Here is a 72,089-nt window from a genome sequence, read left to right on the forward strand (position 1 = left end):
GGGGAGGAACCTCCAGCGCTGCTGAGGGACCCCAGAAGAGGGGGACCGGGGCCACTGTACGCAAAACGAACTGCACAGTGGAGGCAAGTATGACAGGTTTGTTTTAAAGAAAAAAAAAAAAAAAAAAAAAAAAAAAGGGTTTACAACCCCTTTAAGTTTTTGTGTGAAATAGGTTACTAAGCAGCATGGTAATATACAATTAAAAATCTGAGCATGTACAGTATTCAATACTGAACTAAGCAGTACACATGTAAAATTTATAATTTTCCTATTGCAGCCGATACTACACTATGTGCCAAGCTGCCCATTAAATAGCTGGCTGATCATAACTGGAAGGGAAATTACAATGCTGAAAAAGCAATGTGTTGCCAATTCTTTCCTAGATTCACTATATTTTGAAGTAAAACAATTTCACTGTTCACCCAATACCCATGGTGTTAAAAAAGGAACAAATAACTTGTGTTTTCTCTAAATGTGCTAGGGAATAGTATTACCATTCCCATTACCAAATCTGAATACTAACATTATCCAGTAAAGGTTTGGCTGCACCTGATGAATTCTCTGAAACTTTAAAAAGAAAAAGTTGCACTGGACTGCATTTTATAATCCAAAACAAATAAAAAAGCAGACGAATGAATGAATGCGTATGAATGCAGGTCTAGGAAAAGAGAAAAGCCCAAGGTTCAATTAGCCACAGCATTCCAAATTCAGCTTTCATTGCTTGAATCCCAGCAGTACTAAACCTGATTTCTTACTATGGGTCACTGCCTTACCGAATATGCCCTTATGTACTTTGAGAATTTTAGGGGGAAATAATCCAGTGAGGGCAGAACTGCTTTTAGTAATGGATCCAAATGTCTGCAGAGTCACTTAATACAAAGCTAAGAATGCTGCAATGCACCTTTGCTGCACATTTCATCTAGGTTTTCATTTCATTCACAGGCCCACACCTTTTTAAAATAAACCATGCTTTCCTTACCAAATGAAGTGGTGTAAGCTTACAGATTACTATAACCAAAAATTGTACACCTTCCGAGCACCCCCACCCCCTCCAAAATGTACGTTTATTTTACAAGCTTTCAGAGCAAGAACACTTAAAATAAATCTCTTCTGCAGAAATGAAAACAAGGACACAATCTAAAGGTTTCTACATGAACAAAAACACATGTACTTCTGTATTATAAAGAAAATATAATTGGTGGACATTTGCATTGATGGGATCTGCATTTTATAGCTGCTGCAAAGTCTGTGCTCCATTTCCAGAACATTTGTTAGGCTCAAAATCGCAATTTCTATTGAAGATGATGAATTTACTTGATTGCTACTGCATGTATTTTTATGTTATAATTAGAAGGCGTTAGGTATTCAGGCATTTGTCTACGGCAGTTAAGCCAACCAGCTGTTTAAACATGATACTGCAGCTGTAGCATGGTACTCAGTCAGCATAAACGAACATTCACAAAATAGCAAGCTTGGTATAAAAACTGCACTCAGTTTGTGCTTTGTAAAATAATGGATGAAGGGAACAGGTTGCTCATACCAATATAAATACCTTAATATATTCACAACAGTCCTATTTGTTAAAGGGACATTCAGTATCCATAAGGTGGGAGAAAAACAAGGTGCAGCAGGAGATGGGGGAAGACTTGCGATGCGACTCCGAGTATGTTCCATGCTAGTTCCGAGACGACAAGACGGATATCCGGCTGGTTGTTCCTCTCCTCTCGTGTTAACATCTACACACCACCATCCACCGGGGACCCGCTGAGTGACTACAGTATTATATTGTGCTATGCCTATTGATCTTTAAAAAAAAAAAAAGTGTGGGTAGCCATTTGGCTGAATTTAATGAAATATACCATCCATTGCCTCTCCTGCTGCACTTAGTTTTTGGCGCACCTTGTTTTTCTCCCATTGTTCTTCCAGAGACTGCTTTGCTCTCTAGGGAGCTGCCACTAATGCTGCATACGGATACTTCCTGGACTTTATAGACTTTTAGTTGTGTTATCAGTGTGTTTCGTGTACCCTCTCGTGCGCCATTCCATTTGTCTTGCAGCACCCATAAGGTGACCATTGTCTACTTTCCTAATCAAAACCAAATTCTATTTCTGGAACGGATCCTCGCTATGCTCGACTTCCAGGATGGTTTACTCAGACTATACAGTCTACTCTTCAACACATATTGACTACTTTCTAGTCCATCATAGCCACCTTCCACGTGTCACCCACACAGACAGTCAACATCCCCCTTTCTGACCATGTTCCCATAACACTCATTAGCATCGGTAACCCTTAACTTGGACCCTGGTGCCTCATTTAGACACTCTTGCATGGCACCAGATGCTATACCAAATTTTAACCTTACTTTAAATTATATTTTGACACAAACATCTCTGCTGACGTCTAAGTAAAACAGATATGTGGTACTCACAATTAGTAACTCTTTTGAAAGCACAGACTAGTGTATATTGAAGGGACTGCCCTTAGATATTCCACACTTGTGGGCTCTGTTAAATCACAACGGCAGGTCATTTTGCTCCTAAGGCCGGCCATAGATGGTTTGAATCTCGGCAAGTTCAGCAGGGACCGGACGAGATTCGAACCACATATGGACAGGCTGAATGTACCCAAGTTCGATCGATCCTTGGGTACAACCAGCCTGTCGGATTTTACATGTGATTATTGCTAGCGCCGGGAGAACACAATGTCTCCATGGGAGGGATTCTAAAATCTAGCGATTTTCTTTCCGGCAACCCATGGCTGACAGAGGAAACTACAGTGAGGGGGGGGAAAGGGTGTGAAGGGGATAGAGGACACTGGTTTGGGGGAGGCAGAGGACACTGCATGGAGGGAGCGAGGGTTTGTAAAGGGACACTACAGTGGAGGGATATGTGAAGGGAGGCAGGACACTGGTATGTGGAGGAAGAAGACACTGCTGAATTGGGGGGGGGGGGGATAATGTGAAGGGGAGCAGATGACACTGTGGGTGGGGTGAGCACAGGACACTATGCTGTGTTTTTATTGGGGGCTCAATATTTTTTTTTTTTTTTAAAGGGCGTTCCCCCTTTACCCGGGAATCTTTAATTTCCTCCATGTTGTCCAGGTAGATCTCAAACTCTGAAAAAGGTTGCCTACCCCTGACTTCTGGGGATGACTACCTTTCTACATACAGTGGGGCCATGGAGCTTGAACTATGGAGAGGCCAAGAGCAATAGCAGGTACTTTAAGTTAGCAAAGAAGTTTTTTTTTTTTTTTAATCAGAGTTTAGTGTCACTAAGTAATCATCCTCCTCTACTATAATAAAAAAACAAAAAAAAAACAAAAAAACAAACACATACAAATCTACAAAGTACCTTCTAGTGGGCCAGTAGATGCAATATACTAAAATAATATATTCCACCAAAACCTCCTTTACAAATTATATATATATATATATATATATATATATATATATATATATATATATATATATATATATATATATACACACACACACACACACACACACACACATATACACACACACACATACATACACACAAAATTTCCACAGTCCTCGTTTTAGATCTATACAATCCTGTTGTAACAAGTTCTGCAGTACACGTTATTCACATTGATTGGTGTAGACATGGTATTTCCTAAACTATGGGTACCTATGAAGCACATGTTCACCCCCTTTCATACTTCCCTGGTGTCATAATCCTATCCTTTCAGTTTTAACACTCCACTCATCAATGGTCCCCACCTGAGCATGGCCCAGTGAGTTTTCACTTCAAAAGGCCTCTCCGCATAACCCTCCTTCACTGCTCCCAATAATTGGGAATCCTGTGTTCCCCCTGGAATTCACAACCATGCCCTTCAACAATTTTTGAGACATGGGCAAAACAGAGAAACACTTTACAACATGCTCTTCATTGCCATTCCTTAGACACTTCAATGGATTCTTTCATCTACCTGTTGCTAGAACGTCTGACCAACCCATTTCTCCCTTTCAACACGTGTAATGAACCCGATTTGCCAGCAATATGCAACTGCTTCAACTTCCAACTCTCCTTCCTAGGGAAAAGGGTACTAAACCTACCTTTCCTCGCCAGATGAGAGGCCTAATCTACTTACGCTTTCCTTATATAAAACATCAAATACCAGGAATTGAGTTTCAGGTTAGTTACAAGATAGCACAGGGCTCCTTATGCCCAGCATACAATCTTTCCAAACTCACTCAACCATTACTGGCAGTGCCTGTACATGCCCCATCAACATGTTACAAATTCTGGTTGTGCCATAAGCTGACATTTCTGGGATCGGGTACACACCATGACAAAATTTACTGACTTCACCATCCCTGAAAAGCCTGCCATTTTCTTGCTACATCACAGCTCTTTCCCCATGAAAACCTACAAGTGAGAGTTAAAATATGTCTGGTAAATGAAGCTAGAGTCTGCATTCCTGCATTATGCAAACAACCTACATCACTGACCATACAACATGGCTTTAAAGAATAAATGAGATTGAACACATGGAAGATCTCATCAATTCCATCAAAGGAATTAATGAAAGGTTCCGCACCACTTGATTTTACTTGGCAGACCAATACAGAGGAATACAGATTACACATGAGCATGTGAAGACTCTGAATAACTCCTTGTGTGCAGAACCTCTAAACTTTCATTGGAGTTCCTTGGCACCTCCCCACCCCTGTGCCCCGCCCCCACCCCAATATTACCCATTAACGACTTTCATCACTCCACCATATCTCCCCCACTACTCCAGTCTTTTAGCTCCATGCTCATACCAACACACAAAGACACACACACACACACACACACACACACACACACACACACACACACACACACACACACACACACACCCCCCCTTGGAATACCCCCGCATACCACTTAACATCACTTTCTTCTTTCAATACTCAGTAACACTCCATAGTGTAGTCAACGCCCTGCCTCCCAACCCTTTTCCTCCACCATCTCCTAGTTATGCTTCCTTCCCAGTTAAAGGATAAGTTCACCTTTAGGAGCATATTAAACCCATCTTTAGGGTGTAACATATAGCATGTTCCTAAATACCCGCCTCCTGTCGCTAGAGATTCCCTTCCTGTGACAGCAAGCAGAGGATCGTCTCCCCACACCCATTGTCATTTTTTTAAAAAAAGTGCAGCTCTGCTCATAGAGCCACGTCAATCATTCACAGAGATCTGTGAATGAAAAAACTACAAGCAGTGTCACTGTGCCGGACATACTTGTAGTCTGAATGGGCTGTGAGCACGCTATAGTTCGGTCACTCTTCCTCTAGCTTTGTAACAAAGCCTTAACTTTTAAATTCCATACCAATGGAACGGAACAGTTCACCATAACCCAATCCACAGAATAGCTCACCACAACCCCCTCCCCCTACCATTCTCGCCTAGGTGAGAAGGAGTTATCCTTTCTACCAAAGGTGGCTGGATTAGGAACACACAGCAGCCATGGGCATAGCATGCATACGTCATCAAGGGCCAGCTGCATAAACCTAAAGTTCTCAATCTGATACCAACCTTTGCTGACAATGTTATCACATCAAAACTATTTCGTATTGAAACACCATAACTAAAAATGCAAAGCAAATAAAATATTCACAACATACATGACGCAATTAAGACTTTATTCAGCAAATTTATGTATTTACACTGTGGAAAATTGGATCAGATTGCATCAAAGAGGTTAAAAACAATTCTGCATGGACAATACTGAACTAGAGAGACTCTGAGGTGATTTTGACTATTTGTATCCTTACCTGTACCAGGACTTCAAGTGCAAGTGGAATAGCATCATGGGGACACTGATGTTACAATATACTACAATGTTCCAACAATACTGAGGAGTTGTATGGGTGCAAACTTTAGTTATTATAAAAAAATTATCACAAATATTATTCTATCAGTGAAAAAAAAAAAAAAAAAAAAAAAAAAAAAAAAAAAAAAAGACGTCACTGGGGTTAGTTAAAAGCTTACCAGATCATGAAGAGCAAAGAAGCATAATGCTCTCAAGCTTCTTGCCACTGTACCAGGGTTCATTTGATACTACTGCATTTAGTGATCATTGAAGCAGTACATGAGCAGTAAGCACCTTGAAAAACTGTTCTTTAGTGGTCAGACACTAAATACTGAAATTCAGCTGTGTCCACAGCACCACCAAGATTTAAATGCAGAAGTTGTCAAGATGATCCCCAGGTTCAGCGACAAAATGCTCCTAACACAAGCCCTGAAGCTGACCACAGGCATTAAACTGTGGTCAGCAGCCACCCGATTTTGGTTTTCTCTCTAGTGCTGGTAAACATGCAAGCTCATTTTCAATGAACACGTATTAACAATGCTGAAGAGATTACCACTGCACTGACAGTGAAGAACCATTTTCTATCCCACCCAAAAGACCTCCGCAGAAGGTTATATATAATCTGGAACAGTTGTGGAGACTTTCAAAATCCCAGAGTGTCTGGCATCTAATACTAAGACCCCCATACACACTATTAGATTTTCTGCAGATTTTTATCTTCAGATTTACCAAAATCATATGAGGTCAAACCTTAAGAGTTTCAAATTGTATGCAATCAGGCAGGCCCTTGCACTACATGGTTTTGGTAAATCTAAAGACAAAAATCTGCAGAAAATCTGATAGTCCACTTTAGTACAGAAATAACAGTATAAACTCTGTCTAATGATCTGATAAGAATTTAACTTCAATTTAATTGAAAAAAAAACAATGATACATAAAAAATATAATGTTACGGAGTTTAGAGCACAGCCCCTTTGAGAAATGATATTTGATATTCCAGACATAAAAAAAAAAACAAAAAAAAAAAAAAAAAACACTTCAACATGAAGCTACCATACAGTCTTGTTTTGGTGTGGAAATAGTTCATGCCGTTTAATCCGGGCTTTTTAATGAGAAAGATAATTTCGGCCTGGACTTTCCCTTGCCCAAAATAATTTTTTGCTCCTCTTTTTGTTGTCTTTGTCTCTCTTGTTCTAATTTCATTCTCTCCTCATGTATTTTTCTTTGTTGTTCAACAATTTTCAATTGCTCCTCAGCCTAGGATTGAAGAAGTGAAATATTAAATCAAAGCTCTCATAAGTACAAACCCTACACCCGCTAAACAAGAAGTTATTACTTTTTTAGTTTTAGAGTGAGAAAGAGTTATTGACATTGCTGTCAGACTTTTATTTCTGCATTGTGGACATTTTCCCATTATGTCCTTTCCCTGTCTCCTCAATAGAGACCCAGACCACACTAAAAACCTGACAGAGGCTTCAACCTCTATATGCTGGAGTGGGATGGGAAAACCGACAAGGTATGTCCAAGATGGACATACGAGTGTTCTCCAACCAATTGGTGGTATATAGTACCTTCAAAATACTTGAAAAGCAATCATACACCTTCATATCATAAACTGTGCAACTTAAAAAAAAAAAAATGTAATTAACAGATGAATAAAAAGTTATTTGCCTGCAAGACATACCAAAAAAATCTTACTCATTTGTTTAGATATACATTGCCTTAAGTAACATTAAAAAGTTTGGCTTGGCAAGCATCAGTTTCAAGTGACCCTGTAACCAAATGAGGTCCCAATAAATGCTGCGAGGATAAAGAAGTAAACCGATCCTTGCCTCTTCCGCCACCGACACTACTTCATTGAAGACAAATTGCTGTCTGAAGTTTTTGCAGAAATCAACATTTTCAGGTTCCAATCTCCTGGTACCCCTGCTGCACTCAGTGGATCCTCCTGCCAACTCACACATCAGTGCCATGTCCACTTTGCCAACAGGTCACTTAAAGTGGTTGTAAAGGCAGAAGGTTTAATTCTATGCATTAAAATAAAAAGCCTTCTGTGTGCAGTAGCCCTCCCTAATACTTATCTAAATAATCCAGCAAGGTTGCACGAGAGACTCGGCTGTCCAGGACTCCCCTCCTCGTTGGTCTAAGACAGCAGCACTGCGCCATTGGCTACCGCTGCTGTCAAATCAGTGAGTTCATGAGGAGAGAAAGGGAGTGGGACCAGGCTGCGGCTCTTTGTCTGAATGGGCACAGGGAGCTGTGGCTCGGCTCCGGTGCCCCCATAGCAAGCTGTTTTCTGTGGGGGCACTCAACAGGAGGGGCAAGGAACACTGAAAAGGGACAGAGAAGAGGAGGATCCAGGCTGATCTGTGCAAAACCAACTGCACAGAGCAGGTAAGGCCTCATGCACACGAGACGCTGTTAAACTCGCGTTCAGAGGCAGTTGGACACTTTTTTCAACTGCCCCTGAACCCATTCAATGTTATCCTATGTGTCCATGTACACAGTCTTGTTTTTTGGCGTTTTTAGGCAGTTGAGTTTAACCTCATTTTTCCAGAAGCAAAAAAATGGGTTCAGACGCAAAAGTTTTCCATGTTTCAGACGCCAAACACGGCATCGCGTTTATAAGTGTTTTTTACAACCTGAATTTGGGGCCACTTGGAGCTAGGAACCCCAAATTTGCTAACACAGTTGGACTAGCACTATAACATATCCAATTTGGGGTTCCTAGCAATAAGTGGCCCTGAGATATGGGGCCCCAAAGTCAGGTCACAAAATGTCATTCTCTGCTGCAGAAAAGTGCTTGACATTTTGCAACCCGACTTTGGGGCCACTTAGTGCTAGGAACCCCAAATTTGGATATGTTATAGTGCTAGTACTGTGTTAGCACACCAAATTTGGGGTTTCTAGCACCAAGTGGCCCCGAGACATGGGGCCCCAAAGTTGGGTCGCAAAATGTTATTTTCTGCTCTGCAGACGCTTCTAGCCGCAAACGCGGCTAAACGCGGCATGCAAACGTGGCAAAACGGGCGTTTCTAAACGCCGGTTTCAGCTTTTAAAAACATGTGTTCAGCAGAGTTTGCACTGGCGTCTCGTGTGCATGAGGCCTTAGTAGTAGAAAAAAAAAAAAAAGAGACTTTAGTATCACTTTAATGCAATTGCCATTTTTCCATTAATTGAACTACCTATGCTTCAAAATCAGATGTGGACATCATGAACTTATCCATAGCAGTCTGTGCTTAGGTTACACAGTAAAGGTCATACGGCCAATATGATTTTTTACAAAGGGTTCAAAGACAACGGCTAAATGAGCAGGTGAGAAATTTCAGCATTGATGCTTTGAGAGAGAAAGCGCATGAAATTAAACAGTTTGGCATCAAAACTACCTGCTGAGATCCTAAAAAGAGCGGTTGAACACAGAACAAACTTAGCTAGTCCAACATGCTAAGGGCAAGGAAAGAACAGATCAATAATTTCACCAACTTCACCAACATAATTTCACCAACTACTAGGGATCAACAGAACAGTGGTTGTAAACCTCATATACATAATTTCTCTAATACATGCACCATTTGATAGTTTAAGTAAAAATTCAAACTGCTGTATTATTACCTTTGTATTCTTATCTGTTAGCCTGGTCACAGCTCTCTGAAAATATCCGGTCCATGGGTGCATCTATGGACCGGAGCTTGGGAGGCAGAGTCATGACATCACTGGTCCCACATCCCTGCTGTATACTCACACACTAGCGCCAGCTTGTCCTGTTTTGGCAAAAAAATCTCACTACCGATTAACGCTTTGTGCCCATTAGCTGCCCGATAAATGAACGAACTGTCCAAATGGGTGATTTTTTCGAACGATTTTTCAACTAGTCTATGGCCAGCATATGTCATGGGACTGAATTGGCTGCGTTACCTTTCACATCTCCCATCTTGTTCTTGGACAAATAACATCTACATATGGTGATTAAATTGAATGCTGGGGATATCTTTCTGTGACTTATAAGAATTGAATAAGTGGCTTGGAAAAGCTATAAAACTTTAACATCACAGAACAAGTTGTGACCAGCTACCACTAGCTGTTTGATAGCTCACTTAATCTGCACAACAGATTGAACTGTCTACCAAATTTAATTTTGAAACTGATTAGCACAAATATTATTTCATGCAATTTAGCACCAATATATTCTTCTGCTCATCTTTACAGAGAACACAAGACTCAAACCAGCCATTGCCCTGAACTGACTTACAATCAAAATTTTCCAACCATACACAAAAACCATGGAAAAAGCGGCTCTCCAGCTAAAATGTCTTCGTAACGATTTGTGTTTGACACACGTTTCCAGTTACTGTGCTCCTCATTGAACAAAGCAAGCAACAATTGGCAGGTGTCATAGCCAGTAGACACATGTAGACACTTGTAACTAAAGTTAATGAGAATGCTTCCAAAATATTTCTCAATAAAACGCACAATATTTGGAAAGTTTGTATGGCCTGCCTTTAACAATATTCAGTATGTGTTTTGTCAAATCTAAAAACTGCCTACAAATATGTGAATAGTATTCGACTGGATTAGGTGAGCAATGCCTATGGGTGCCTGCAGACACCACCAGCTAAAACTTACTGGTGGAAAAAAGTCAGGTTATAAATCCTATACAATCGCTAATTTTTCCTCTATGAAAAGATGAAGGTTCCTGCGTGTGCCAACACTGCAACCCCTACCACCCCAGAAAACGTGGCTGAAAAAACTGTTTGCAGCAGCAAAACACATGAGTGCCAGGACAGATCATGCTTGCCTGCATGTCTGCTGTCTCAAGTCTGTGGGAATCCTAAACAAAGCCTACTAAGCATCTATTCAAAAACAGAACAAACCATAAGCTTAGGACAAAACGATGGTTTCCACGAGTCAGGGAATAGATGCCAGCTGTTATTCTTAGGAGTACTGACTACCTGGCTCCTTGGATTTATACAGCACTGTATTATTCACAGATAATTCCCAAGGCATTAGATATTTGTAAAGTTTGATTTATATACATCGCAAAGAGAATATGGAAAAAAATACTATGCATGAGGTTTTAACAAACGGCAACACCAAAACAATCGCTATGCAGGAATCTTATAGACAGAACCCTTACCAGTTTAGCTTGTGCTTCAGCAATTTTACGGTTATTTTCTTCAAGTATTCGCTCCAACTCCTCACGCTTTGACCTTTCTTCTTCCTATATGGAGGATATAATGAGATGTTAGAAAACTGCAAGACTCAAGTGTTCATCTTCCTCTAATTTTCCTCAATTCCTTTTAGGACTTACGGGGCGGCAGTACAGCCACCAAATACTTTCAATAACACATCAAACTGCAATCATCACTAGCATACAGTTTTCTAACACTAAGTTCAGCCTAACCCTCCCAATCCAAACAGCAAAAAAACCCTCCCTATCCTGCCCTGCCAGAGCTGTTTTAATTACAGTCAGACATATCAACAAGGACAACTACAAAACCGGGTAGTGTATATGAAATTAAAGGAAAAAACAGAAATATATAAAGATAAGGGAATAGTTTTTCTCACCAATAATGTATACCTACGTATTATTTACCTATACTCCTTTAATCAGCATTAAAAGTTGAATATTTACTGTCTTGTCCAGTGTCCTGCAGAGTGTGATCCTCAGCTGCCATACGCGCCAGCTTCCTCTTTAAAATGATTTGTACTGTTAGCTTGGCCAACACCTGCCATCAGCAGCTCAACAAATTTTATGAAACATACAAGGAAGGCTGAGCTGAGGAATGCAGATGTTTATCATAAGAGGAAACAAAAATATGTAATTCATCATTCCTAAGGCAAACAAGTCATAACAAATAACATTTTATCGTTAGTCAAATGCAATCCGTTCTGAGGCTTTGGGGAAAACGTAAGTGTAAGATGCAATTCTTAGAGTGTTTAAAGGTGCAATCCATACTCTTGACAATCAAATCAAATCACCTGTAATTTTAATGTAACATTAATACCAATTGCATGTAACAAGTATGACTGCAGATAACTTTTAGGATTAAAAGGGTGCCCTCTATATTAAAAAAAAAAAAAAGATATATATTTGTAGGAGTGCACCTTTAAAGCTACGTTCATATTTAATAAAAAATATAAAAACATTAATTTGAGCAAAGTAAGAAAACTTTAAGTTTATGTAAAATTAAAACTTCTCTAGATTGTTCAAAAACAAGTACACATTAGGGTTAAAAAAAAAAAACAAAACAACAACGGTACATAAAAGAATAAAAGAAGACACATAACAGGCTACTGCCTATTGTTTTAAGACTTCATTTTACTCAAACCCAGTAGATTAGGGTAGGAGAACTAAAAGAGAAAGAATAGAACCCTCTTAGCTTAAAAACAAAAGATGCTGTACAGGGAAAGATTTGGCTGGTAAGGAAGAGGGAAAAAAAAAAAAAAGGAAGCACCAGGCCAATCCTAGTGCAGCATTATTTTAATACAAAGGTATTTAAAAAGGTTTGCAGCAAAAGATGCACTTACATAGTGCTCAATAGGCAGAAACTTGTCACAACCAGCAAGGAATAACACTGCCACTTGAATCCCTGGGATCTGTAGTCCACAAGCGCCGTCTAACAGCGGTAATACTGTTGCCTTGAGGTTGCTTGGGAGGACGCCAGCCAGGTAATTCAGCATGGAGGAGATCCAAGGTGTGTAACAAGGAAACCGCTAGTCGTCATGGTGGGCCAATTAGAACGCATTTCGGAGGCATGGCCATGCCCCCTTCATTAGCTGATGCTGACATCGGGTTTATATAGGGAGTGCATTAACACGTGGGAACGGCTTCAGCTGGATGAGCAATCACATCTACAAGCCAATGCAAGCTGAGCATACATATAAAACATTGTATAAATTAATGGGAATAGTAAGAAAATTTCATATTTGTGTTCATAAATATATGATTATGTACACACATGCATTTTTTTTTTTTTTTAAGTTATTCAATTTTTTTTTTTATCTGCAGATGCATTTGAATGCGCAATGAGAGCGCCATTGAAAATTATTGGTGATTGATGATGAATTGATAAATTAGGAAATGAATAGAAGTAAAAAATAAGTTAAATTAGAAATGAGAAAGAGAAAGAGAAAAAGAAGAGAAAATGAAAATTGAGACAAATGATATGGATTGTTAGGTTGAACAGGACTTGGCAATTTAAAATGTAAATTCATTAGAAATGATACTCAATTAATTATGCAAATGTACGTTATAAGGATAAGGGTATGAAGTATGGAATATAATAAAAATCAAAATTAAAAAGAAGAATAATAGGAGGCTTCCTGTGGTTATACGTTATATAGTATGTCATAAAAATTATCATCTATAGAAAGGAGAAAAAGCTGTGAGGAAAGGACCAACTTAATCGAATTATAATGGACAGTAAAAAAGGAAGAAAGAATAATATAATTACTAATAATCATAGATACGCCCTGGATCATGGGCACAAGGCACGTGAACATGTAAGCATACACAGGTGCATATCCACAAACACACATCCGTGCGCATGAGAGCACCTGTACACACATGCTGGGGTGGTAACAATAAAGGCTGTTGAGGGTACAGAATAATACTGAGGGACTAGTGGGATGGGGGGGAAGGAAGCGGATAGGTGGAAGAGGAGAAGAACATGTAGTGGGGGCTAGAGATTTAAATCATTGTGCTAACTTCTAGTTCTTTGTTCAGGCCTTCAGGTGAGCGACTATTGAGTTTGAAGATCCAGGTCTCCTGTACACACAATTTTTTGAATCTTTTCCCATCAGGTAAAGAGTGGGAAATGGATTGGATGGCTGTTACTTTAAGCAGTGCCTGATTTCTACTGTGATGAGCCGTAAAAATGTCTTGGGATGCTACATTTTGGGTAAAGTTTCTTCAGACTCCTGTGTTCCCCAAATCCAGTGCAAAATGGCCTTATGGTACGACCTACATACCGTTTCCCCAAAAATAAGACCTAGCGTGATTATCAGTGATGGCTGCAATATAAGCCCTACCCCCCCAAATAAGCCCTACCCTGTTTTCCCGAAAATAAGCCCTACCCTGAAAATAAGACCTACAAGGACTTTAACTAGGGCTTATTTGGGGGGTAGGGCCTATATTGCAGCCATCACCGACAATCACACTAGGTCTTATTTAAGGGGAAACAGGGTAGCACATTTTACAGGGGCAGGTGATGATAGATGACAAAATTGCTGGAACATGTTAGAAATTCCTTAATGGCAAAGGTGTTGCCTTTTTGATCTGAGAATGTTTTTTTGTCCGTGTGTCACATGTGCACAGGTCAGACATTTTATCTTGTGGTATTTGTACATACCAGCGAGAACATTTTGGGAATAGGATCCAGGAGGGGTTTTTGTCTTCTGCAAAGTTTGCTCGGAGCGATGAGATTTTTCACATTATTTGCTCTTTTAAACACCAGTTTTTGGCCGTGGAGGGATGTATGTTTTAGGTTTAGGGTCATTATATAGGATCCCCCAATGTTTAGCAAGAGTCTTCTTAATGGCCCAGGTACTATTATTATATTTGGTAATGAACATGGGACTGTTATGCATGGAAGGTGAAGTTACTTGAAGGTTTTCCTTTTTAGCTTTATCCTCAGGATGAGACTCCACTGAATATATTTTTCAAGATATTTTTGGAAAGCAAAGTCAATGTCTTCTTCATGATGGCCTATCTCCAAATGTTTTTTTTAAAAAAAGGGAATGACTGTGCTTTGTAGTCCTCAATGGAGCTACAATTGCGTTTTAAGTGGCAGAATTGACTGTATGGGATGTTACTAATCCATTGTTTATGATGGCAGCTTTTCTTATGTAGATAGAAATTACCAGCTGTGGGTTTAACATGAGTCAGTGAGCATATTCGAGTCTTGATCTTGGTATAATTCGAAGTCAAGGAATATGAGCTCGTTAGGATCTGTAACAGATGTAAAGTGAATACTGAATGTGTTATTGCAATATTGGAGGAACTTTTGGATTAAGTTGGTGTCTCCTTGCCAGATGACGTCATTGATGTATCTGCCATAACAGACCAAATGGCGCGAAAAGGGGTTCTCAGCCCAGATGTTAAGGTCTTCCCAGTATGCCATGAAAAGATTGGCATAACTTGGGGCAAATTGGCATTATTTCCTTTTTACAAAAGGAAATAATGGGCATCCTCTATACCTACATTGTGTGGGATTGAGATGTAGAGTGAGGTGACATCTAGCGAAACCCAATGATAGCCAGTGTCCCAGATGTAGTGGTTCATAGTATCCACATAGTTCGATAAATGGCTGGTGAGGTTGTCTATGGCTGCTATGATTGGTCGGCCTTGTGGACGGAGTGGGGCCTTGTGGACGGAGTGGGGCCTTGTGGACTTTGGGTAAATAGTATAAATACTGAGTTGCAAAAAAAAATTAGGACACAGGAAAGCCCTTTCGCTAGGGTTGAGAACACCACCTTCACGGGCTGTGTCCATCATACAAAGAAGTTCTCTTCTGACGACCTGAAAAAGATTTTGTTCAAGCTTGGTGTATGTCCAATAGAAGTTTAAGCTTCAATTATATAGTCCTCTTTGTTCAGGATGACTGTTCCTCCTCCTTTATCAGCTTGTCGAATAACAATGTTTGGATTGGATTGCAGTTTCCTGAGTGCTTGGTGTTCTTGTTTTGCGAGATTGTTTAGGGTTTTTTTTGCGCACAGATTTTAATTCATTGTAAACCAATGAATAAAATGTTTCCACATAAGGGCCTTTGTCTTGATAGGGAAAAAAATCTTTGAGGCAGGTGTGAAACCTGTACTGACGACTTTCCTTAGTTCATCTAGGTCCAGGTATTCAAGGATGGATGGATCTTCTAGATCTTGTCCTGTCCATAGCTCTTGTAGGATGTCCAAGGCATATTTATCCGGGGATCCCAAGTGTTCCTGAGGTCCAATGTTGACTTGGTTTTCCTTGGGGATTAGAACGGATTTCCACGAGTTACGGTTGTGATAAAACCTGATGATAGAGATGGAGCGAACAAATCTGTTCAGATCCTTGAATAGGTTGAACAAGTTGGGGGGGGGACTGAGGGAGCAAAGTTAAGTTCCTTATGAAGTAAGCTTATTTCAGATTCTGTTAGTTGATTAGATGACAGATTAAAGATTTTTATAGTAGATCGGGAGGAGGGGAGATGTTGTGTCTGCTGCTTTTTGTTACCTCCTCTGCAACTTCATTGGATTTTTCTAGCTGTCTTTTTACTGCTTGTGAGAGGGAGATCATTCCTAAAAAAAAAAAACCCTTGATGAAAGATCTTTAGGGTGAGCTCCTTTTGTAATGTAATTATTTATGTCATCTGACTCTTTACGCACTAAAAGCTCACCCTCCACCAACCAACATTCCAAGAAATCAAGAATAAAGCAAATCGTTCTCATGCTGATCACACTCGCCCTCATCCCCGAACATTCAGAGGCCCACTTTGATCGAAAGATCACCAGCAACAACCGAGATTGTCCGCTGCAATGCATCAGCAGCATACACCAAGACGACCCAAGCACAATCCACCTCAACAGGACTCGCCCAAGTCACACCATGAAAACCTCAAGGATCCTACACTTCATAAAGAGTCAAATTACATGAATAATTACAAAAGGAGCTCACCCTAAAGATCTTTCATCGTGGGGGTTGGGTTCAGAAATTACCCTCCTCTCACTGGCAATAAAAAAAGATGGCTAGAAAAATCCAAGGTTGCAGAGGACATAACAAAAAGAAGCAGACAACATCTCCCCTCCTCCCGATCAACTAAGAAAATTTTTAATCTGTCATCTAATCAACTAACGGAATCTGAAATAAGCTTACTACATAAGGAACTTAACTTTGCTCCCTCAGTTCCCCCCAACTTGTTCAACCTATTCAAGGACCTGAACAGATTTACTCGCCATCATCAGGTTTTATCACAACCGTAACACCACACAGAAATCCGTCCTCATCCCCAAGGAACCATTGGACCTCAGGAACACTTGGGATCCCCGGATAAATATGCCTTGGACATCCTACAAGAGCTATGGACAGGTCAAGATCTAGAAGATCCATCCATCCTTGAATATCTGGCCCTAGATGAACCAAGGAAAGTCATCCATACAAATTTTAGACCTGTCTCAAAAGTTTTTTCCCCATCAAGACAAAGGCCTTTATGTGGAAACATTTTATTCATTGGTTTACAATGAATTAAAGTCTATCTGTGCGCAAAAATACAATCTCACAAAACAAGAAGAGCAAGCACTCTGGAAATTACAATCCAATCATTGTTATTCGACAAGCGGATAAAGGAGGAGGAACAGTCATCCTGAACAAAGAGGATTATATAATTGAAGCACAGAAACTTCTATCTGATCAAAGGACATACACCAAGCTTGGACAAAATTCTATTCAGATCTTCCCAAGAGAACTTTTGTATGTTATACACAGCCCATGAAGAAGGTGTTCTCAACCCTAGTGAAAGGACTTTTCTGTGTTCCAATTTTTTTGCAACTTGGTATTTCTACTATTTACCGAAAGTCCACAAGGACCTGCTCCCTCCATCAGGTAGACCGATCAAGGCAGCCATAAATGGCCTCACCAGCCATTTATCGGACTATGTGTATTCCCTTTTACAACCCACCGTCCAACAGCTCCTGGCCTACATACAGGATTCCAGCTATCTATTGGATACTCTGAACTACTACATCTAGGACACTATCATTGGGTTTCGCTAGATGTCACCTCACTCTACACCTCAATCCCACACGATGTAGGTATGGAGGCTGCCTGTTATTTCCTTTGTAAAGAGGAAACCCTGAATCCCACACAGGCAAAATTCATCCTCCAAGCTATCGAGTTCATTTTACATCATAACTATTTTGAATTTGAACAAGAATATTTTGAATTCGAACAGACCAGAAGTACAGCGATTGGTGCCAGTTTTGCCCCAAGTTATGCCATTCTTTTCATGGCATACTGGGAGGACCTTAACATCTGGACTGAAAACCCTTTTTCACGCCACTTGGTCTATTATGGTAGATACATCGATGACGTCATCTGGCAAGGAGACACCAACTTAATCCAAAAGTTCCTCTAACATTGCAATAAACACAAATTCAGTATTCACTTTACATCTGTTAGAGATCCTAACGAGCTCATATTCCTTGACCTCGAATTATACCATGATTAAGATTCGAGAATATGCTCACAGACTCATTTTAAACCCATAGCTGGTAATTCCTATCTACATAAGTAAAGCTATCAGAAAAAAATGGATTAGTAACATGCCATACAGTCAATTCTGCCACCTTAAGATGCATTTGTAGCTCCATTGAGGACTACAAAGCACAAAGTCAGGTATTTAAAAAAAAAAACTTGGAGAAAGGCCATCATAAAGAAGCCATTGACTTTCCTTTCCAAAAATATCTTGAAAAATATTCTGTGGAGTCTCATGCTGAGGATAAAGCTAAAAAGGAAAAAACATCCAAGTAGCTTCACCTTCCATGCATAACAGTACCATGTTCATTACCAAATATAATAATAGACACTGGGCCATTAAGAAGACTCTTGCTAAACATTGGGGGATCCAATATAAATGACCCTAAAAACTTAAAACACACATCTCCCCCAACCCATACTGTCCATTAAAATTTGATCAAGTTGGTCCTTTCCTCTCAGCTGCTTCTCCTTTCTATAGATGTTATTTATTGAGACATACTATATAATGTATAACCACTGTAAGACTCCTATTTTTATTAGATTTCATACACCATACCCCTATCCTTATAACATAAATTTGCATAATGAATTTAGTATTGTTTCTAATGAATTTACATTTTTAATCACCAAGTCCTATCCAACCTAACAATCCATATAATTTGTCTCAATTATTATTTTAATTTTCTCTTCCTTTTTTTCTCCTTTCTAATTTTATATATTTTTTTATTTTCTATTTTTACTTCCATTAATTTCCTAATTATCAATTCATCATCAATCACCAATAATTTTCAATGGCTCTCTCATTGCACACACGTGCAAATGCATCTGCAGATGAACTTTGGTTGATTTTTTTCACTGCACACACATCCGCAGACAAAAAAAATGAATTGATTCTTTTTTTATTTAAAATAATTTTTCCTATACAGATTTGATATTTCACATTCTTATATACATCCCTTCACTTATGCATGTGGGTACAGTGGCAGTGTTGTTCCTTGCTGGTTGTGACACGTTTCCACCTATTGAGCACTATGTAAATGCATCTTTTACTGCAAACCCTTTTAAATACCTTTATATTAAAATAATGTTTCACTAGGATTGGACTGGCACTTTTTTCCCCCTTCCATTCTATCCTTCACAGGACTCAGGTCCCCAGCCTGTGCCTGAAGCAGCCTCGCCACCACCTGCAGTATCAATATCAGAGACTTATTTAAAGGGGCGCACCCCCCTTAACATTTTTTCCCTATATTGAACATCTTGCTCAGAACTTTTATTACAACCTTATTACAGCTAATCTGTTTTTCTGATATCGCTTTCTAAAAAAAACCATCAACCAGAAACCTGAGTGCGTGCGGCATTCACCACTCTTTTAAACTATTAGGTATTAGCGCCGTGTTTCACACCAGTTTCTGTGTGTGTGTTTTTTTACTCTTTATGTTAAAGATTTGGCTGGTGACTGGATATAGAGAAATATAAGTGTAATGCTCACACAGTCAAGCACTACCAGCATTAAGATTGGGACTGCATAGATGAATGGAGTACTCTGGCTCAAAGTGAGTGTTAAACAGTTTGGGCCTCAACCATTTACCTTGCCTGCAGAACAAAGCAACAGGTTCACATCAATAGCAGTCACAACAGCTGCATATATTTACTATCCTCCCCCTTACCCATGAAACTCCCTACCCCAATTTGCCCACCTATCTCCTACTCTGTCCACTTTTAGCCCGATCCCTGAAAACTCTTCTCTTCAGAGAAGCCTATCCAGTCGCCACCAAACAACTGTACTTCCGCTTTCTCCATCAGCTCATCACCCACAGTTATTGCCTTTTGTTTCATTTGGCCCTCCCTTTTACATTGTAAGCTCTAACCAGCAGAGCCCCGATTCCACTTCCTGTATTGAATTGTATTGTAACTGTACAGTCTGCCTTCATGTTGTAAAGCGCTGTGCAAACTGTTGGCGCTATATAAATCCTGTATAATGATAATAAAAAGAGAGGAAGTCCCATGTAAGCCCCAAACCAGACCTAAAGTTTATATAGGACTAATGAATCTCTCTCTGCATCCTCGTGTGGTAGCGCAGGTTGCCCGAGGAGCCAATCACCAGATAACAGCACTGTCACATGGGAGGAAAGCAAGAAAGTCACTTGCTTCCATTATCCAGATGTACCCAGTATTTTTTTGTCCTCAACCGCTGAACCAAGCAGCAGGGGAATGAAGAAAACGATAAGCATGTGCTGCTAAGGGTTGATATTAAAGTGAATGTGTTGCTTTCCCCTACATAAGCAAAGCACAGCTCTGTTACAATAGGGAAAATTATTTGATCCCCTGAAGGTTTAGTAAGTTTGCCCACTCACAAAGAATTGAAGGGTCTAGAATGGTTATCATAGGTATATTTTAAAAATGATAGAGACAGAATATCAACTAAAAATCAAGTGTTAGAATTTGAGTTGCAGTTCAGTAAGTAAAATAAGGATTTGATCCCTTACCAACCAACAATAGTTCCAATTTCCAAAGACTGGCTACAGTATGTGCTCATGTGGTACACAGATTAGTCCTGTCAATTTAAAAAAAGGTGCTCCTAACAACTCGTTAGGTGTATTAAAATAGAAAAAAAAAAAAAAAAAAAAAAAAAAAAAGGACACCCGTCCACAAAACCTCTTTCTTCCATTCAAACCTCACAATCATGTGCAAGACCAAAGAGCTGTCAAAGGACGTCAGGGACAAGATAGTAGACCTGCACAAGGCTGGAATGGGCTACAAGACCATCAGCAAGAAGCTTGGTGAGAAGGATACAACTGTTGGAGCAATTATTTGCAAATGAAAGAAATACAAAATAACCATCACACGCCCTCGGTCTGGAGCTCCATGCAAGATTTTGCCTCATGGGGTAAGGATGATCAGGAGAAAACTGAGGGTTCAGCCCAGAACTACATGGGATGAACTTGTAAATGATCTCAAGGCAGTAGGGAACACAGTCACCAAACAAACCATTGGTAACACAATACGTCACTATAGATTGAAATCCTGCAGCGCCCACAAGGTCCCCCTCCTCAAGAAGGCACATGTACAGGCCCGTCTGAAGTTTGCCAATGAACATCCAAATGATTCAGAGAAAGATTGTGAGAAAATGCTGTGGTCAGATGAGACCAAAACTGAGCTCTTTGGCATGAACTCGACTCGCCATGTTTGGAGGAAGAAAAATGCTGACTATGACCCCAAGAACACCATCCCTACAGTCAAGCAAGGAGGTGAAAACATTATGTTGTGGGGCAGTTTCTCTGGTAAAGGCAGAGTTTTCCACACTGAGTCGCCAATGGACAGGGCCATGTATTGTAAAATCTTGGATAAGAACCTTCTTTCCTCAGCCAGATCACTGAAAATGGGCTGTGAATGGGTCTTCCAGCATGACAATGACCCAAAACATACCGCCAAGGCAACAAAGGAGTGACTCAAGAAGAAGCACATTAAAGTCATGGAGTGGTCTAGTCAGTCTCTAGACTTTAAATCTATAAAACATTTATGGAGCTAAAAACTTCGAGTTGCCAAGCGACAGCCAAGAAACCCTAAAAAGTGTTTGTTAACCCACTTTTATTAAATGCTCCCATCCTCTCTGCACCATAATTGTCCCTGTGATCTGTAAAAAAAACTGCACGATTGTACCTATATGAGCTCCGCTCAAGGCGCTCAGCCAATTCCTTTCCTCTCTCTTGGCTCACAGAAGCAGTGGGCAGGGCCGAACCCTCCCGCTGACGTCAGCCGGGAAGGAGAGAGACAGAGAGCGCAGAGCCGCCGACAATCAGCTGAGAGGCAGGAGCAGAGTTCATACAGGTACAATCGTGCAGTTTTATTCTTACAGAACACGGGCACGGACAATGGTTATAATGGTGCAGAGAGGATGGGAGCATTTAATAGCTGAAATGAGAGCAGAGACAGGCAGAGAGACAGGGCTCAGTAGCCATGATTATCGTGGTCAGTTTGCATAGTTGAGGGTATAGCCAAGTATTTCAGTTGATACAGGGGTACAAATGACACAACACAAGCACTGTGCTGTATAACATGCTTTAAGGGAACAGGATCTTTATTTGTATTTTTTGGGTTAACAAACGCTTTAAGGATTTAGAGAAGATCTGTAAAAAGAGGTGGACCAAAATCCCTCCTGAGGTGTGTGCAAACCTGGTCACCAACTACAAGAAACGTCTTACCTCTGTGCTTGCCAACAAAGGTTTCTCCACCAAGTCATTTGCTTGGGGGATCAAATGCTTATTTTACTCACTGAATGGCAACTCAATTTATAACATAATCATGTGCTTTTTCTGGATTTTTGGTTGAAATTCTGTCTCCATTATTTAAAATATACGTATGATAAAAATTATAGACTCTTCATTTCTTTGTAAGTGGTCAAACTTACAAAACCTGCAGAGGATCAAATAATTATTTTCCCCAGAGTGTGTGTGTGAGTGTGTGAGTGTGTGTGTGTGTGTGTGTGTATCTATATATCTCTATATAGATACACACACATATATATTTTACATACACACACATACATACATAATCCATTCTAACCTGAAGACTTCTTAACCCCAATAAAAGCAGAAGACTTCAAAAGCAGAAGATAGTTTTTGTATATTCCAAGACATGCAGAGGGGGAATTTTGGAATATAACATTTCCTTATTGGAATTCATTAGAAATGAAGGAGACTTTAGTTACAACTGATATAAACTACAACTGCTTCTCAGGTTGTTTTGTAATTACACATAATTTAAAAAAAAAAAAAAAACACTTTTCCATTTTCATCTGCAGTCAACCATGATTTGATAATAACAGCTGAAATCTGAAATTTCACTTCCTTCCAACAGTGTTCTGTTTGTGGACAGAGTTTCTATGAACTTTAAATGTACAACATCAGTAAGTGGCTCACTGCATGCCTCAGATTTGCACAGAACCTGGGGTTGAATCAGAGGCAGCCATTCACATGGCATATGGCAGCCCGGTTAAGTCCTTAGGTTTACTGCACTGGGAGTTTCACAAGTTTGCACGTTTAAATGGATTCAAGGTACATGATATTTCTCATTAAACCATAAAGGAAACATTTTCAACTTAGCAATCACTTTAGAAATTAAAAACAGCCTTAATACTGATAGAGCAGAGAAAGGCATGGGTTTACAATAAACTTTGCAAAAAAAAAAAACAGCACAGCAATAAATTTAGTCTACTAGAACGGAATTTACTTTCAAAGTTGTGAATTATTATCACCAATAAAAATGTGCTTGTGCATCTATTAATTTGCTATAAACATACACACAAGCTGCACAAAGGAAATATTTGGAAAATGCCATTTAAGGATTTCCAGTTTAACAAAGGGGTGTCAACTTTTTAAAATTGACAAATTTTTTTTTACATTTATAAGAGAGTTGGTCTTAATGGCTTGTGACAAGAGTGTATATAAAACAATAGTAGTCAGTAGCCAATTACTGCCTTTTGTGGATACGTTTTCTGTTTATGCTCCACCTGTTGGAAAGCAACATATTTAAACTTAAACAAGGGCAACTTGATATCTTCCAAGAGATCTATGAGGAAGAAAGAATGTTATGACTACTTGCTCAATATTCGTTAATGATGAGCTGGACAAACAAGTGGGAAGAAAAACAAAGGTTATTTTGAGAATAAGCAGCACATTCAGCGGGTTAGTGCTCAAATGAAGGAAATAAAAAACATCCTCCAACATAGGAACGCCAAATTAACTTAGCTCCTTGTCAGTTAATGTAGCATTTAGGCCAACTGTTGCAATTCTTTACAGAGTTTGGCACATTAGCTGTCAGCAGCTACAGTTTTTTTTTTTCTTCAGATGAATATCTTAAAATAGGATCAAATGTTCAAAACACCACAGCCATGGCAAAAGTTTCAAGTGCATGTCAACAACTCTTCAATACCCCTAGAATGGCATCTTTCAGGAATAAAGTCTCAACAGTTCAACAGATTACAATCCACATGTGATGCCAATCAAACCCAAAGCAGAACAAAGATATTCTTTTAAGACCTCAGTAACTGACCCAGAAAGAAGCAGAAAGAAATCTGTATATACTATCTGAAAACTAAGAACAAAACAAAAAGGAGAGAAAGTTTTGCCATGGACTGTCACTACTTTCCAAACGACCAAGCGTTACCTCTCTGGCTTTCTGAGCAGCTAGCTCTGCCTGCCTCTGTCGCTCGAGTTCTTCGAGCAACTGCTTTTCCATGATGCGTTTAGCTTCCTCAACCCTCCGCAGAACTTCTCGTTCTATTTCATCTTTCCGCTTCTCCAATTCTTCTTCTACGCGCTTGGCAACCAGCTCTTCCACACGACGCGCTGTCTCCTCTTCTATGAGCTTTTCTTCAATTTCTTGCTGCCTACTGAAAAAAGAAAATACGCATAAAAGTATATATTACCTTTTGCCTACTGATACACAGACAAGCTTTAACACAAAAGTACATTACCAACTAACGTAAACTACCTCCCTAACATCACATGATTGAAAGGTCAAAAAGATAACAATCATTTCAATAAGGAAATGACCATGTTCCCCTAGACCTGTGATGCTTGTTGGACATTATTTTTCCTTGCACATGCCTGGATGATATAAGGCAGCGGAGCGTCAATTTATTCACTAAGCTAGATGAAAGTTCTCTTGCAAAGTGAACAGAATATCAGCCTTCAAGCCTAGTACACGATCAGAAAATCGTCCATAAAAATACCACTTTCAAATTGATCGCACGATAATTTGATATTTAGTACACAGCTTTCGTCTGAAATTATCTGAAGGGACAAACAAAAACCTCTCTCTTAGAGTAGGATACCAGATCGTTCATTTTCGACATGAAGACTAGAATTCAAAAAAAAAAAAGGACAATCACTCGTTTGATAATCTCATGTGTGTACAAAGCTTTAGTAAATCAAACCCCAAGAATCAACCTGGGGGATAGCAAGTTCTTATTACTGAGATCCTGGGGCTGTCATTATCCTTCACTGAACTGAAACTTCATTTTTTATTTCCACCTTGTCTGACTCACCAAGCAGCAAGGATATGCATGTCAGGCCTGGAGCCGACAGCTACAAAAATAAGTGAGCAACAACATTTCTAACTTGACTGGTTGTGTATTATTTAAACCAGCACCTAGACTATGCACGTTAATTTATGCATTTTGAACAAATCGGTAAAAGCACTTTAAACAAACCCTTATTCACCTATGCAGCTACATGCATTGTGGATAAATGAACCATTAGAGTTCACAATAGAATTGAATTTTAGCTCCCTACCCATGTCTTCACACACTCATTAGAACCAAAGGAGTGGCTTAACCACTTCAAGCCTGCAATACGCATATATATATATATATATATATATATATATATATATATATATATATATATATATATATATATATATATATATATATATATATATATATATATATATATATATATATATGCTTTGAAGTGGTTTATGACTGAAGATATCAGCCATATTCCCAGTATGATTTTCTACAGCCAGCGGCTGGCTTTCTCTTGAAAGCATTCTGAGCCACTGGAACACTTTCAGAAGCTTTTGCTCAGGCTTAACGTTGACACCCGATCACAGAGAAATGATCTGACATTGCGGCCAACTAGTCCCAGAGGCGATCAAAGAGTAGATCCTCTTTGATCGCCTCTATGGCCTTCGAGGACCAAAGCGACATCATGATGTCACTTCCAGTCCAGGCTGAAAGAAAAAAAAAAAAATTTTCCAAAGCAAAACAAAATTTTATTTTGATCTTTTGCTTTTAAAAGGTAAAGAAGTGATTTTGGGTCTTTTTGATTCCAGATCTCTCCATAAAGGAGGATCTTTCATCCTTATCTCTATTACAAGGGATGTTTACAAGATAGGGGTGATCAGATGCTTTCACAATTTAAAAATGGCGCTGTTTACATCCGGGGGAAACTGGAAGGGACAATATACGAGTCGCTTCCAGTTTCTTATACGATAGAGTTGATCAGGGACCTTTCGATCCTTTATCAGCTCTCTGGTAAGTCGGAAAAAGCGTGGCTTCATTCCGGGCTTGCCAGTGGGGTGGTAGACCCCAGAGAGGCACTAGCAGGCAAGGAGAAGCAATCCAGTGACTAAACAGTCGCTAGGATGGATTTTACATAAAAGCCAGACACTGGCTGAAAAAAACAATATCAGGATGATGCCTGTAGCTGCAGGCATCATCCCGATGTACCACTTAAAACTGCCAACGTAAATGTTAGTTGGTCTTCAAGTGGTTAAAATAGATCTAAACCCAAAAAGTAAATACAGTATTTGCTATGTTAAAGGGACAATGAAAAATGTTAAAAGGTTGAGTATGGCCAAAGCGCATTTGGCCCTACTTCTCCTATGGATCAGAAGAGTGCAGTTAACTGGCTAATCAATGACATCACTCAGCCGGTCCAGACTAAGACTGATGCTGCAGTATGGAGGTGATTATGTGCGTTTTGTTTTTTCAAAGTCCACATTTCTCCTTTAACTATTTTAATCCTTATGATGCTGGCCTTGGTGAATAGATAGGAAGATTTACATGTTTTAAACTTTTTTTTACATTTCTACAGTTTTTTCCTGGTTTCTGGCCTAGGTCATACATACAGGATGTCATACATTCCAAGAGGATTTATGGGCTTTTTTTTCCCTCCTTTCATCTGGAGGGGCTTTCTCAGCTAAGCACACCCTCCTGCCTGGCTGGCCTAACAGCAGATAGATTCCAGAAAGTAAATGCTACATAAAAAATCTGCCCTTACACAAGATGTCAGTGACTAGAAATGCTGGGGGGGTGTTTTTCAAAGTAATTTCTCAAATTAAAGCACGGAGATATGGATTATACAGTTAAATTCTGCTTTAGGCCCCTTTCACATGGGACGGATCCGTGATGATACGCCCCGTGAACATCAGCTGCTCAGCGGGGATCTCTCCGTTTTTCCCAGCTGAGCCAGCGGATGACAGGGCGGGACCGGCACACTATGCAGGGACCACCCTGTCAGATCTCTGCTCTCCCCTATGGGGGATCGGATGAGCACGGACCGTCTGTCCGTGTTCATCCGATCCGCAGACGGATAGAAAAATATCATTTTCTTCAGTCCGCAGAATCGGACGAGAGCGGGGACGGATGATATTGGATGTCAGCGGATATTCATCCGCTGACACCCGCTATCCCATAGGGATGCATGTATGTCCGTATTTCAACCGAAAACGGATGGATGAAATACGGACATACTGTCCGCACGTGTGAAAGGGGCCTTAGGCTGGTCATACACTGACTGAATCCAGTTTAGCAGGGACTGGTCAAATTCTGATTAGTGTATAACCCATACTCGCTCAAAGAAATTTGATCAAAAGGGACATGTTGGAAAACATTTCCTGATTGGTGTATTCTGACAGCAGCAGAAGCCACAGTGGAAACAGAATATAAATAAACTACCACCAATCAAAAATCAAGGAATGAAGTGACACCCCCCTCCCCTGACGTCATACTCCTGCCAAAAGATCATAGCCTATTGTAAAACACGTCCATGTTCATAAACATAATGGTAGTGTCCCTGTATACAGTATAACAATTGGGGGGGGGCGGGGGGGCAGCAAGCCCCTCAATGTAAACTGGCTCCACAGCAATCAGGCACATCACCCAGATGTGTCCGATCATGGTAAACAATCAGTGGGACCTGGACACCGCAAGGTGTTCCAATCCAGCTTCTCTCCGTCCAAAACAACAAAAGTTTTGCCTTTAGTTGTACTTTACATTAGAGTGGCAAATCTGCTCTGAATTGAACAGTCTAGTGCCTGCTTGCACTACATTGGGATGGATAAAAAGATGTTGCAGCACACTTGGCTATCATCACTGCTGATTCACAAGCCTGTAGCTGGTCAGTCAGCACCTGGCCCCACCTAGTCTTGCCCACTTATTTCTGGATTGACACCACTGCCTCTGTTGCTGAATCTCTCCCACTGGGAGCTGTAGTGTCTGGGAGGAGGAGCATAAAAGCCAGCCAAAATGTAATGCGTGTGCACCGGGCTTTACTGACATTAAGCAAATATGCAGCTAAACAATCTCAATGTCATGGTGTCAGAGCACTGATTGCCAAATGAAGCTGACAAATTCCCTGCATTGCTCTTAGTATAGATTGTCCTTGAGCTACAATTTTTAAGCATTTGAATGTACAGCCTATTCATTACAAATCTAAAATGTGTGTGTGTGTGCTTGGGGGGGACAAACTTTTAAGGGGATCCATATTGAGAAAATACACAGACTGTTCACCACCAATGCACTTTTCTTTTGAAAACTGGCTTATACCAATACAAGGGCTCCATTGGTTTCAAAATCACTGACCAGGAACAACACATTAGGACTGCAGACTTTCCTCTGGCCTAGCTAGCATTTTTGAACCAAGTAAATGACTCAAAGTAGTGAGCCTGAAGGCAAGCCATGCAGTTTGTAATTGTTAAACTCTGATTGAAAATGCTATCTATGGGGTCAATTCACAAACATAAATACTGCATGAATTTTTGCCTTAAGATAACTCACGCTGTATTTCTTGCAAAAGTAGTCATTGCACTAAAAAAGAAAAAAAAAATAATAATTATTTAACACAATAAATATAGATGTTTTACAATATTTAGCACTTAGAGAAGTATAGCCAAAGCTGTTTTGGCTAAACTGTGGATCACAGGAGTGCAGTTAGTTCTGCCCACCTGTGATCTGTTTTCAGCCGACAGCGGGCTCCACCCAAAAACCTGGTCTGGCACCTGGCTCAGCCTCTCAGTGATCCGCCGAAAGCCTGAGCCAGCCCCTCCCGCCCTATCCCCAGCACAGCGCTCCAGTGAGCGCTAGGGGAGAGGAGAGCAGAGAGCTGGTGACTGACACAGTCTTGGCTCTCTGCTCACTACAGAGCCAGTGGGTGACAGATGCAGCATCTAGGCTAGTATAAATGTTTTTGTTTTTTTAAATCTAGGAGTTTACATAATTTTTTTTCACTCTTTTTTGTCACAGGCTAACAGTGCATCAGAGGGAGATTGTTCTATAAGTGAAGGCATACAGAAATATTGTAAAAGTATGACATCCTTAGGCTTTATGCACACTGGACGTTAGAAAAACGCCAGTAGTGTTAGCTGTAGAAAGCAGTAGCTGTAGAATGAGTTCTGCAGCAGTATTTATTAGCAAAATTTTACTCACACAAAAGCTTATGGCTCTAAAACACTGATAAACGCAGAAAAAAGCTGCATTTTAAGGCTTTAATTGGAGTTTCAGTGTTTTTACAGCTGAAAAACTCTTCAACCACTTCTGGACCGATTATTATTGACACTTTGTTTTGACACCTGTTTACAAGCTAAAATCATATATATATATATATATTTATTTTTTTAACAAAGACTTTTCTACAATGTGAAAGATAACATTACGCTGAGTAAATAGATACCCAACATGTCATGTTTCAAAATCTCCATAGGCGACGTTTAAAAATTTCTACAGGTTACCAGCTTGGAGTTACAGAGGAGGTCTTGGGCTATAATTATTGCACTCACTCTAACATGTGGTTTAAACACTGTTTACATATCTGGGCGTGACTTGCGTATGCGTTCGCTTCTGTGCACAAGCTTCGAGGGACAGGGCGCTTTAATAAAAAAAAAGTTCTCTTATTTATTTTACTTTATATATTTTTTTTTTTAACACTGTCCCTTTAAAAAAAAAAAAAAAAGTTTGAGTCACTATTATTCCGATTACAAGGAATGTAAACATCCCTTGTAATAGAAAGAAAGCAGGGCAAGGCCTCTTTAATGTGGGATCTGGGGTCAAAGAGACCTCAGATCTCAGTTACACTTAAAGTGGTTGTAAACTCTGTTACACCACTTGTACCTACAGGCAAGCCTATAATAAGGCTTACCTGTAGGTACTGTAAATATCTCCTAAAACTGCACGGTTTAGGAGATATTTACCATATATGCTTGCGCTGACGTCATCGGCGCATGCGCTGTGAAGAAACGTTAAAAGTGACTGACGGCTCCCGCACGCATGAGACTCCGGCCAGTCACAGAGCTGGAGTCTGCAGCCCTGGAAGGAAGAGGGGTGAAGACGTATGCGGGCACTACACGGGCTTCGTTTTCAGGTAAGTGCCACATAATCGGCTAGCATGCGATACATACTAGCCCATTATGCCTTTACTTTTCAGGGGAAAAAATAGGAAGTAAAACCCATCAGGTTCGACATAGCTCTGGTCCTCCAAGGGCATAGAGTTGAGTGGGGGCCATCTTTCCCTCACTGGACTTCTTACGCATCCACCCCAGGGATCGGATCGTTACCACCGCTAAACATGGCTCTGGTAAGCGGCGGAGACCACCGCTCCCCATAAAAGTGACGAATCCGCCCGAGACCACTTTTATGTTCAAGCGGACCAGCCGCTGTTTAAAAAAATATTGGGGTTATGGCAGCTATATGCTGCCATAACCCCGGTATTTAAAGGCAAAGTAGCGACATATATCCACACCTGAAGCCAAAAACAGCAGCTGTAAAGAAGTCCAGTGTGCATGAGGCCTTATGCTCCATGCACACAGGACGTTTAAAAAAGTCTTTCTGGACATTAGATTGATGGCAGGTAAATGCCGATTTAAAAAACACGTTTTTAAATGTGTTTATGCGCGTTTTTCAGCGTCAGTATTACACCAGCTTACATTCAGCTCTGCAATGTAAAAAAAAAAAAAATGCTGAGCGCTGATAAAAAGGGCGTTTTGGCGAATTTTTCAGCGCTTTTTGTGGTCAAAACTGCTCTTGAACGTGATTTTAGGGTGTTCAGAGAACAGCCAATCAACTCCCCTGCTGATAAACTTCCACGTGTGCATGGACACATAGGATAACAGAGGGGAGTTCAAGGGCTGCTAAAAAAAAAAAAAACACCCAAACTCACAAAAATGTGAGTTTATCAGCTTCAGTGTGCAGGAGGCCTAAGGCTCAATTCACAACTCCACGTTCCGAATTGCCGCAATTCACAATAGCAGCAAATCGCAGGACACCTGTGCGTTGCCTGTCAATTTCAATAGCACCCCAAACTCAGTGCGATTTTCCCAGGATTAGTTGGGCGACAATCCAAAAGAAGTACATGAGCTTCTTTTGGGCAATGGACGTCCTGCGATTCTATTCGCACGATTTTACTGCGATTGTCGCCCCCATACTGTGAGCATATTTTTAAACATGCTATGAACAAAGCTTGTGCCAAAAGGCGTTACCCTGTCTTTTTAACTTGGTTATGGTACAATAAAGATCACAGATGTAATGTCCAGCAGTGCCAGCTCTCCTATTCGATTTCCTCAGTTTTCGTACCTTGAATGTGGGATAGGCATCCTGAGAGCACCTGGACTTAGGTGTGCCGCTGCATACCCGTTAGCTGGATATCATTGCTTAAAGCGGTGTTCACCTTCAGTCTGTTGCCCCCATACGCCAAGATGTGAATGGAGTCTTAGGCTTCATATACACTGCTGCTGGTAAACGGACGTTTAGGAGCAGTTGGACGTTTTTTTTCAGGTGCCCCTGAACTCTCCTATCAATACATATACACAGGGTCGTTTATAATCGTTTCTAGGCAGTTGAACTTAGAAGCATTTTTTGGAAAGCAAAAAAAGAAAAAGCATTCAGGATGGATGTTCAGAGGCATTTGAAATGCCAAATGCATGTAGCAACTTGTAAACGTGTGTAAATGCGGTATTTCCTCGTTCAGGAGAGGTTTCAAAACGTCCTGTGTACATTAAGCCTTAAGCCCTTTTGGATGCCTTTTGGCGTCCGTTCAGGTCCACCTAAAAAACTGACAGGCGGACCTGAATGGACGCTCCATGCAGTTCTATGGAGCAACAGATGTCAGCGGTGACATGTACGGTGACATCTGATCAATTCAAACTGATGAAAAACCTATTTTCCCATCCGACTGGCAGATCGGATGAAAACGGACAGGCGGATTTGTTTTCACAGGTTCCCCCTTAGAGGAAATTTGACCGGTCCGTCTCTTCACAATGAGTATAGACGGACCTGTGCTCATCGAGATCAACGGAGCGATCCCCGCTGAGCAAATGGACAACAATGTGTGCAAGGGGCCTAAATGTGAAAAATATTTATGTCAGATGGAATTTGGTGGACTGACATCAGCGCTGTTATAACATAGGACTGATACAGTCAGTGATCAAACTGAACTCTTATGTTATTATATTGTACTAATGTGTGAAAGGGGCCAAGTGTGCCTTCATACACAGAATGATCTTCTAGTGAAATGTTACAATTCATGTACATTCCTGAGCTCAAGGCAGAATATTTCCACACTGATACATTGTATACGTCCAACTTCCTGGTCAGTGCAGAGTTCCGCTCAATGACTGCCTGAACCATGGCATAATATAATAAAAATATATTTTTTAGTGAATCGACTTGAGGCTGGGTTCACACCTGACGTGGGTGCAGGTTTTCCTGCATCCAATTCGCATGACAGGTGTGTGACCGGCTCTCAATGGAGATTGCCATGGTCCGCACTGGAAAAGGGTCCGGTGCGTCTTTGGCTCCGTTTCAGGCAAAAATTCAGACCTGATTCACACCTGAAACGGAGAGCAGGGACGGACCGAACCCCCTGCTCTGAGCCACGGCATTTGTGAACCCGGCCTCGATTTATCTGATTTTTTGCTGCATTTACCTCAAATTTGATATATTATTTTATGAATTGACTTATTGTGTGACACTTCCAAAAAACAAATTGCATACAAAAATCATTAGTGACTTAATCCCTGTGTTTCTCTCAGTACAAGTACTTTAAGTAATCATATGACACTTTATATAATTCAATAAGGTGCATGCCAACATACCCATTCACAGCATAAGCTAGGACAAATGCCTGGTTTGTCATTAAACACTACACCAGATCAAATTCATGACAAAGCCCAGGAGAACTGTAATAGCGCACAACCTCTGTTTGTATCAACAGGAGATTGTAGATTGGAAGCTTCTTTAGTACAATGGCTGATGTGGTATGTTGTAGTATGTGAAGAGAGCAGCAAAAACTGTCAGCACCATATGAATATTTGTAAACAACACTCAAATCTGCCACTGGTGCTCATACGTCAGTGTCTCTGGGTGACTGCTATAAGGCCTCACAAACTCATACACACTGCAGGCCGTCCTGCTGCGGCCTGCAGTGTATATCCCTGTTTACGCAAGTATGGTATATACCTGGGTATAGCCATTCATTACTATGGATAGTATAGCAGTGTCTCCCCAATGCAGGCATACAACCCCAATTTATGTGTGTACAGCTTCATGCACATGAGGCCTAGGGACCTTCTATGTCAGAGCCTCCTTCCCCATATATGGGAGGCCCATATTTATCTGCTAATGGCTGCACGCTACTGAAGTCCCTGCTGTGACTAGTCTCATTCTCCCCTATATTTAAATCTTCCACTGACACTCACATTGCAGGGACTTTGACTGCTCTCAATGTATCCTTCCCCATGTAATGGAAAACAACTCATGTTATTTTCTAATTGGCTGCACAGTACTGACACCCCTGCTGCAGGCTAGGCCTATCTTGCTGGGGATTCCCACCCTCCGGTTGTAATGAAGCACTGTATTGGTTCAGCTGCAGAAGTTTAAATGGTTGCAAAGGAACCTTCTAGGTCAAACCATCCTTTTCCATGTATAGGAGTCTGAATCATATGCGATCTGCTATTGGCTGCACACTACCTGCTGCAACCTAGTCCTATCTGCCCAGGTGTCCTGCCCCCAGCTGTAGTGAATCAAAGTTTCTGTATTGATCCAGGCTGTTATAAGGACATTCTATATAGGCTTAAACTTCTCCATGTATGTGTAGGAGGCCCACTAGTATGAAATCTGCTACTGGCTGTGCTGTGTCCCATCTTCCTAGATATTACCACTCCCCAGCTGTTAATGAAGCACAGTTCCTGTATTGGTCCAGGTTGTTATAAAGACAGTCCATATCAGATCATCTTTCCCCATGTAGGTTTAGAAGGCCCACTCATCTATGAGTAGCTAATAGCTGGCAACTACTGACAATCCCTGCTGAGGCTTAGTCCCACCTTCCTAGGGACTCCCACCCTCCAGCTGTAATGGGCACAATGTATTGGGATGTGCAGAGCAACCTTTCCAATGTATGTATGGCCCACTCATCTGTGATCTGCTATTGGCTGCACACTACTGGCAGATCCACTGTGTCCTATCTGCCTAGGGCTTCCCACTCTCCAGCTGTTATGGAGCACTGTTCCTGTATTGATCCAGGTTGTTATGGGAACCTTCTATATCAGATCTTCCTTCCACCAGTTGGTCCCTGCGGTGGTTTAGTCCCATCTTCTCAGGGATCCCCCCTCCAGCTCTTATGGGGCACAGTTCCTGCATGTGCCCTGATTTTTTACAAGAAGCTTCTATATTAGAACATCCTTCCCTATGTATGTACAGAAGGCCCACTATTATGTGATCTGCTTTTGGCTGCACACTACTGACATCCCTACTGCGGCCTAATCCTATCTTCCCACTCTCCAACTGTTATGGGGCACAGTTTGTGTATTGGTCCAGGTTGCTATGGGAATCTTCTATATCAGATTATTCCCAATGTATAGGAGGCCCACTCATGTGTTATTAGTGCTGCAGCCTAATCCTATCTGCCTGGGGATCCCCTCCTCCAGCTGTTATGGGGCACTGTTCATGTATTGGTTTAGGTTGTTATGGGAACTATCTATATTAGAGCACATCTCCAACGTATAGGAGACCCACTCATGTGGGATCCCTATTGTGGCCTAGTACTTCTCACTTATCTTCTGAGGGATCACTCCAGCTGGTATGAGACACAGTACCTGTACTTTTCAGGATTTTTATGAGAAGTTTCTATAAACCATCATTCTCTCCTATGTACAGGAGGCCTACTAATATGCAATCTTCTTTTGGCTGCACACTATTGACATCCATACTGCAGCCTAGGTCTTCTTTCCAGGACTTCCCAGTCTACACCTGTTATGGGGCACAGTTCTTGTATAGCAGATCATCCTTCCCCAAATACAGGTGGCCCAGTCATGTGTGGTCCCTGCTGCGGCCTAGTTCTATCTGCCCAGGGATCCCCTCCTCCAGCTGTTATGAGCACAGTTCCTGTACTTGCCCAGATTGTTATAATAAGCTTCTATATCAGATCATATTTCCCTATATGTAGGAGACCCAGTAATATGTGATCTGCTACTGGCTGCACGCTACTGACATCCTTGTTGCAGCATAGTTTTATCTTCCCAGGGCTTCCCATACTTATGGGGCTCAGTACCTGTATAGGTCCAGGGAAACCTATATCAGATCATCCTTCCCTATATATAGGGGGCCCACTCATGTGTAATTCCTGCTGTGGACTAGTCCTATCTGCCCAGGGATCCCCCTCCAGCTATTATGGGGCACAGTTCCTGTAATGGTTTGGTTGTTATAGGAACCTAGTAGATGAAGGCCTAGTCCTGTGTGATCCCTATTGTAGCCTAGTCCTCTCTGCTCAGGAATCCCTCCTCCAGTTGTTTTGGAGCACAGTTCCTGTATTGTTCAGGTTGTTATGGGAACCTAGTAGATGGAGGCCCAGTCCTGTGTGACCCTTTTTGCGGCCTAGTCCTATCTTCCCAGGGACCCCCCTCCAGCATTGGTAAGGTTGTTATGGGAACCTAGTAGATGGAGGCCCAGTCCTGTGTGACCCTTTTTGCGGCCTAGTCCTATCTTCCCAGGGACCCCCCTCCAGCATTGGTAAGGTTGTTATGGGAACCTAGTAGCTGGAGGCCTAGTCCTGTGTGATCCCTATTGCGGCCTAGTCCTGTCTTCCCAGGAATCCCCCTCCAGCTATTATGGGGCACAGTTCATGCATTGGTCCAGGTTGTTATGGGATTATAGTAGATTGAGGCCTAGTCCTGTGTGATCCCTATTGCGGCCTAGTCCTGTCTTCCCATGGATCCCTCTTCAGCTATTATGGGGCACAGATCCTGTATTGGTCGGGTTGTTAGGGGATTCTAGTAGATGAAGGCCCAGTCCTTTTTGATCCCTATTGCGGCCTAGTCCTGTTTTCCCAGGGATTCCCCTCCAGCTACCACGGAGCACAGTTCCTGTATTGCTGGGGTTGTGATGGGATTCTAGTAGATGAAGACCTAGTCCTGTGTGATCCCTATTGCGGCCTAGTCCTGTGTGCTCCCCGATTCGGCCCAGCCCCCGGTACTCACATCCGCCTCTGTCGCTCATACTCCATCTTCTTCTCCTCGTCCTCCCTCTTCTGCTTCTCATCCACGCTGCTCCTCTTGCTGACCGTTCGACCGAAGATATCGATACGTTCGGGCGGAGTGACGGGCCTCTCCCGCTCCCTCCTGGTAGCTGTGTTCGAGCGAGACCTGGAGCGAGATTCCCGCCGCTTGTTCCTCTTACTCTCCCGGGACTTGGAGCGCTTCTTCACACGCTCCTTCTCCCGGGACCGGCTCCGCTTCTTGTTGTGCTTGCTGCTCTTGGCGTGCTTAGAGCGGGAAGAACTTCGACTTCGGGAGCGGCCCATGGGTCAGCACTGCCGGGGTCACACACGGTCAGCTAAGAGCGGCGGCCTGGTGGTAGACACTAAGGGACGGAGACAAGATGGCCGACCCCCCCCCCCTCCAGCCCTGCGCCACTCTACCTCCGTACCCACAATGCAACAGGACACGTTCAGTGCGCATGCTCGGAACGACCCACAATGCACTGGGCAAAGCGGCTTCCACACAGGCCAGAGATTTGCGCGTGCGCAGCTCTGTACAGTCTGGAGCTGATGTGCTGTGTGATTGCGGCGGGATTATGTAACATGTAACAGTAGGCTGAAGCCGAGGACTGGGATGTCCTTGGAGGTGATTATCTATTCATCCTCTGTAGACTCTTAGCTTGTGTCACTGCTGACATTTATCATTATTGTATAGTCTTTATTACACATTTGCATGGAAGCTGAACAAATATATAGTGTACTAAAGGAACTTTTTATTGCTGTTTGTGCTCTCCAGAGGCCCCAACCACACCACAGATGATAGTTTCTCTATTGGATTATAAAAAAAGGCCAAAGTTCAATAACGCTGTATAAAAATGTGTCAAAATCGTGCATAAAAAAACACTGGAAAAACGCTCCGGTGTGAATGCAGCCTAGAGATTCTTTTAGCTTTATCACCGAAAGTGAAAGAAAATCTCACATTTTGGGATCTCCCTAGAACATTAATAGAAGGGAGATATTCTAATGGAAACCCCGTAAAACAACGGGATTCGCTCACTTTGGAGGGATTTCCTCTCACTTTCTGATTTGGCTCGGACAGGAAGTGAGGGGAATTCTGCCAAAGGGGACACATGGAAAAAAACTTCCTTTGGTCTATACAAAATGAACAACTTCAATACAGGGCACTTTTACTCCCTTCCTGTCCAGGCCAATTTTCGGCTTTCAGCGCTGTCACACTTTGAGTGACAATTGCCAGTCATGCAACACTGTACTCAAACTACATTTTTATCATATTTGTTTACAAAACTAGAGCTTTCTTTTGTTGGTATTTAATCACCACTGTTTGATTGTTTTTCTAAATAAACGAAAAAAGACTGACAATTTGAAAAAAAAAAAACATGTTTTTCTTTGTTTCTGTTATAAAATTTTGCAAATAAATCATCTTTCTTCTTAACTTTAGGCCAAATGTATTCTGCTACATTTCTTTGGTGAAAATAACCCAAACCAGCGTATATTATTTAGTCTGTAGGAATGTTATAGAGTCCACAAACTATGGTATATATCTGAAAATTGGTCTCATTTCATTTCATTTCTTGAGGCCTGGAAATGTCAGAACAGTACAGATATCCCCCAAATGACCCCTTTTTGGAAAGTAGGCCATCCAAGGTATTTAGTAAGAGGCATGGTAGGTTTTTTGAAGTTGTAAATTTGTGTCGTAATTTGTTGGATTTTTTTTTTTTTTTTTTTTTTTTACATACTGCAATCCATCATTTTCATATGATGGGTGTGGCGGTGATCAGGGACACTAACTGGTGACAGTAACAAAAAAACAAAAAAATTTAAAAAATAAAAAAATGTATTTTTTAACCCACTGTGACCAGAGCAATATAATATTACCATAGTAACACTATACTACTCTGGGGAAGTGATCTTATAGCAGGGGATTACTGTACTTGGCTATAAGCAAGCATTTTGTTGAATGAAACTGATTCAGTTTGTTTTGTTGTGATTAGCTGTGATTGGCCAAAGCTAATCATATGGTGCAGATGAGCTATGATTGGCCCTGTCTGTACCATGTAATCACAATGACCAATTACAGCTAGCAACACAATTGTACACAATGGATGGCATAAAAGGAAGCCATCCATTGCTAACAACTGTCATGGACACAGCCGGTGACAGATCGCGCTGCTGCGCGGCCCCTTCTGAGAGGACGTCATTCTGCTATAGGGTAGGTGTTAAAAAATAAAAAGGGTTTTGCCTTAAAACTGTACTCCAGCTTTTGATAAAAAGCATAACATGAGGCCCCTGGATGTGCTGTATAAACTGTATGTAGCTGAGTTCTGGGTTCAAGCTGAGATTTCCTGTCTCAAACCCAAAACTCTTTGGCTTAGCCAATTAGAGGAAGCTTTGTATTCATTGCTAGAATACATTGCTTTCTCTAAATGGCTGAGCACTGATCAGATAAGCTCTACTGTGTTCTGGGTATGAGACATGGAAGTCTCAGCTAGAACCGGGAACACAGTGCAGTATGCTGTATGTGGCCTCAGCTACATATAGTTTATACAGCACATCCATGTTAGTGATGGAGTTTGGCCAACTATATAAAGTGTATTAAAAGCTAGAGTTCAGCTTTAGTTCTACTTTATGGCCCCTTTCATATAATAAGCCCACTCGGATCCGCCTGTCCGTTTTTTACGGCAATTTTCTGTTGCAATTGGGTTATTTACTAAAGGCAAATCCACTGTGAACTGCAAGTGCACTTGAAACATAACTCGTACTCGTAACATCCCCTTTTTAACAAATGAAACCACCAAGCTCCTCATTCACTCCCTAGTTATCTCTCGCCTTGACTATTGCAACTCCCTTATTATTGGCCTACCTCTCCATAGGCTATCCCCTCTTCAGTCTATCATGAATGCTGCTGCCAGACTTATCCACCTTACCAACCGCTCAGTGTCTGCCAACCCTCTCCTCCAATCCCTACACTGGCTCCCAATCACCCAGCGAATTCAATTCAAAATACTAACCACAACATACAAAGGCATTCACAACTCTGCCCCAAGCTACATCACCAACCTTCTCTCCAAATATCACCCAAATCGTCCTCTCCGCTCTTCTCAAGACCTCCTACTCTCAAGCTCTCTCGTCTCCTCTCATGCTCGTCTCCAGGATTTCTCCAGAGCCTCTCCCATCCTCTGGAACTCACTACCTCCACCTGTCCGGCTATCCCCTACTCTTGCTACCTTCAGGCGATCCCTGAAAACTCATCTCTTCAGGAAAGCCTATAACGTCTCTAACTAATCTTTTACCACTTCCATCAGCTCATTCCCCACAGTTAAAAACACTTGTACCACCTGCCCCACCATATTAGATTGTAAGCTCTTCTGAGCAGGGCCCTCTTAATCCTCCTGTATCTTATTGTATTATAACTGTATTGTCTCCCTTTTATATTGTAAAGTGCTCTGTAAACTGTTGGCGCTATATAAATCCTGTATAATAATAATAATAATAATAATCTGATGGGGAGATCTGAAATGAGGGGAATATGTGCTGCTGATGTTATCATCCAATCACGTGCAAGCAAAAATGCTGTTTTTTATTTTCCTTGCATGTCCCCCTTAGATTTACAGTGACTGCACTTCCAAGTGCACTTGTAGTGCACAGTGGATTTGCCTTTAGTAAATCAACTCCAATGTGTCTCTTGTGTGCATGCACGGGAGTGATGTCATCGCAGCTTAGCCAATCAAGCAGGAGAAGAGTCCAAACCCAGAAGAAAGACCAAAAAAAGATGGAAGCATCCGTGACAGACTGGAGTGCTGACAGCACTGTAGAGGATTGCTTGCAAGGTGAGTCTGCCATAATCTACTAATATGTAGTGCATACTAGCACTTTATGACTAAAAGCTCCTCGGGCCCATGTTTTCATTTTTTTTCAGAGGTTTTATTCTTCTTTAAATCAGAAGGTATTCACATGTCTCATTCCATCCATAGTTCCTTCTCACTATTAAAGATGAGCTGGTTTCACTCCAAATGCAGTTTGGCTGAACCTTTGGGAAGTTGTTGTGTGATTGCATCCCTGTCAGCCCAAGCAGCTGCAGCCAGGGTATTCCCCACCCTACATCTGCACATACACAAACAGGGAAGGGATGCTAATGACAGCATTGACCTAATGTGGCCCTGTCAATGAAGTCAATAGCTTCCCCACCCCTTTGTGTCCCTGTAGGGAATGCCTTTGGCTGCAGGTGGTTGGACCAGCAGGGGTGCGATTATGTGACAGCTTCCCAAGGGTTCTGCCAAACTGGATTCCAACCAAACCCAGCTTATCTCTTCTCATTACGACCTGTATGGTTATACTGTCACATTGGGTCCCAAGTCCTACTCCAGAGAAGCCATGTTTCCATACACTGCACTGATAACTGCCAAAATGCCAGAAATAGCTGTGTGCAGAATACATGGATGTATAATATGAGACTATGGGGTTGATTTACTAAAGGCAAAGCCACTTTGCACTACAAGTGCACTTGGAAGTGCAATCACTGTAGATCCGAGGGGGACATGCAAGGAAAATAAAAAACAGCATTTTAGCTTGCACATGATTGGATGATAAAATCAGCAGAGCTTCCCCTCATTTCAGATCTACCCCTCAGATCTACAGCTACTGAACTTGTAGTGCAGAGTGGATTTGCCTTTAGTAAATCAACCCCCATATTTGCACTTATCTACCAGCACTTCTTGAGGTGTATCTGGTGAGTGGGGTGTAAAGGAACAATTTGCATGTCCTGAAATGAGGAATAATCCTTTTTTTGGGGGGGATGAGATGTGTGCGTACACAGCTCAGTGTACATTCCATAAAACATGAAAAACAAGCAGGTAGGATTCTTTTATAAAGATCCTGCCTGCATTCAATTTTTTACATTTTCTGTTTACTTCCTCTTTAACACTGCCGTGTATGTATAAAGGGTTTGCTCCTTTTTTGCTGGGAGTTATTTCCTTTTACATTAAACACATTCACCCATCACCTGCTCATTCTGCTGTTGAGATAACATTTATCAACGTTCACTGAAACTGTACTTCAGTGACTTCAGGTTGGGAGTGGTTGTTATAACATTTGTCTTATTTATAACAATGCAAATGTTTCATTTGCTTCGTTTTTGTCAGATACTTTTTGCACATACATCAGATTTAGGTTGTGCACCATCATATTTAAAAAAAAAATGTGCAATTGTCTAGGAGACCCTTTGCCCATTGAAGGTTTTTAAAATTACTTTTCTAGAAATGAATTGCCCCTACCAGCTCACATTGTGCAGCAGATATGCAGGTTGGAATCTCCATGACAAGTTACCCCTTTTCTTACTGTTATTAGTCCACATGCCTTTCAGCATGAGTGCAGTTCAGATGGGTCCTCAAAATGCATTCACTTCTGTGGCATTTATGGGCAATTAGCTTTTATACACTTGAAATGTCCAGGCGAGAGTGCAACCCCCCAGTGGGGAAAATGTTCCAGGTTGTCAATCCCTAACTTAAGTTGAAATGTGTTAGAAAGTTTTTCATGGGTACAGTACCGCGAGACAAGTATCAGGCAATGCTAGAACATGGTTGATTAATAGATATACTCAGACACAGGATATACAAGAACAGGAGAAAAAAAGCTAAAGAATTAAGCTACAAGCAATGTGTCTAGCCTGTATACAGCCAAAGAATCCAAGGCATCTATGATATAATTACAGCTACAGTTAAACCAGCGTAGTTGACATGTGCTTCAACGTAAAACTCTCCATCAATTTAACAAAAGAAGAGGGGGTATAGAGTAAGGCGTAGGCACCTACCAAGGGAGAACAGGGAGAGAAAGAAAAAAGGGAAGTGTGTGTGTAGGGGGGTGGGGGGCACAAGCAGAGGAGAGGGAGGTGACATCCAGGTGCCATAGTGAGACAAATCTGGGAGCATGCAATTAAGTACAAATTTCAAAGTGGACCCAGGGATTGCACACTTAATCATAGGTAGATGGGGAGGTTGACATATTAAAGGCAAATATACTGTGTACTTGGAAGTGCAATTGCTGTAGATATGAGAGGACACTCTGCTGATTTCTATCATCCAATCTTGTGCAAGCAAAAATGCTGTTTTTTTTTAATTTTCTTTACATGTTCCCCTCAGATCTACACTGACTGCACTCCCAAGTGCACGTGCAGTGCACTTGTAGTGCACAGTGGATTTGCCTTTAGTAAATCAACGCCAGAGTTATTCAGTCTGGCTGTATGGGCTTCCTTGAGCTTAAAGGGGTTGTAAACCCTTGTGGTTTTTCACCTTAATGCATTCTATGCATTAAGGTAAAAAACCTTCTGTAGTTCAACAGCCCCCCAGTGCCCCCCTTTTACTTACCTGAGCCCGATCTTTTCAGCGTTGAGAACGAGCCCAGCAGCTCCAGCCACTGTCTCTGGTCCTCACTGGATAGACTGATAGCAGTGGGAGCCAATGGCTCCCACTGCTGTCAATCAAATCCAGTGACACGGTGGCGGAGCCAAGTCCTGCTATCTGTGTCAATGAGCACAAGGTTTCTAACATCCACCAGCTCCGTGATGTCGTCTTGGAGGAGTGGGAGAGGACTCCAGTGGCAACCTGTAAAGCTCTGGTGAACTCCATGCCCAAGAGGGTTAAGGCAGTGCTGGAAAATAATGGTGGCCACACAAAATATTGACACTTTGGGGTCAATTTGGACATTTTCACTTAGGGGTGTACTCACTTTTGTTGCCAGCAGTTTAGACATTAATGGCTGTGTGTTGAGTTATTTTGAGGGGACAGCAAATTTACACTGTTATACAAGCTGTACACACTACTTTACTGAGGCGCTTTACAGGTACCATAGCGCTAAAAATAGCGCCTGTAAAGTGCCTCTCCTCTCACTCCAGTGTGAAAGCCTGAGTGCTTTCACACTGGAGCGGTGCGCTGGCAGGACACTCCAAAAAGTCCTGCAAGCAGCTTCTTTGAGGCGTTTCAGGAGCAGTGTATACACCGCTCCTAAAGTGCCTCTGCCCTTTGAAATCAATGGGCAGTGCTGGCAAAGCTTTGCGTGCACTTTGTGCTTTGCTGGCACTTTTAACCCTTTTTCGGCTGCTAGCGGGGGGTTAAAAGCACCCAGCTATCAGCCGAAAAGCACCGCTAAAACGACGGTAAAGCGCCGCTAAAAATAGCGGAGCTTTACCGCCGACACCCAGCGCTGCTCAGTGTGAAAGTGCCCTTCAGTGTTGTCACATGAAAAGATATAATATAATATTTACAAATATGTAAGGGGTGTACTCACTTTTGTTAGATATTGTATGTTCAGATTCCCATATACTGTTCTATTCCTCCCATAAATTCTCTTTCTAGAAAGTGTTCCATTTAGCCATGTAGTTGTGTTTCAAGGAAGGGTTGGAGTTGGCAATCATAAGAAAATTATATATTATATATCTTGTAGGTCAGGTCTTTGACACCTGTAAAGCAAAGTTTCTCAAAGGGCATGGGGGTGGAGAAGGTTAAGTTAATTGCAAAGGATTGTGCAATTGTATGATGGATGGATTGTGGATTGTAGTTAAAACAGGGAACTAGAAGGAAGGTTTCAAAGTTCTCTTTAAGTACAGAAGGGATGAAGGGTTTAGTGCAAGTGTCTAGGATTTTGCCAATGTGAAAAGGAGATTTAAGTTTCTATTGTAGCAACATATGATGAGTTAGGCTTTCTGGGATAAAGGAAATCTAAAGAAAAGAGGCCAGTGGGTATGCGGGAAACGTATACACACTCACCAGTCACTTTATTAGGTACACCTGTTCAATTACTTGGTAACACAAATTGCTAATCAGCCAATCACATGGCAGCAACTCAATACATTTAGACTGGGTTCACACCTATGCAAATTGGAGCTGGCTGCAGAGCGGCTTTGGCTCCATTTCAGGGCCAAATTCAGGCAAAAATTTGTCCCTGAAACAGGGAACAGGGATGCACCGGACCCTGCCTGCGAGCCGCATCCGTTGGAGGTGTGAACCCAGCCTGAGGCATCTAGATGTGGTGAAGACAACTTGCTAAAGTTCAAACCGAGCATCAAATGGGGAAGAAAGGGGATTTAAGTGACTTTGAACATAACATTATTGGTTGTTGGTGTCAGACGGGCTGGTCTGAGTATTTCAAAAACTGCTGATCTACTGGGATTTTCAAGCACAACCATCTCTAGGGTTTACAGAGAATGGATCCGAAAAAGAGAAAATATCCAGTGAGTGGAAGTTGTTTGAAGAAAAATGCTTTGTTTATGTCAAAGGTCAGAGCAAAATGGGCAGACTAGTTTGATGATAGAAAGGCAACAGTAACTCAAATAACCACTCGTTACTAAGGTATGCAGAGAACCATCTCTGACGCACAGCACATCGAACTTTGAAGCAGATGGGATACAGCAGCAGAAGACCACACCGGGTGCTACTCCTGTCAGCTAAGAACAGGAAACTGAGGCTACAATTCGCACAGGCTCTCCAAAGTTGGACAGTAAAAGATTGGAAAAACGTTGCCTGGCCTGATGAGTCTCGATTTCAGCTGTGACATTAAGATGGTAGGATCAGAATTTGGCGTAAACACCGTGAAGGCATGGATCCATCCTGCCTTTTATCAATGGTTCAGGCTGGTGGTGGTGTAATGGTGTGGGGGATAGTTTCTTGGCACACTTTGGGCCCATTGGTACCAATCGAGCATTGTTTAAACACCACAACCTGAGTATTGTTGCTGACCATGTCCATCCCTTTATGACTACAGTGTACCCATCTTCTGATGGCTACTTCCAGCAGGATAATGTACCATGTCACAAAGCTTAAATCATCTCAAACTGGTTTCATTAACATGACAATGAGTTCACCGTATTTCAATTGCCTCCACCTTCACCAGATCTCAATCCAATAGAGAACCTTTGGGATGTGATGGAATGGGAGATTTGCATCATGGATGTGCAGCCGACAAATCTGCAGCAACTGTGTGATGCAATCATGTCAATATGGACCAAAATCTCTGGGGAATGTTTCCAACACTTTGTTGAATCTATGCCATGAAGAATTTGGCAGTTCTGAGAACAAAAGAGGGTCCAAGCTGGTACTGGCAAAGTGTACCTAATAAAGTGGCCGGTGAGCGTGTGTGTGTGTGTATATATATATATATATATATATATATATATATATATATATATTGGCAGAGTGTTGCTATGGGTTATGACCCAGGATTCTCAACCAAGTGGGTTGAGGGTTTCCAGGAGGCTTGTGTCATGGAGAGGGAACTGGCTTTTCAGTTTCCTCAGTGTATGGTAAAGTCAGTTTTGGTACCTGGAGCCTAGAAATTTCAAAGTGATGCGGGTGGGATGAAATCTCCAATCCTGGGTCCAGGTTGTGTGAGCAGCCAACACACAAATTGGTCAGGTGTGTGCTGGGCTATTAGTATTCACTTCCCCATGGTTCCTGGCTCTACCCCGACAGACAGAGAAGGTCTTTGCCCAGCAGTGATCCTAGGAGAGAGTTGGGAGCAAGTGCAGCAAGGGGCTGCTACAGGGTAGCTGTGTGCACAGAGTTGTATAGGAAGATGATTTGTGGGAGACAGGCAAATGCCTTAAAAAATAAGCCCAGTGCAGGAGTGCTGCATGTATGAGCCTGGAGGCTGAATGATCCTTTGTTTTGATGGAAGATAAACGTTGAAAATCCCTGTTAGGGAAAACTCATGTTTTGTGTTTTCTGGAATGTTCTTTTAATAAAAGTGGTCAAGAAGAGCCCTTAAATGAAGAAGACTCTACATTTGATGCTAGTTCTCACATATATAATATAGTTTGGACCACAGCATAACCAGTCTAAGGTGGAACATTCAGTAATATTAACCACTTGAGCCCCGGACCATTATGCTGCCTAAGGACCAGAGGTCTTTTTCCAATTTGGCACTGCGTCGCTTTAACTGCTAATTGCGCGGTCATGCAATGCTGTACCCAAACGAAATTTGCGTCCTTTTCTTCCCACAAATAGAGCTTTCTTTTGATGGTATTTGATCACCTCTGCGGTTTTTATTTTTTGCGCTATAAACGGAAAAAGACCGAAAATTTTGAAAAAATGATATTTTCTACTTTTTGTTATAAAAAAAATCCAATAAACTCAATTTTAGTCATACATTTAGGCCAAAATGTATTCGGCCACATGTCTTTGGTAAAAAAAATGTCAATAAGCGTATATTTATTGGTTTGCGCAAAAGTTATAGCGTCTACAAACTAGGGTACATTTTCTGGAATTTACACAGCTTTTTGTTTATGACTGCCTATGTCATTTCTTGAGGTGCTAAAATGGCAGGGCAGTACAAAACCCCCCCAAATGACCCCATTTTGGAAAGTAGACACCCCAAGGAAATTGCTGAGAGGCATGTTGAACCCATTGAATATTTATTTTTTTTGTCCCAAGTGATTGAAAAATGACAAAAAAAAAAAATATTTACAAAAAGTCGTCACTAAATGATATATTGCTCACACAGGCCATGGGCCTATGTGGAATTGCACCCCAAAATACATTTAGCTGCTTCTCCTGAGTATGGGGATACCACATGTGTGGGACTTTTTGGGAGCCTAGCCGCGTACGGGGCCCCGAAAACCAATCACCGCCTTCAGGATTTCTAAGGGTGTAAATTTTTGCTTTCACTCTTCACTGCCTATCACAGTTTCGGAGGCCATGGAATGCCCAGGTGGCACAAAACCCCCCAAAATGACCCCATTTTGGAAAGTAGACACCCCAAGCTATTTGCTGAGAGGCATATTGAGTCCATGGAATATTTTATATTTTGACACAAGTTGCGGGAAAGTGACACTTTTTTTTTTTTTTTTTTCATAAAGTTGTCACTAAATGATATATTGCTCACACAGGCCATGGGCATATGTGGAATTGCACCCCAAAATACATTTAGCTGCTTCTCCTGAGTATGGGGATACCACATGTGTGGGACTTTTTGGTAGCCTAGCCGCGTACTGGACCCCGAAAACCAATCACTGCCTTCAGGATTTCTAAGGGTGAAAATTTTTGATTTCACTCTTTACTGCCTATCACAGTTTCGGAGGCCATAGAATGCCCAGGTGGCACAAAACCCCCCCAAATGACCCCATTTTGGAAAGTAGACACCCCAAGCTATTTGCTGAAAGGCATGGTGAGTATTTTGCAGCTCTCATTTGTTTTTGAAAATGAAGAAAGACAAGAAAAAACATTTTTTTTTTTCTTTTTTCAATTTTCAAAACTTTGTGACAAAAAGTGAGGTCTGCAAAATACTCACTATACCTCTCAGCAAATAGCTTGGGGTGTCTACTTTCCAAAATGGGGTCATTTGGGGGGGTTTTGTGCCACCTGGGCATTCCATGGCCTCCGAAACTGTGATAGGCAGTGAAGAGTGAAATCAAAAATTCACGCCCTTAGAAAGCCTGAAGGCGGTGCTTGGTTTTCGGGGTCCCGTACGCGGCTAGGCTCCCAAAAAGTCTCACACATGTGGTATCCCCGTACTCAGGAGAAGCAGCAGAATGTATTTTGGGGTGTAATTTCACATATTTCCATGGCATGTTTGAGCAATATATCATTTAGTGACAACTTTGTGCAAAAAAAAAAAAAAAAAAATTTGTCTCTTTCCCGCAACTTGTGTCGCAATATAAAATATTCCATGGACTCAACATGCCTCTCAGCAAATAGCTTGGGGTGTCTACTTTCCAAAATGGGGTCATTTGGGGGGGTTTTGAACTGTCCTGGCATTTTATGCACAACATTTAGAAGCTTATGTCACACATCACCCACTCTTCTAACCACTTGAAGACAAAGCCCTTTCTGACACTTATTGTTTACATGAAAAAGTTTTTTTTTTTGCAAAAAAATTACTTTGAACCCCCAAACATTATATATTTTTTTAAAGCAAATGCCCTACAGATTAAAATGGTGGGTGTTTCATTTTTTTTTTCACACAGTAATTGCGCAGCGATTTTTCAAACGCATTTTTTGGGGAAAAAACACACTTTTTTTAATTTTAATGCACTAAAACACGCTATATTGCCCAAATGTTTGATGAAATAAAAAAGATGATCTTAGGCCGAGTACATGGATACCAAACATGACATGCTTTAAAATTGCGCACAAACGTGCAGTGGCAACAAAATAAATACATGTTTAAAAGCCTTCAAAAGCCTTTACAGGTTACCACTTTAGATTTACAGAGGAGGTCTACTGGAAAAATTACTGCACTCGATCTGGCCTTCGCGGTGATACCTCACATGCATGGTGCAATTGCTGTTTATGTTTGACGACAGACCGCCGCTTGCGTTCGCCTTAGCGCGAGAGCAGGGGGCGACAGGGGTGTTTTTTTTTTTTTTTTTTTTCTTTATTATTTTTTTGCTTTTTTAATCTTACTTTTAAACTGTTCCTTTCATATTTTTTTTTTTAATCATTTTTATTGTTATCTCGGGGAATGTAAATATCCCCTATGATAGCAATAGGTAGTGACAGGTACTCTTTTTTGAAAAAATTGTGGTCTATTAGACCCTAGATCTCTCCTCTGCCCTCAAAGCATCTGACCACACCAAGATCGGTGTGATAAAATGCTTCCCCAATTTCCCAATGGCGCTATTTACATCCGGCGAAATCTAAGTCATGAAATACTCGTAGCTTCCGGTTTCTTAGGCCATAGAGATGTTTGGAGCCACTCTGGTCTCTGATCAGCTCAATGGTCAGCTGGCTGAATCACCGGCTGCATTCTCAGGTTCCCTGTTGAGACAGGAGAGCCAGAGAAAAACACGGAAGACGGTGGGGGGGGGGGCATTCCCTCCCACGGCTTGTAAAAGCAGTCTAGAGGCTAATTAGCCGCTAGGATTGCTTTTACATGAAAGCCGACCGCTGGCTGAAAAGAATGATACCAAGATGATACCTAAACCTGCAGGCATCATTCTGGTATAACCACTCAAAGTCGTGAATGGCGTACCTGAAGACAAAAAAATGGTTAACAATGGTTAACAATAAAGCACAGTAAAGTGTAAATAATTACACACCTGAAAAACAAACATGATAAAACATAATAACAATAACAATAACAATAAAACATTGCAGAATAGAATACAGTAAAAAAGAGCAGAACAATAGAGAGAGAGAATAGAGAGAGAGAGAACAATAAAACAACAACTATTTTTTTTTATTTCATATTTTTTTTTTTTTTTACACTTTTTTTGTAACTAACTTTTATAACGGTAACCGGTTCCAGGTTCGGGTCTCTCAAAATGCGATGGCATCTTGGGAGACCCTGTGAAAGTGTGCCTAGTCTGTGCAATGCTGTACCCTACGCTAATACTCAACTAGTGAATGGTAGCGTTCAAAACATTCACCAATGCAAGACCAGGATTGTCAGGACAGGAGGGACAATAATAGCGGGTGTCACGCCTATATCCGCGCTCTTACTGCAGACACAACATCTTTTTTGGGGGTTCGTTGGGTAGGGGTACTCGGGAGGACATAAAAATGCCTCTCATGCAGCCGACTGCATTTGGTTGGGGATGTGAATGGGGGAAGTACGGGCGCTGCAGAAGCGGTGGGTTCCCAATTAGGATTGGCGAATGCAGCAGGAAGGGCACTATGGGCACGATGGGCCTGTTTGTCTTCTTGGTGGCAGCGGAACACTACTTGTGCTTGCCACCTCACCAGCTTCAACTGCACTTATGGGACTCGCCACGTCACCACGTGTTACTGCAGTGCTGGTTTGACTACGACCGGGGTGTACTAGGCCGCTGGCGCTTGCCAGTTCACCAAAACGCTACCAAAAAACGTTAGCGATCGCAGGGATCAGGCCTGACTCTGCGAACGCTGCAGTTATGCGTTTAGTGTTTTGTAAGTGTCAGTGATCGATCGATACTGCACTTGGGTGGGCTGGGCCGGGCCGGGCGGAGGGGCAAAACGCAGGTGCTAGCAGGTATCTGGGCTGATCCCGCTAACACTGCGTTTTTGGGAACCCTAAACTGCTGGTGACGCTAGTATAGATCTGATCGGATCAGATATTGATGCGATCAGATACTATACCACTAAGGGAGGTGTACGGTGCGTGCGTGGGTGTTAGCGGTACTGGCGCTAATCTGACGCTGCCTGGGGCTGGTGCTTGCCAGTTCACCAAAACGCTACAAAAAAAACTGTTAGCGATCGCAGGGATCAGGCCTGACTCTGCGAACGCTGCAGTTATGCGTTTAGTGTTTTGTAAGTGTCAGTGATCGATCGATACTGCACTTGGGTGGGCTGGGCTGGGCCGGGCGGAGGGGCAAAACGCAGGTGCTAGCAGGTATCTGGGCTGATTCCGCTAACACTGCGTTTTTGGGAACCCTAAACTGCTGGGGACGCTAGTATAGATCTGATCGGATCAGATATTGATCCGTTCAGATACTATACCACTAAGGGAGGCGTATGCTGCGTGCGTGGGTGTTAGCGGTACTGGCGCTAACCTGACGCCTGGGGCTGGTGCTTGCCAGTTCACCAAAATGCTACCAAAAAAACTGTTAGCGATCGCAGGGATCAGGCCTGACTCTGCGAACGCTGCAGTTATGCGTTTAGTGTTTTGTAAGTGACAGTGATCGATCGATACTGCACTTGGGTGGGCTGGGCGGAGGCACAAAACGCAGGTGCTAGCAGGTATCTGGGCTGATCCCGCTAACACTGCGTTTTTGGGAACCCTAAACTGCTGGGGACGCTAGTATAGATCTGATCGGATCAGATATTGATCCGATCAGATACTATACCACTAAGGGAGGCGTATGCTGCATGCGTGGGTGTTAGCGGTACTGGCGCTAATCTGACGCTGCCTGGGGCGACGCATATCACCGCCGGGCGATCAGGGGGCTAAACCTTTATTCGGTAATAAACGGCGGGTGCCCTGACACTATAAAAAATAAACGAACTAACCAGCGTCATCCGTAACGGTTATACGGTGATCAGTGGTGAAAGGGTTAACTAGGGGGCAATCAAGGGGTTAAAACATTTATTAGGTAGTATATGGGGGTCCCTGATGCTATAAAACGCTGACGGCGAACCTAAATATTTACCTCACTAACTAGCGTCACCAGCGACACTAATACAGCGATCAGAAAAATGATCGCTTAGTGACACTGGTGACAGGGGGTGATCAAGGGGTTAAAACTTTATTAGGGGGGGTTAGGGGGGTACCCTAGACCTAAAGGGGGGTAATACTCACTGTCCCAACACTGTAACTGTCACAAACTGACACTATGCAGTAATCAGAAAAAAAAAAAAAAAAAAAACTGCTGGTGTCAGTTTGTGACAGGGGGGGGGGGGTGATTGGGGGGGGATCGGGGGGCGATCGGGGGGGGGATCGGGGTGTTTTGTGTGCCTGGCATGTTCTACTGTGTGTGTGTGTGTTGTGCACTCACATAGATGTCTTCTCTCCTCGGGCCGGAACGGAAAATACCGACCCGAGGGGAGATGACATCACTTCCTTTGCTGCTGTTTAGCATACAGCAGCAAAGGAGTGTTCTCATTGGCCGGCGGCGATCGCGAGGGGGGGGCCACGAACGGATGGTCTCCCCCTCATCACGGATCGCCGCTGGACAAAAGACGACCGCCTCGGGCACCGGGGGGGGGTCCGATCGGACCCCCCACCCGCGGAAGGCAAATCACGTATATGTACGTGATTTTGCCTGTCCGTGCCACTTTGCCGACGTACATCGGCGTGAGGCGGTCGTCAAGTGGTTAAATGAGAATGCCAATCTGGGGTCACAATTATGCAAATTGGAAGCGGGTTTCCCCTCATCCAATTCGCATGACAGGAGAGTGTGACTGGCTCTCAATGGAGCCGGTTCACACATCTCCGGGGTGGCTGCGGAGCGCACTGCGGAAGGGTCCTGTGCATCTTTGGCTCCATTTCAGGTCTGAATTCAGGCAAAAATTTGGACTTGATTTGAAACTGAAACAGAGAACAGGGACGCATCAGACCCCCTGCTGCGAGCCGCTCCACAAACAGTGTAAACCCAACCTTAAAGTGATTCTAAAGGATATTTTTTAAAAAATAACAAACATGTTATACTTACATTCTTTGAGCACAGCAGCCCCTATCCTCCTCCTCTGGGATCCTCTGCCTGAAGGCATCCAATATGTGGATGGGGGAATCAGGTCTTTTTTTTTTTTCGTTCAACCTTCTAGTAACACATATGTCAAACACAAGGCCTGCGGGCCGAATCCAGCCCTCCAGGCCATTTCGTGTTGCCTTCTCTCCTTTCCTGCAGCTGCAAGAGAGCTCCAACCCTTCTTTGGTCCTCCTCCAGACCCTGCACTTTCTGCTTCCCAGCAATGCCCCAGCTTCTTCCCAGCAGCAGCACAAGGTAAGGGGGGTGTACTGGGATGTAAAGAAGGGTGGGGGACTCTTGACTTCTGATGGTGGGGGGCTCTTGACATATGATGTAAAGGGGGTGCTCTGGACACGTAGTATTACAGATACAACTGGCCCTTTGAGGGCAACCATAATGCTGATGTGGCCTGCGATGAAATTGAGTTTGACACCCCTGTTCTAGTTGATAATAAAAAAAAAATGAATGTGCTGCTTAAAAGGGGTTTTAAACCCTCTAGGTTTTTTACCTTAGCGCATTCTATGCATTAAGGTGAAAAACCTCCTTTAGTGTAGCAGCCCCCCAGAGCCCCCTTTTAATTACCTAAGCCCGGTCTTTCCAGCGCTGGGACGAGCACACCAGCTCCAGCCGGTGTCTCGGGTCCTGGTTGGATAGATTGATAGCAGTGCGGCCATTGCCTCCCGCTGCTGTCAATCGAATCTGATGAAGCGGGAGACGGGGGGGGCAGGGCCGAGTCCTGCTGTCTGTGTCAATGGACGCATCAGCGATTCCAGAGCACGCCCACACAAGTGTCCCCAGGGAAGCACTTCCCCGTGGGGGCACTTGATGCGGGGAGAAGCCAGGAGCTCCGCAGAGGGACCCCAGAAGAGGAGGATCGGGGCCACTCTGTGCAAAACCCTTACACAGAGGAGGTAAGTATAACATGTTAATTATTAAAAAAACAAAACCCTGAAGCTTTACAATCACTTTAAGTCACAAAAGCTGAAAAAAACTATTTTGAGAAATTATGAGCCAAACAAAGGTGCTCAGTATTACCACCTAGGGCACTATTTTTATACAGGGTTCATCCAGAGGTTTCTAGGTGTTTCTTGAGCAATTAAAGAGTTCTGTCTGTCAATAACCACTTTAACAATCTTTTTAGCTTTCTGAAAGTGGGGCACTCTTCTCACAGATCAACAATATGACAGTCCTCTTCCCACTGACCACTAATAAAAGATACCACTAAAATGACCACCGGTCACACCAGTGCGACTTGCCATGCAATTTGATAGTTTCAAATCGCATGACAAGGCGCACCCTATTTGTCCGCAATGGAAGCAGTCGAAGTCAGAGAGTTAGAGTCGCACCTTTTTTTAAAAGTAGCTCCTGCACTACTTTTTGCAGGTTCAGGTGCAACTTGCATAGACCTCTGTGCAAGAAGTCGCATAGATGTCTTCCAAGTCGCACTGACATGTGACTTTGAAATTGTGCGGCTTCAAGTAAAGTCGCATGATTTCAAAGTTGGGTTCAGTGTGACCGAAGTCTTACAGAGCATGGAATGTTACAAAATGATCTGCTCTGGGTGTCAAACACTCTATGAATGCCATAGTTTTTATTTTATTTACCATTTACAACTTACTGATCACACTAATGTAGTGTTAGCTGTAGATTTTCTCATTTAGTAGAGGCTCCCTGAGACATTAAGTTATTTCAAGAGTACCTTTTGAAAGGCTGACATAAGGTTTTCCTAAATGGTTTATTCCTTGGCCAAGCATCAGATTTGCTTCCTGATCAGGGCATGATTCAGCTATTTATGGCCACCTTTGGGATCAGATAAGAAGCAATTGTCAGAATATGAGAGCAAGGGCTTGACCAAGCTTGCATGTCAAAGACAGAGTATAACTACATTGGTCAGGTCACCAAACTTGAAAAACCTTTTTCAGCAATTATGAGCACTTCCAACAAAAGTGTTCATTATTACCAACTAGGGTATTCCTAAATGATTTGATAGTTGGTCAAAAATCAGATCGGCTGCCTGATCAGGGCATGATTCAGTCATTTATGGTCACATTTGGGCTGATGTGAAGAAGATAAGATCTAACTATTAGAATATGTAAGAGGGCTTGACCAAGCTTGCATATCAAAGACTGAGTATCTTTACATGTTTGACATAAATACAGTCTGCACAATCTAAAGCTGAAAGACAGCTAGAGATGCCTAGATGTACTTTTTATTAGGGAATCATGCATCCCAAGGTATTAACCACTTCAGCCCTGGAAGGTTTTACCCCCTTCCTGACCAGAGCACTTTTTACAATTTGGCACTGTGCTGCTTTAACTGGTAATTGTGCGGTCATGCAATGCTGTGCCCAAACAAAATTTGTGTCTTTTTTTCTCCACAAATAGAGTTTTCTTTTGGTGGTATTTGATCACCTCTGCGTTTTTTTTTCTCTACTTTTTGTTATAAAAAAAATACAATAAACTCAATTTTAGTCATACATTTAGGCCAAAAAGCATTCAGCCACATGTCTCGGGTAAAAAAAAAATTCAATAAGAGTATATTTATTGATTTGTTTGAAAGTTATAGCGTTTAAAAACTATGGTACATTTTCTGGAATTTACGCAGAGACTCATTTCTTGAGGTGCTAAAATGGCAGGGCAGTACAAAACCCCTCCAAATGACCCCATTTTGGAAAGTAGATACACCAAGGAATTTGCTGAGAGGCTTGTTGAGCACATTGAATATTTTATTTTTTTGTCACAAGTAATTGAAAAATAAGAAAAAATTTTTTTTTTACACAAAGCTGTCACTGAAATGATATATTGCCCAAACATGTCATGGGCAAAATACATTCTGCTGCTTCTCCTGAGTACAGGGATACCACATATGTGAGACTTTTTGGCAGTCTAGCTGCATACAGAACCCCAAAAACCAAGCATCACCTTCAGGCTTTCTAAGGGCGTAAATTTTTGATTTCACTCCTCACTGCCTATCACAGTTTCAGAGGCCATGGAATGCCTAGATAGCACAACCCCCCCCCCCCCAATTTTTGGAAAGTACCCCAAGCTATTTGCCCAGAGGCATGTTGAGTCCATGGAATATTTTATATTTTGCCACAAGTTTCGGGAAAATTACAATTATTTTTATTTTTTTCACAAAGTTGTCACTAAATGATATATTGCTCAAACATGCCATGGGCATATGTGAAATTACACCCCAAAATGAGTTCTGCTTCTCCTGAGTACGGAGATACCACATGTATGGGACATTTTGGCAGTCTAGCCGCGTACAGGACCCCGAAAACCAAGCACTGCCTTCAGGATTTCTAAGGGCGTAAATTTTTGATTTCACTTCTCACTACCTATCACAGTTTCGGAGGCCATGAAATGCCCAGATAGCACAAAACCCCCCTAAATGACCCCATTTTGGAAAGTAGACACCCCAAGCTATTTGCTGAGAGGCATGTTGAGTCCATGGAATATTTTATATTTTGCCAAAAGTTTCAGGAAAATTAAAATAATGTTTTTTTTGTTTTTTTGTTTTTTTCACAAAGTTGTCACTAAATGATATATTGCTCAAACATGCCATGGGCAAATGTGAAATTACATCCCAAAATACATTCTGCTGCTTCTCCTGAGTACAGGGATACCACATGTGTGAGACTTTTTGGCAGACTAGCCGTGTACAGGACCCAGAAAAACCAGTCACCGGCTAGGCTCCTGAAAAGTTCACACGTGGTATCCCCATACTCAGGAGAAGCAGCAGAATATATTTTGGGGTGTAATTTCACATTTGCCCATGGCATGTTTGAGCAATATATCATTTAGTGACAACTTTGTGAAAAAAACAAAAACATTATTTTAATTTTCCTGAAACTTTTGGAAAAATATAAAATATTCCATGGACTCAACATGCCTCTCAGCAAATAGCTTGGGGTGTCTACTTTCCAAAATAGGGTCATTTAGGGGGGTTTTGTGCTATCTGGGCATTTCATGGCCTCCGAAATTTAATTATTGTAATTTTCCCAAAACTTGTGGCAAAATATAAAATATTCCATGGACTCAACATGCCTATCAGCAAATAGCTTGGGGTGTCTACTTTCCAAAAAGAGGTCATGTGGGGGGGGGTGTTGACCTGTCCTGGTATTTTATGCACAACATTAGAAGCTTATGCCACACATCACCCACTCTTCTAACCACTTGAAGACAAAGCCCTTTATGACACTTTTTGTTTACATGAAATTTTTTTTTCTTTTTTGCTAGAAAATTACTTTGAACCCTCAAACATTATATATTTTTTTTTAAAGCAATGGACCCACAGATTAAAATGGTGGGGTGGGTGTTGCAATTTTCTTTTTCACACAGTATTTGTGCAGCGATTTTTCATACGCAATTTTTTTGTAGAAAAAAAAAACACTTTTTTGAATTTTAATGCACTAAAACACACCATATTGCCCAAATGTTGGGTAAAATATAAAAGATGATCTTATGCCGAGTACATAGATACCAAACACAACATGCTTTAAAATGGCACACAACCGTGCAGCAGCGACAAACTACATACATTTTTAAAAGCCTTTGAAAGCCTTTACAGGTTACCACTTTAGATTTACAGAGGAGGTCTACTGCTAAAATTACTGCCCTCGATCTGACGTTCATGGTGATACCTCACTGCATTGCGTACTAGCCCATTATGTGCCACTTACCTGCAAAAGAATCCAGCGATGTCCCCTGTGTAGGCAGCGTCCATCTTCTGGCCCCTCTTCCTTCCGGGCCGCGGACTCCGGCTCTGTGATTTGCCGGAGCCGCGTGACGTCACTCTCGCGCATGCTCACGGGAGCCGCAATTAACGGCACAGGCTAGGGAAGAAACTACTACTACTACTTTGCATAGAGTGGAGAGGGATTAGTACCCCCACCTGGAATCGGGTATTGGATTGGGGGTTCCCCACTTGGTCCTTATCCCAGCACCAGCGGCCTGCCCTGCTCACGGTTTAGCAGGGCCGGTGACAGCTGGTGCGAGGAGCGGGACAGCAAAGACCTCAAGCGGTGGGCAGGATGACATCACCCAGTCTACATAGTGCGAGCGAGCGGCCCAGGAGACGGAAGCTGCGGGAATGAAGAGCAGCAAGACACCAGGAACAGCAGGCATAGCATCCCCGGCACCTCCCAGAGCCTGGAACCCCTGACTCTTTAAACCACCTCACCGCTCCCAGGCCTGGAGCCGGAGGACAGACTGACCAGGAGTTCAGCGAGCAAGGATGGGCAAGAAATGCAAGCAGCCAGGGACTGCTCCATGTCACATCATCAGGGCTGCCATCAGGGGGTATAGCCGTTACAACTGTAAGGGGCTTGAGGGGCCTGCCTGGGCCAGGAGAAGGCAGGACCGGTGAACAGGGATGAGCCGAACATCCCCCGGTTCGGTTCGCATCCAGAACATGTGAACAGGCTAAAAATTTGTTCGAGCACGCGAACACTGTTAAAGTCTATGGGACTCGAACATGAATAATCAAAGTGCTCATTTTAAAGGCTTATATGCAAGTTATTGTCATAAAAAGTGTTTGAGGACCTGGGTCCTGCCCCAGGGGACATGTATCAGTGCAAAAAAAAGTGTTAAAAAGGCTGTTTTTTCGGGAGCAGTGATTTTAATAAAGCTTAAAGTGAAACAATAAAAGTGAAATATTCCTTTAAATTTCGTACCTGGGGGGTGTCTATAGTATGCCTGTAAAGTGGCGCTTTTTTCCCGTGTTTAGAACAGTCTGACAGCAAAATGACATTTCTAAAGGGAAAAAAAAGTCATGAAGTAATAGCGGTGACGGCTATAGTGAATTGTCTATGGGAGAAATCAAAAGTGCTAATTTTAAGGGTTAATATGCAAGTTATTGTCATAAAAAGTGTTTGGGGACCTGGGTCCTGCCCCAGGGGACATGTATCAATGCAAATAAAAGTTTTAAAAACAGCCGTTTTTTGGGAAGCAGTGATTTTAATAATGCTTAAAGTGAAACAATAAAAGTGTAATATTCCTTTAAATTTCGTACCTGGGAGGTGTCTATAGTATGCCTGTAAAGGGGCGCATGTTTCCCTTATTTAGAACAGTCTGACAGCAAAATGACATTTTCTAAAGGAAAAAAGTAATTTAAAACTACTCGCGGCTATAATGACAACAATACACATAAAAGTTTATTGATGGCATGGAATTTCCCCACAGGGGAACCCCGAACCAAAATTTAAAAAAATGCATAGGGGTCCCCCTAAATTCCATACCAGGCCCTTCAGGTCTGGTATGGATATTAAGGGGAACCCCTCGCCAAAATTTTTTTTAAAATGGCGTGGGGGTCCCCCTAAATTCCATACCAGGCCCTTCAGGTCTGGTATGGATATTAAGGGGAACCCCGCACCAAAATTTATAAAAAATGGTGTGGGGGTCCCCCTCAAAATCCATACCAGACCTTTCAGGTCAGGTATGGATTTTAAGGGGAACCCCGCGCCAAAATAAAAAAAATGGCGTGGGGTCCCCCCAAAAATCTATACCAGACCCTTATCTGAGCATGCAACCTGCCAGGCTGCAGGAAAAGAGGGGGGGATGAGAGAGCACCCCCCCTCCTGAACCGTACCAAGCTACATGCCCTCAACATTGGGAGGGTGCTTTGGGGTAGCCCCCCAAAGCACCTTGTCCCCATGTTGATGGGGAGAAGGGCCTCATCCCCACAACTCTTGCCTGGTGGTTGTGGGGGTCTGCGGGTGAGGGGGGCTTATCTGTGTAAAGCTGTGTAAGGGGCCCAAAAATTGGCTGCCCTGCACATCATAGATCCGATGGAAGGAACAGAGCACCTCCTGTCCTCACCCAGAATCAAAACGGGTCTTGCCAGCTGCTGGCCATCATGGATGTCCTACTGAACACACACCACTGGGACATAGGGGCACTAGAGGGACTGCAGATAGTGCTAGGGGTCTGCAGATAGTGCTAGGGTTCTCTCTGACCCCCCTCTCTCTCTGGGCCCCCCTATCAACCCTCTCTGTCACCCCCTCTCTCTCTCTGTCACCCCTCTGTCTTTCTTACCCCACTCTCTCTCTGTCACAACCCCTGTCTCTCTCTGTCACCTCCCTTTCTCTCTGTCACCCTCCTCTCTCTCTCTCTCTCTCTCTCTCTCTCTCTCACCCCCACATTTTTGCAGTCTTTTACAGTCTCTTGTGCCATGTATGCAGTCTCTGATCATCTCTTGTGCCATGTCCGCAGTCTCTTGTGCTATGTATGCGGTCTTTGACCGTCTCCTGTACCATGTCCGCAGTCTCTGACCATCTCCTGTACCATGTCCGCAGTCTCTGACCATCTCCTGTACCATGTCTGCAGTCTCTGACCATCTCCTGTAGTATGTCTGCAGTCTCTAACCATCTCCTGTACTATGTCTGCAGTCTCTGACCATCTCCTGTCCTACGTCTGCAGTCTCTGAACATCTCCTGTACTATATCTGCAGTCTCTGACCATGATAATGACATTGGCGAAAAGGGTCAGAGCATGGGTGACCTTAAAATGATGCCCCCCCCTCCCACCTGAAAAAAGTTCTATGGATGCCCATGCTTTTTACCATTATCATTGAAAGTGCAAGTAAAAGAAAATCCCAAATTTTGGGTTGTCCTCAGAAAAGTAATAGAGGTAAAATCTTCCAATGAGGACACTAGTTTTGGTGATCTGGAGATCCCCGAAGAATTGCCTTAAAAAAAAAAAAAAAAAAAAAAAAAAAAAAAAGTCTGACATGGGTTTTAAACCTAGAAAAAACCTAGAAAAAACAAAAAACAACACCAAAGGATTATACACCTGCAAGGGCTACCAATTTCAATACAATATATATGTATTGGACATATGATTAGCAAAAAGCATTGACAACGGTGAGGAACCCCTCCTCACAGAAAAAACATCCGGGGGACACCTTGCCCTGACACTCCCCCCCCCTCCCACCCCACTCTGTCGCCTCAGAGCAATTTCACTCAGCCCAGGCCCCCCCCCCCCATGACCCACTACAGTAAAAACCTGAGCCCCCCCTCAATGGTTGGATGATCCAATAGGTGTCAGTGATCTATGTGTTGATCTTCTTGTGGTGGTTAGTAGGCTGAGAGCCTATGATCGTTGTAATGTCTGCCTGCTGGTTCACTTTGTCAAGCTGCCTGTGGAATTTGATGTGTACAATTGGCTCTGTTGTATATAGTGTTTGTACAGCAGTGACATGCCCCAGATCTGATATAGGCAGGACTATGAACTAGTGTAGGTGATGAGGGATACATTTTATTCCACAGGCAGCTTCACAAAGTGAAACAGCAGGCAGACATTACAACGATCATAGGCTCTCAGCCTACAAACCACCACAAGAATTTCAACACATAGATCACTGACACCTATTGGACCATCCAACCATTGAGTTGGGGCTCAGGTTTTTACTTTAGTGGGTCACGGGGGGGGGGGGGCACTGGGCTGAGTGGGAATGCTCTGAGGCGACCAGAGTGGAGTGGGGGAGTGCTGGGGTGAGGTTGATGGGGTGTCCCCAGGGTGTTTTTTCTGTGAGGAGGGGTTCCGTACCCATGCTGATGCTTTTGCTAATCATATATCCAATAAATGTATTTAATATATATTTTTTATTGAAATTGGTAGCCCTTGTAGGTGTATATTTCTTTGATGGTTGTTTTTTCTGTATGTATTATAAAATTTTGTCTATAGTTCTACTTTAAATTGGCTTCTAATAGATAAATGATTTAGGATATTTTTTTAAAACTGCCTTAACCTGCCGTAGATGGTTCAAATCATGGCCGGTTCAGCAGGAACTAGCTTATATTTGAACCATCTGTGGGCAGGATGAATGTACCCAAGTCGATCCATCGATCGACTTGGGTTCAACCAGCATGTTGAATTTTCTGCATTTGATTATTGCCAGCAACTATAGCCACTAGCAATTATTACTGTGTTCACACATATTACTGTGTACACAACAGCTTTGTGGGAGGGATTCCCCCATCAACACTGTGTAGATGGGGGAATCAAGTGATTTTCTTCTGTGGGTGCAGGAAAGCAAATCTCACCACCTGTGGCCTGCCTTACTTTTTCTGTGCTGCCCATCCATTTTATCTTCGCAAAGGCAGTAGGTACTTGTAGTTTTCTATTCACAGGATTCTGTGACTCTGAAATAGTGACAGCAAGCGGGGGGAGAAGATCCCCTGCCTGTTCCACCCTTAAAACGAGTCAAACATGTAACATGTTCCCAAAGGTGAACTTAGCCTTTAAATTTGTAAAAGGGCTATAATAGAGTTCTCATTTAATGTTCCTGTTTTCTTTCTTCTGAAGCATGTTTCCAGTCCATTTCGGGTAGCATGACATCAGTTGATTCCCGTTGAATTGGCTAGAATTTAATTTCAGATGCAGTCACTCTTTGGCAGGGCCACTGGATTCAGACAGCCGTGAGTGCCTGACTACAATAGCTGGCAGTGTAGATTCCTCCATTCATACTTTTATGCCGTGTACACACGGGCAGACTTTTTGACCGGACTGGTCCGACAATCCGACCGTGTGTGGGCTTCATCGGACCTTCAGAGGACATTTTCTGTCGAAAATCAGACGGACTTTAGATTTAGAACATGTTTCAAATCTTTCCAACGGACTCGAGTCCGATCGAAAAATCCGTTCCTCATATGCTAGTCCGACGCACAAAAAACGACGCAAGGGCAGCTATTGGCTACGGCCAGGAACTTCCTTATTCTAATCCCTTCGTACGTCATCACGGTCAAATGAACGGACTTTCGAACGGACTTTAGTCGTTCGTGTGTGGGCAAGTCCGGTCATTCGAAAGTCCGTCGTACCTACGTCGAAAGACCGTCGGACGTTTGATGCTGAAAATTCCGCCCATGTGTACACGGCATTAGTATAGATTCAGGAATCTATTGGTTTTCAGCCCATGAGAAAATCAAGACATCTACTGTTTTATTAGTTTGCAGTATTTGCCTAGAAAACAATCATTTTCATTTAAACAATACCAATTTACTGCGTTTATTTGTGCTGTATTTTCTGCTTCCAGTGATTGCACAATAAAACCGTACCTTCATTATTTAAGTACTGATAATCATGTCCAAGCTTTTTAGGAAAAATTACATAATAATGCATTTATTCATTTTTTGGAGGGAGGTTACTATTGGTATTAAAATACAATTTATGGCCATTTGTAGGTCAGAAGGAAAAGTTGATGTAATGTGAAATTTAATCAAACGAAGGCCATATATCATAATCCGACTCTTCCGTCTCCGTTTCACATAATGAAATGAGGATTACTGCACAGTTCATTATAAGACAATTTACATTCTTTTAAAACCTCAGTATTGCAGATACTAGCTTCACTTTTGAGCAGGTTGGAAACTCTCTACAAATGCATTTTTCAGACACAAAGATAATTTTTCTTCCTCTATGCTGTGCTTACTTTTGGGATATACTCAGAAATAGCATGGATTTTTAACACTGCCTCTGAAGTCTGTTTGGTCTTTGTTTTTGTATATGTCAAATATCACTGATAAACTGGTATTTTCTGATCTTATTTTTTTACACTAAAAGTAAATCTGCCTGGTTAGTTGGGAGTGTGGGAGGCCAAGCACCAGTTAAAGCAGACCTTCACCCACATTCTATTAAACAAGGCAGATTGACATTCTCACAGGGAAGAACACCGTGATCTTGTGTTCCTGCTAAGCAGGAACACAGATCTCTGTGTTCTCCCAGTCAGTCCATTCCCCACACAGTTAGAAAGCATCCCCTAGGGACACACTTAACCCTTTGATCGCCCGTGGTGTTAACCCCTTCCCTGCCAGTGTCATTAGTACAGTAACAGTGCATATTTTTAGCACTGATCACTGTAATAATGTCACTGGCCCCCCAAAAAAGTGTCAAATATGTCAGTTAGGTGTCCAATTTGTCCGTCGCAATGTCGCAGTCCCGTTAAAAATCGCTGACCGCTGCAATTGCTAGTAAAAAATAATAATATTAATAGAGGATGCATACAGTATACCCAAGTAAAACTATATAACCATCTTTATCATAAAGCAGGTGTGCTCAGCCTTTTTGAAGAGTGAGGGCCATGTGATTCTAAAGGTTGTAATTTCTTTAAAAAAATAGTTATACTTGCTTGCTCTGTGCAATATGTCTATTCACACACAGAGCACAGCTTGGCCCTAACCCCCACTCTCTCCTTCTTGTCTTTTTTAACAAGAAAAATATTTTATTCAGATCTTTACAGTACAAGCGATGCAAATACACAATTTGTCACATGAACAATATTATACAAAGTGACATAGAAACCAACATTATTGATATCCATAGGATAGATGGGAGCAAAATCCTTGATGGGATAGGTGGGAGCAAAATCTTGTCTCACTGGCTGTGATATCGTATTAAATATTAGTACAGTAGCTAGTTATTCCAGCACAATTTCCCAGGAAGGTCGCGTGGGGGGGTGGGGGGTGGGGTGGGGAGGAGAAAAGAGGAAGGGGGGGGGAAACCACGTGCAAGTGGGTAACTTACACACCGTGATTGGTCGACAACTCACAGGAGATCAAATCTCGTGATTTATTGTTGTGGTACATCTACAGCTATAACATCCTGAGCATCATCCAAGAACTCCACCCCCCAGGCATCTATCCATCCCGACCATATTTTATTGAATTTACCAGGGCAGTTTTGATTAATATATGTGATTTTCTATAGTGGTAACACTGAGTTCATAACTTTACGCCACGAAGACACAGTAGGTGGCGCAGCGTCCTTCCAGCGAAGGAATATCTCTTTGCGGGCATAGAATGTGGCATAGCCTAGGAACAGCCTAGTTTACTTGCCCCAAACACTGGCACCAAATATGTTGAGCAGCATCAACCTAGGGTCAGATCCCATATCCAGGAACGTGATGCTGTTGAGGCTATCCACAACCCCCAAACAGTAATCTACCAGACATGGGCAGGACCAGACCATGTGAAGAAAGGAGGCAGCCTGCAGGTCACATCTAGGACAAGTCACTGGGGTCTCTGGATTCATAAGTGTCGGTCGTTTTGGAGTAAAGTAGGCCCTGTGGAGGAACTTGACCTGCAGAAAACGAGATCATGTTTGTCACAAAGGAGGATAGGCAAGCTTCCCTGTCCTCCTCTGTCAGGTCAGGGGTGTCCCCTCTCCATTTAGTTAGGGTCTTCTCCAGTTTTTTTGTGGGGGCTATGGACAAATGGAAGTACAGGGAGGACAAGGGTTTATCTATGACCTTGGCAGTGAGCAATCCCTCTACGGAATCCGATTTGAGGGTAATAGAATGTGGTAATTACTTTCTGTATGCATGGCGTAGTTGATAATATCTAAATAGCATCCAACCTGGCAGCTGATCTCTCCTTCTTGTCTCACTGGCTGTGATTGACAGCAGCAGGAGCCAACGGTTAGCCAATGAGGAAAAGGAGACCCGGGAGGGCTGCTGCTCGATTGATCGAGATGGGAGCTCATGTAAGTATAGGGGGGGGGGGGGAGCTGGGGGTGGTTGCACCCAGAAGGTTTTTTACCTTAATGCATAGAATGCATTAAGGTAAAAACCTTCTGCCTTTAAATCCACTTTAAGTGATTTGGTAACCAGTCACAGGCCCCAATGAAATGAAATGGTTCAGATCTTAGAATATTTTTTTTTGAATAGCATAATGAAGATTTTAAACAACAATAACTACTGTTTAACAACAATCACAAAAAGAAGTGGATGACACTAGTGTGAACACTGACTGTGTTTACTTTTTACAAGGACTCTATGGGGGAGATTTACTAAAACTGGTGCACTCAGAACCATGCAGCTGTGTATGGTAGCCAATCAGCTTCTAACTTCAGCTTGTTCACTTAAGCTTTGGCAATAAAACCTGGAAGCTGATGGTTCTGTGCAGAACTGCTCCTGATTTTGCACTCTCCAGTTTTAGTAAATAACCCCCTATGTCTATTTCAGCAGTTGCAGAAGGAAAATGTAAAGTCTTGGTTCCTGTATATCCTGCCACCCCTCCTGTGAAAGGGTAACACATAATGTGACAGGGATGCTGCATGAGCCCCCTGGGGCATATAGGGAGCTGCACCAGTGATTAGAGGGGTGTGCTAAAAACACATCTCAACTATGAGGTGCAAATGTAAATGAGCCTTTACTGCAGGTTGGCTGCACTTTGGCATAGATATCTTGCGGGTGTAGTTCACTTTCTGAAAGCACACCAAAACTCCTGCATTCAGAATGCATGCATATAATTGAAGTCTATGGCTCAGTGCAGCTAACTTGCAGGAAAGCTACAGGTGCACTGTGCTGCACCCACAAATTAGTGTAAAAGCAGTCTAATAGTTGTTAACCCTTTTATAGGTGCTAATATGCACATTGCAAAAGCACAGTGTATGTGTTGTTTAAAGTGGATGTAAACCCGAAAAAACATTTTTTTTTTTAATATCATACTGTAGAGTATAAAATTTGCTATCATTTGAGCCCAGTCTTGCCACACAGAGTTAATCCATCTCTGAGCAATCCTCTTTTATTGTTCAGTGAGACAATTCTTGACCAACTGAGAAAAACTTTGTCAAATCCTCCCCCTTGCTGTGAGTGACAGGTGATGTACATCTCGTACACTAGTCTAAGAGACATGCAGTATTTTTTAATTCCCACCCCCACTCCTTTCTTCAGCAGCTCTGCAAGGATTGGCTGTTCCACACCTCAGCATGATTTGGCATGCTGAAGTCATGTGGTTACTTTCCTGTCTTTTCACTGGATGTTAGAGATCATAGCAGAAGTTCGGTGTTAGATATACACAGAGAAAATGCATATTGACAAGGGGAGTGTAGAGGTGGGTGGGGAGTCTACTGACATCACGACTCCACCCACCGAGCTCCAGACAACAGACCCACCCACAGAATCTGCAGTTTTTCGGGTCTAATAACAGACAGAGGGAAGACATTTGACAAGTAAAGATACATGCAGGAGGCATGTATATCCTTATAGATAACCCCTATGGTGGTAGTTTAGAAAGGATGACATTGGGTTTACATCCACTTTAATACACTGACCTTCTTTTCCTCTTTCAGCTTCTGCTGACATTGCTCTCCAGGCTGCTATAAAGGTCCCAGGTCAAGTGCACTTGCTATTACTCCACCTGGGGGAGGAGAGAGTGCTACAGAGGAAGCACCGGCTTATGCAGCTCCTGCGCTTTCCATGGCTACCTGCTTCCTCCACTGCTGACACTGGCTCAATGCACTCTGTTGCTCTGGGATGGTGGGTTGAAAACTCATTGTTGGCAAACTGGGCTTGCCGCCTCGCCATCCCAAAGCATGGGCATGCACTTCCTTGGTTTGAGGTAGCAGGGTACATCAGAGGTCGTGGGCCAGGGGTTGAGCACCACCTGCCTGTATAATTTTCCTAACAAATTGTTACATTTTAGAGTATTATTAATAGTATACAACTTAATTTCTAATGTGTCATCATAACTGCACATTACAAACTAAAAAAAAAAATGTATGAAAATTCAAGAGGGGGGAACACTAGATACCAAAGATAAGAGACATGATTGAGTTGGCCACTTTGTAATGAGTGATTATTAGATAAGCAGCTTTGAAGACATAGGTCATAAAGTAAAGATTACATTTATTAAAGGTGTGGGCAAGTCCAAAAGGGAGAAAAAGAGCAGGTTTTTCATTGGATGAGGGCATGGCAGTTAGCATCATTGTGTTTGTGAACAACAGAATGTTGGTGTTGCTAATTAAGTTGTGTTATATGAAGTCCCCAATGTATGCTTACAGAGTTAAGCTGGGTCAACACTTGTAGCATTTCAAACAAAAAGTCATCAATACAAAAGTAGTATAAGATTTCATTTGTTTTTAACATTGGATTTTGGAATGAATGGACTTTACTAAATGAAAACCACATACACTGTTAGAAATTTGTATTCAAGAAAAATTTTTCATCCTGCTCCTTCAAACTTTATTGTCCCTGTGATGGAAAAAGGACGTTGATTTGACAAACGTTCTTACAACGAAAAGTGTTGAACAAAATTATACTAGTGAATACCCAGCTTTAGAATGAATATTTATCAAGAATCTATCGCTTCTCAGTCTTTTGGCTAAGATCAAGTGTAGTATCTGTTCTTATCAGTGATCCAGTGGTGGCGCTTGGGTTAAAGAAAGACAGAAAAAGGCTTGATTTCCCCTTCCACACATTCATGGTGGAAAGGGGAAACCTCCCCACTGATCCTTTATATTCTGATGACAGGAAGAATTCCCCGCAATCAGAATACACTAATCAGCGCTGCCAAGCCTCAAAAATCCAACAGGACAGTTGTATAGACCTACCACAGGAGATGGTCAGAGACTGTGGACTATCTACAGGTTTAACTGTAGACATAGTGCAGGACACAGCCAGACTCTGGGAATATGTTACAAGAGACTGCTAGAGACCACTACCATTGCAGTTCCTTTACAAATTCATGCTTCCACTAGTGACTGCTTGGGTGAGTGGACCCCAGGTTGTGTACTAGAGCCCTAAGCCCCGGTTCACACAGGGGCGACTTGTCAGGCGACTTAGCCGCCTGACAAGTCGCTCTGACTTAGAAAAAGGTTCCTGTACTACTTTTGGGGCGACTTCAGGCGACTTGCATTGACTTCTATACAGAAGTCGTTTTGCAAGTTGCTGCTGAAGTCGTGTGCAGGTCGCCTCTGTGAGTCGGCCTGTAAGTCGTGTTGCCCCTGTGTAAACTGGCAGTAAAGAGTATTGTTGGAAAATGTTATAAACTGTCAGATTCACCTAAGACCCCTTTCACACTGGGGCATTTTTCAGGGGCTTTAGCGCTGGAAATAGCCTCTGCTAAACACCTGAAAACCGCCTTCCATACATTCTAGTGTGACTTTTCACACTGGGGCGGTGCACTTGCGGGACGTTCTGAAATGTCCTGCAAGCAGCACCTTTGGGGCGGTTTGGGAGCGCTGTATTCAGCGCTCCCAAAACGGCCTGCCTATTGGAATGAATGGGCAGCACTTTGGAAGCCTGAAAAGCGCTTCGAAAGCGCCGCAACACGGGAGTTTTTAACCCCTTCTTTGTGGTGAAATGCGCGGCTTAAACAGCGCTAAAGTGCTGCTAAAACGAGCGGTGCTTTAGTGCTAAAGCATGTGTGAAAGGGGTCTAAATGCAATTCAGGTGATCTTTTCTTTGTACAGACAGTGCTATTATCGACATGAAGTTTTGGCCGTCATCCTTTCATATGCAGGAGACAAAACAGAGGAGAGGTGCATTAAATGTTGCTTTGTGTTATGCATAGTGCTATATAATGAGTGCAATTTTTCCTGTAATTGATGGGGTACTTCAACAAACACTTTTTAATTTGAAAAGTCATCTTAAAAAGACTTCAAATTAACATTGTTTTCTTTGCACTTAAAAAGACATTTAGAATCTGTAGTGACTGGGGTGATCATTGTTGCTTGTACCTTTAATTAATTTTCTTTACTTTTCCGTCATTATTTGTAGGCTTGAATTAGTTTGCAGTTTGGCTATTCACATCAAAATATTTAATCACATTTTAATGGAACCAGTTTGTATAATCGCGGTTGTCTTGGTTTCTTTTCTATTGAATTTTAATTTCTAATTTAACTGTTGCCACTTCTTGGCAGGTAATTCTTAGTTGAATATTTGATTTCATGTATAAAACCTAGAAAAATAAAATGCTTGATGTCAGCTTTATCATCCAATAAACTGTTATTAAGCATTTGAAAAATGATTTATATTATGTGGAAGCTGTAAACTATGATAATTCTCTTCTGCCTCTGCCTGTATAATTAGCCTTGGAATGCCAATCAACCATTTGCTTATGCAGGCTTACAGCAAGTGATTAGTACAATTATGAGTGTTGTGTATCCTTTCAGGCCCAGCTGTTTTGTTATTGCAGGATTTGTATGTGTGGATAGAGAGCGAGAACAGTTCTGTCCATACTGCTTAAACACTTAGAGCTTGTTCACACCGGGTGCGTTAATCTGCGTTAATCAACACAGGCTCAACACAAGGATACATAGAAAACATTTGTTCTCCATGTGCCCTCTTCACACCATAAATGTGTGTTGATGTGTGCTGTGTAAAAAAAAAAAAAAGAAGAAAAACAAATGCAGCAAATCAATGCAGCACATCACAATACACTGTTGTGCATAGAGTTGAATAAATTGACATTTTCTGACATTTCAATAAAGTAAAAAAAATAAATTAAACACTGCAATATATTGTAACAACCCATCACATGGCCCCTACACAATGCACACCTGTGTGCACATGTTATACAGATCATAACGCACACCCATGTGTGCGTGATGTGAATGGACCTTTGGTGCAGTTGGAGAAAAGTTTACAACAATAAACATATTTACTGATATCATAGCATTAAACAAATCTACTCTTCAATTGAAACAGCGTAAAAATGCAGGATGGTAGCTAGGTGTGCCCACATTGTTGACATTTAACAACCTACAGTACATACTGCTATGTATTTAAAAGAAAATCTTGCAACAAACATTTAGGCTACCATTGCAAATGCCTGAAAATTCTAGTTGCTGGGCAGTCATGCCTTTTCTTTCTCTTTCATGAGTCACCAACACAGTGCAAGTATGGAGCAATTAAAGTCAGAACTTCTGATCTGCATCCTTGTTGCGTGTCAGTGACACAGAGAAAATTAAGGAGGAGCCCCAGTCTCCCTCCAAGAAATTACAAATACTGTAGCTGCTGACTTTTAATATAAGTACACTTATCTGTCCAGGGATCCAGCGATGTCGGCACTTGAGCCGATTCTTTAATCAGCTTCGGGTGCAGGCGCCGGGCATTGTAGGAAAGGAAAACTGGTAAATCCCTTCCGGCTTCACAGACAGTTCCCTACTACGCATGTGCAAGTCGTGCTGCACTTTGTGAATGGTCCCGCAGTATTCTGGGACCTGTGTGTGTCCCAGAAGGCTGCAGGGGAAAGGAGAAGGGCCTGAACATTGTTGTAGATCACCGCGGGGATCTGACCCGACAATGTGTACCTGTCAAAACCAAGTACCAAAAGTGCCAAATGTGGCAGCGGAGGGGGAGGGGGGTGCAAACAAATGGAGCTTCCCCTTTTGGGTGGAGCTTCGCTTTAAATTGGCACAACAGGCAAACAAAGAGCATTTCTATGAGGTGGTCAGCAGTATCAGCCTTGATTCGCCTTGATGATTTGCCTTGCCTTCTTTAAATCATTCTCTCCTTACTATATAAGCAAGACTAGAAGCAAATACTTTAAAATTCATATTGTATTATACTTTAAAGGAAACTTGTACTGAAATGCAGAGGCTGCCATGTGTGATCTTCTTCCAAAAATGCTAGATGCCTGGCAGTTGTGATGATCCAGGTGCATTAGTACTTTATAAGTCACCGGTGTAGAACAAACATGCAGATCAGACAAGTCTAAGTGAAGTCAGCATTCCTAATCTCCAAACTTGCTGTGGGTTGGCAATGGCAGCCATCATATTTCCTTAGTTAAGCTTTCTTGAATGGATATATGATGCCACAAAGGCAAACTGACACAGTCCAAACTCCATATATATATATATATATATACTAGAAAAAATGAGATATTAGAGGGTTGTGCACACATATAACACATACAACTAAGGCAGGCCATAGACGGTGCAAATTTCTTTCCAGCAATCATGGGTTACAGGAAAGAAATTTGCACGATTCACCCATCAACACAGACAGCGCTGACAGAGGAATCCCCACTACCAAGTAAGTGTCTGCTCTGGGCAGGGGAAGCTCTTCCCGCTGGGAGAAGACAGTGATTATTGCTAGCGGCTATAGCAGCCGCTAGCGATAATCACAAGTGCCTAGCTTGAAATATACAAAGTGACCATGTCGGGGCTGATGCAAAAGCTATGCCAATTACTTCCAGAGATCTCAAATGATTAAAGTGGACCTGAACTCAAAAAAATGAAGATCTGGTATGGTATTGGAAACATCTAGAAATGTCGATTGTGCCTAAGAAATACTCTGAAAGATTTACATTTTGCCTTGCATTTCTTCTGAAAATAGCAGTGTACTCCCTGGTATGTGCCTAGACATTATTCTTCCTACACCCTGATTGCTGTATATACCTAAAAAATGAAATCTAAGGCACATTATGTGTCTGGTTGCTAGTCTCAGCAAATTTGAAATGTCATTTATTGATGTAGGTACTATGCTGCTTAATGTTCTCCTTGCTGAAGGCCCTGTGACTTTTGGTTATAGTTCTGTGTGTACAGTCACTTCTAGCTATTCCTGCCATTTCCTATGACCTTGGAAAAAACATCAAAGAAAGTTATCCGTTTAGGAAGGACCCACAGGTACCTTCAGATATATGTAGTGCCTGATCCGTCAGCTTTTTCCAGGGATTTCATATTTCTGGCAACGGCAAATCAGCCTCGAGTCAACCACAACATCTGGAACTCTTTTAATGCTTTAATTCCTCATGATGTTTTTGTTTTTCATCCCATGGACAGAATTACAGTGTATGTGGTTATGTGCTAGTAGTAGACCTTAAATTAGCTTATCTTGGCTTTATTATCAGCAACATAACTACAGCACGTCTCTGATAAATTCTTATTTCCGACTGGCTTACACCACCCAAATGATACTATTAACATTCATTATGGAAGTGTCTAGAG

At 42.2% G+C, this 72,089-nt stretch overlaps 1 protein-coding gene and 1 pseudogene across 3 annotated transcripts; one reads left to right on the forward strand and one right to left on the reverse strand.

Annotated features, from left to right (window-relative positions):
• Positions 1-5,634: 5,634 nt before the first annotated feature.
• On the reverse strand, positions 5,635-36,773 carry ARGLU1 (arginine and glutamate rich 1). Of its 3 annotated transcripts, XM_073614469.1 has the most exons (5): positions 36,310-36,773; positions 28,625-28,654; positions 24,223-24,448; positions 10,960-11,043; positions 5,635-7,082 (listed from the first exon to the last, which is right to left on the reverse strand). In XM_073614469.1, exons 1-5 carry the CDS (start codon positions 36,630-36,632, stop codon positions 6,918-6,920), a joined length of 828 nt encoding a protein of 275 aa, XP_073470570.1. In that variant the 5' UTR covers positions 36,633-36,773; the 3' UTR covers positions 5,635-6,917. The 3 variants fall into 3 exon arrangements, with proteins under 3 accessions (XP_073470570.1, XP_073470572.1, XP_073470571.1); XM_073614471.1 differs by lacking the exon at positions 28,625-28,654 and having other exon boundaries at positions 24,223-24,445; XM_073614470.1 differs by lacking the exon at positions 28,625-28,654 and having other exon boundaries at positions 36,310-36,770.
• Positions 36,774-67,499: 30,726 nt separating this feature from the next.
• On the forward strand, positions 67,500-67,641 carry LOC141130807 (U2 spliceosomal RNA; annotated as a pseudogene).
• Positions 67,642-72,089: the final 4,448 nt, after the last annotated feature.

Source organism: Aquarana catesbeiana, linkage group LG02 (genome assembly GCF_042186555.1).
Source record: "Aquarana catesbeiana isolate 2022-GZ linkage group LG02, ASM4218655v1, whole genome shotgun sequence".
Taxonomy (NCBI): domain Eukaryota; kingdom Metazoa; phylum Chordata; class Amphibia; order Anura; family Ranidae; genus Aquarana; species Aquarana catesbeiana.

Coding starts and splice junctions, on each gene's coding strand:
- ARGLU1 (XM_073614469.1), bottom strand. CDS start 36,632: ATGGGCCGCTCCCGAAGTCGAAGTTCTTCCCGCTCTAAGCACGCCAAG. Junction 24,449..28,624: donor ACTTTTGCAAGAAATACAGC/GTGAGTTATCTT, acceptor TTCTTTTTTCAG/TAGGCAGCAAGAAATTGAAG. Junction 11,044..24,222: donor CTGCTCAGAAAGCCAGAGAG/GTAACGCTTGGT, acceptor TCCTCCATATAG/GAAGAAGAAAGGTCAAAGCG.